The sequence below is a fragment of the Leptonychotes weddellii genome, chromosome 1 (assembly GCF_054177405.1).
Source record: "Leptonychotes weddellii isolate Sample4059 chromosome 1, ASM5417740v2, whole genome shotgun sequence".
NCBI classification, from domain to species: Eukaryota; Metazoa; Chordata; class Mammalia; order Carnivora; family Phocidae; genus Leptonychotes; species Leptonychotes weddellii.
The window spans coordinates 11,228,415-11,291,194 of NC_138369.1; the positions used below are offsets into that span (position 1 = coordinate 11,228,415).

The window sequence follows — 62,780 nt, forward strand, 5'->3', positions numbered from 1 at the left end:
ACAATCCAGCTCTCTTTTTGTTGTTGTTTGCATGGACTATCTCTTTCTATCCCTCTACTTTCAACCTATTTGTGTTTTTGAGTCTAAACTGGGTCTCTTGTAGACAGCATCTAGTTGGATCATTTTATTTTTTAAGATTTTATTTATTTATTTGACAGAGACACAGTGAGAGAGGAAACACAAGCAGGGGAAGTTGGAGAAGGAGGAGCAGGCTTCCCGCAGAGCAGGGAGCCCAATTCAGGGCTCAATCCCAGGACCCTGGGATCATGACCTGAGCCGAAGGCAGACGCTTAACGACTGAGCCACCCAGGTGCCCCAGTTGTATCATTTTTTAAAAAGATTTTATTTGAGAGAGAGAGAGAGAGAGAGCATGAGCAGGGGGAGGGGCAGAGGGAGAGGGAGAGGGAGAAGCAGGGACCCTGAGATCATGACCTGAGCCAAAGGCAGACACTTAAGCAACTGAGCCATCAGGCACCCCTAGTCGGATCATTTTTTTAAATCCATCTGACAATCTCTGCCTTGTAAGTGAAGATTTTAATCCATTTACATTTAAGTAATTACGAATAAGGACTTATTTCTGCCATGTTGCTGTTTGTTTTCTATATGCCTAGGTCTTTTCTCACCACAATTCCATTACCAACTTTTTTGTATTAAATAGATAATGTTTTAGCAAAGCATCCAACATGTCATTTTGCAAACGTGACTGCATGTAGAAAATAAGGAGGAAATCCTTAGAAGTGGAATTGCTAGGTCAAAGGAGGGGAGGAGGAGGTGTTTAAAACTCTGATAGGTGTTACTAGATTGGTTTTAAATGCTTCTATCAATTCAATTGAATATTTTCCAAAGAGCGCTTTGTGTTTTATTGAAACCATCTATTGGTTTGTTGGAATTTCCTCTTAAACTGTGTCTTCCTGGGGACCTAATTATTTAATTTCTATATTCCCACATTTTAATGCATGGTAGGAGGCCAGAAGAAATGTAAAGAAAGAAAAAGGAAACTCTTATCAATGTAGTGACAGGAATATTGGAAAATGAGGAACCATGAAGGATCAGGAACTTTTAGTGTAGCTGTGCAAACCAGGAGCCCCGTGAACTGACTTCAAGTATCTAGAGGGCCCCAGAATACTGTGACAAAAAGGGAAGTGGAGGTGGGGAGGTTCTCTGAGTCGCTATACAAAAAAGGAAGCTGAGGCTTCCTTTGGACAAACTTTTACTGAGCACTTACTGTGTGGGGGCATTATTCTCCCCTTGGGGAAGACTGTGTGATGTGAACAAAGCCAACCTCTGTCCATGTGGAATTTTCCTTTATAAATACTTAAGGGAGTGAATAGTAGTTCATGTATTCTTCATCCCATTTTTAAAATATTTTTTTAAGCAATCTCTACACCCAAGATGGGGCACGAACTCACAACCTGGAGATCCAGGGACAGGCTCCACCCACTGAGCCAGGCAGGTGCCCCTCTTCATCCCATCTTAATGGATAGTATTTCCCTTTCCCAGGGGAGGAAACTCTAGGCCCTGAGAAGTGAAGTCACTTGTACAAAGTCACACAGCTGGCAGGTGTCCAGGTCTGGATTTCACCCCAGAGCAAGTGCTCCCAATCACTTTGCTATATACTGCCTCTGAATAAGATTAAAAATTATTATGTGATTATAATTAATGTAATTAATAATTACAATATATCATGTTATTATGGCTAATATAATAATTACATTAATAATTAACATTATTGTTATGATTATCGTCCGAAGCAGCAGCAATCACCATTGCCCTGTGCCAGCCTCCGTGCTAAGGACTGTCCCCATTCCTTTATTCAACCAATCAATAGTGAGCACCCGTTCTGTGCCAGGCAACCCCATTTTACAGATGGGGAAATTGAGGCCCAGGGAGCTTCTCCCAGAGATGCAGGTACATCGTCCCTGCCAAGCCTCCTCAACTGGTTGTTCCGAGACCACCTTTGTAAAGCAACCAGATAGTGCTCAATTAACCCGAGGCACTCTCGCCACCCCTACCGAAGCAACTATCTCAGTCACGCCGCCGGGCGCCACTGGGCAGTGGTTGGGGCGGGACCACGTCCTCGTGCGGCCGCCGCGACGGCGGTTAGAAGCCCCGCCTCCCGCGCGTGCGCGCTAAGTGTTCCGCTGGCCCGCTCGGCTGCGGGCGTCCGGGCGCGGTTGGAGGGGTCCGCGAGGAGCGCGCGCGCCTGCGCCGGCGTCGGGCTCGCGCACGCGCACCTGCGCCGGCGTCGGGCTCGCGCACGCGCACGGCGGCGGCGGCGGCGGCGGTTCCTGCCGGGGGCTGCGAGCGGCGGGCGGCTCCGAGGGGAGCAGCGGCGCTGAGGGGCTCTGCGGCAGCGGCGGCGGCTCGGCACGCGTGGCTCTTGGTCCGGCTCGCGCCGCGGCGGGCGTTTCAACCCGGTTCAGGAGCGTGGGCGCGGCGGCGGCGGCGGCCCGAGGCCTGCGGCCTAGGCCTCAGCGCGGCGGCGGGCTCGAGTGCGGCGCGGAGCCGGCCTGAGGGCCCTAGTCGGAGGCACCATGAGCGTGGAGGCGTACGGGCCCAGTTCTCAGACGCTCACCTTCCTGGACACCGAGGAAGCCGAGCTGCTCGGCGCCGACACACAGGGCTCGGAGTTCGAGTTCACCGACTTTACCCTCCCCAGCCAGACGCAGACGCCCCCGGGTGGCCCCGGCGGCCCCGGAGGAGGTGGCGCGGGCGGCCCGGTCGGCGCGGGCGCGGGTTCTGCGGCCGGACAGCTGGACGCGCAGGTGAGCGGCACATGGCGGCGCCGGAAGCCGGGGCCGGGCCTCGGCGCCCGGGAACCTGCCCCGGGTCCCGCACCCTGGCCGGGTTCGGAGTAACCTGTCGCTGGTCCTCCACTCAGGCTCGGCCCGGGCTGACCTTCCCCGGGTCCCCCAATTCCGGCCGGGTTCGGAGTAACCTGCCTCGGTTCTCGGTCTCCAGCCGGGCCCGGGGAGACCTGTTTCGAGTCCGGCTCTGGTTGGGTCTGTGTGATTTGCTCAGAATCTGCCTCAGGCTGCGTCTTAGGTCACCTGCCCGAAGTCCCTTCCGGGCGTGTCCGAGGTGACCTGCTCTCGGTCCGTCCCTAGCCAGGTCGGGGGTGACCTGTCTCCGAGTTTCCCTCCTGCTGGGTCCGTGCCCTGCTCAAGCCAGCTCCCGGGGTGGTGATCTACCCCGGTTCCCCCTCTGGCCGATCCGTCCTCCCTGCCCCACCCCCCTACCCCCCAATCATGCCTACTGAGCCGCGGGTTCAAATTTCCCCGGGCCCAGGGACGCTGGAGAGTGGAGGGTCGAAGCTCCCGGAGCAGAAACGGAATTTTTGCCTCCAGTGGAGAATCCCATACTTGCTGGCTATTAAGATTATTCAGGAGTCAGGTTGCGTTTTGTTTTTCCTCCTTACATTGCCTGTTGCTGAAACCGACCTGTTATGTAATTCTACAGCCCTGCCTTGGAAAAGTTAGGTTTGAGTTTGTTCCTCAAGTGGGGCAGTGATAGTGGGTTTTACGTAAGTGGTACTGCCACGTTGGAAAATTTTGTTTTCAATGATGTGAATGTTTAGGGAAAGCTACTTAGGTATTTTAAGTTTGGGTTGTGTTATGGGAAGTATCATGCTCACACTTCTTGGAAGGCAGCTATGCTCACCACTATACCACCAACGCCTGCTCACACTTCTTGAACCTAGGTCCCTGCCCTGGAGTGGCAGAGGGGACTGGCAGGGGTCTTGGGCTGGGATCCTTTGTCACAGGGGTCCCTTGGCGTGAGGACCCACTGTCAGGGCTGGGGGAGCCACCCCATCTCAGCCAGAGTGAGCTCAGACTCTGTCCTTGGGGGAGGAGGGTTTGCATTCTAGTTGATTGAGTCACTCCCGTGGGTAGACCACCCACTTGGATTTTCTTTTAGCCCCTAATAGAAGCAGAAAACATTTGACTCATTCTAACCCCAGATTCCTTAAAAATAGACGCCTGATGGGCGGAGCATCAGGGAGAACAGGTGTGCGAGTATGTATGTGTTTTCAGTTTGGTGTACATATGGTGGAGGAAGGTAGAGACTGGGAGAGTTTGCCTGGAGAAGTGAATGAGCTGTTGGAGGCTCATAATAACACCTGTAGTTTCATACGCTGTAGACTTCTCTGTTCCCACAGCTGTAAAAAGGGGGTGTAAGGAGTTTTATTTTTGTTATTTTTAAACATAGATGAAATCTGGACTTATGTGTAGATGGATCAGATAAGCGCTGTCTATAACTTGTGTCCAGTGTGTCCAGAAGGCTGAGGAGAAAGATTTCTCAGTTGAGCGGTGTGCCATGATTCATGGCAGCTCAGGATTGGGAACGGTAATTGTTTTATTGCAAATTCTTTTTAAACTGTAACTAATATAATACAGCAGCTCTGACTTCTAGTTTTGTTCCTTGCATTCCGTTTGCGATTAATTGCAGGGTGTGTCCTTCTCTTTAAGTTGAAATAATCTATTTTTCTGCGCCTGGACACTGAGCTGTATAAAATAAGAGCCTTAAAACTCTCCACCGAAGGTAGATGTTGCAGTTGAGCTCACTTGAGTTCTGATGACATCGAAAGGGTTTATCCTTCCTTGCCTTTAATTAACTCTAATGAGCCACTCACCTGTAGCCTAACTTTTGTGTTTGGGGATTGGGAGTAATATCCTTTGTATTGCAAGAGAAGGCCCTGAATTTGGGGCAGGAAAGTCTGAGTAGAATTGGGAAGTAGAAAAAAGTTGATTATCTCCTGTGCCAGGTGGTAGCATTGGCTGCCTACAACATTTGGGGTTTTTCTTATTTGTCTTTAGGAGTTGGCTGTGTAGCTAACTGTATGATGGGGCTTTCAGAAAGACTCAAAAAACCCATTCTGAATGCCTTTTGATTTTATCTTATTGGGTGAGTGGCTGTGACTTATCAAATGCTGTGCAGCCACCTCTGTTTCACAGCTTTCTGGAGATAGAATTCAGAGACCATACGGTTTGCCCATTTAGAGTGTACAGTTCAGTACCTTTTAGTATATTCACAGGTGTGCAGCCATCTCCATAATCAATTTTTGGACATTTTCCTCACCTTAAAAAGAAACCCCACACCTCTTAGCCTGTCGGTTCTGCTTTCTCCAACCCCAGGCAGCCACTAATCTTAATGTCTCAGGTTTACCTACTGTGGGACATTTGATATAAATGACCATGTGTGGTCTTCTGTGTCTGGCTTCTTTCACTGAGCATGTTTTCAAGGTTCATCCATGTTGTAACACGTATCTACTCCCATTTCTTTCTGTGACTGAATAATATTTCACAGTACAGACAGACCACAATTTGTTTATCCACTTATCTGTTGGTGGATGTTTGGGTTGGTTCCACTTTTAGCTATTATAAACAGTGCTGCTGTGAACATTCGTGTGCAAGTTTCTGTGTGGCTGTAGGTGAGATTGCTGGGTTGTGTGGTAGCTCTGTGTGTAACCCTTCCAGGAGCTGCCAGACTGTTTCCTGACGTGCAGCCACATTTGATAACAGTTTTGTTGAGTTGGTTTTACCTGAAAGTTTGTTTAGAGGCAGAATGTGTGTACCTGCCAGAGTAGGAGAATGGCAGGCAAGGGTGACTCTTGCTGAGCTCTTGAGTCAGTTCAAGTAACATTTATTTTCTTGTATATGAAATAAAACTGGTATTTCTTAAAGCCCTTGAGATCCTGGGATGAAAAGTGCTGACATAGTCCTGCCAAGTGTCCTTAAGATACAAGGGACCATTTTCTTTTGCTTATCTGAGTCTTTTCTGGGCCATTCCCCCACCCCTCAAAGGGCAAGGAAAGGTAATTTCAGAAGCGCTTTGCATAATAGCTGGTGTTACAAACCTTCTGGCCTGCCTAGTTGAATATTTCCTTTTGATGGTCGCTGTTGTCATGTTTTCTTCAAATATGGGAATTATGGTAAAAATCTAAGTTGGGAACACTACCCAGCTTTAAAAAAAAAAAAAAGGAATGAACTATTGATACACACAATGATGTGGATGCATCTCAGAATAATTACATTGAGTAAAAGAAGCACTCTGACAAAAAAAGAGTATATACTCTGTGATTCTGTTCATATAAAGCTCTAGAAAGTGCTAGCTAACTAATAGTAATAGAAAGCAGATCAGTGGTTGGGGGAGGAAGGAAAAAAAGGAGGAAGGGATGACAAAGGGCATAAGGAGACTTGGTGATGGATGTATTCATTATCTTGATTGTGGGTGTTTACATATATTGATGTATGTCAGTTTGTAAAATTGTACACTTTAAACCTGCACTCTTTATGTCAGTTATACCCCAGTGAAACTTAAAAGAAACACCACACAGAGGTATCACTACCCATTCATAAGAGTGGCTCAAATTTTTTAAAAGGCTGGATGGAAAACCACTTGGAGCTTTCATACCTCGCTGGTGGAATGGTTCACACCCACCTCTGTGGCCCAGCAGAGAAACAAAGGCGGTTGTCCCCACGTGAGGCTGTTCTGAGCGATTATAGCTGCTTCATTCATGAGAGCCCCAGACTGGAAACAACGCCAGGGGCCATCAACAGGTAAACAGATAAACAGAGGCTCCTCATCAATTGTAGTTTTTTTTAAGTAGGCTCCGTGCCCAGCGTGGGGCTTCAACTCATGACCCTGAGATGAAGAGTTGCTGAGCCAGCCTGGTGCCCCCATCAGTTGTAGTCTTGTGTACATACACTTGGGCTTTTTTTTCCTATTTAAGTAGTAAGATACTTGGCTAAAGAGTTGCTACCTAGTCTTCAAAACCATAGTCCTGGCTGCCTTCAGAATTCATCATGGAAGGCTGTCCTTACATATTCATGATCAGCCAGGTAAACAGATCATCTTCTGCTTACTGGCCTGTAGCTTATGAAGAGGAGGAATGAGTTCGATACAGTCCAGGGGTTCCTGAAAGTGGTGAGTTTAAAATTTGAGTGGGACTTTTTCCATCTGGTTTTGTGAACACTCAGTTCAGCTGTGGTATAAGCACACCTTGAGAAAATTGGAGATAAGACGCTGGTAACCTTGCAGGAGCTCTGGCAAGTGTTTGTCCGGCACTTTCCCCTTATTGGATTTCCCGGGTTTGTTTCCAAATGGCTAGGACTCTCTGGGCAATCAGGGGAGAGAAAGGGTTTCTGTGTCAGTCACATAAGTGAAATGACTTCTTACCTTATTTACCCCAATTTCTTAACCCAGATTCAGTATGATTGGGGGCAAAGTTAACACTAGTACAATATCAATATTAACTTAAAAAGTTCTCTTTCCAGCTCTCACAACGAAAGAAAAGGAGGCATTTCTTCTAGTAGCTTTATTGAGGTATGATCACATACTATAGAGTTTCTTGTTTGTATGTGTGCAATTCAGTGTTTCGTAGTAAATTTGGGGAGTTGTTCGATCGTCCCCCAGTTGTTCATTGTCTTTGATTCTCCTTCACTCTTCTTTTTCTTTCCTTCTCCTTCATTTTTGCTCCTGTTAATCTTTGTAGTGTCTCTTCAGCAGCTCTAATGTAGGGAAATGGAGTGACCCCGTGCTCAGCTACTCCCAGTCACATGTTGGGGAGATTCACCACCCTTGTGCTGGGCCCTCCACTTGAGTTCAGAGTCAGGAACTGAGACCTGGCCACACTGCTTTCAGGGTGAGCCTGGGAGCCCTCATATATCTGTTCATGTTTCCTTTTGTCCCCACTGTATAGGCTGTCAGGCCAACCTCTTCGGCCCGGTCCTTGGCTCTTGGCCCTCTCAGCAGTTCCTGCTTCCTTGCCTTGCTGTGCTCTCTGAGCGCTGGGGGTCAAAGTGAATCCTTTGCCATCCGTAACTGTTTTGTTAGAAATGACAGGTGCTGCCCAGACTGCAGTTGACCTTAGGGATCATGAGGGCCCAGAAGAGGGAGTGGTTTGTCCTGCACAGGGAAAGCCTTTGTGAGTAGTGGTCCTCGAGTTGTTCAGGAAGGCATGCCTGCTAGGCAGAGGGGTGGGCACGGGACACTACACTTGGCTTGGGGTAGAGGGAGAGTGGGTGCAGGCACAGGCTGGTATGCCATGCCATGGGGCTTGGGCTGGATCCTGGAGCCTCATGGAGCTGCTGGAGGGCGCCGTGACCTCAGTTGAGAGGAAGGGCCCTTAGATGCAGGTAGACCTGGCAGAGTGTGGACGAGGCCAGAGGGGAGCTCAGGCAGAGTGCATGGTGCTCAGACATGTGCCCCTGCGCACTATGTGTGTGTGTGTACCCGTGAGAGTGTGAGCTGCCACAGTACCAGGCGACCAGAGTGGCCACTCCTCCTGGGATGTGTTCACTGCACTGGATACCCTGTTGGCCCTGAGTCCTCAGAGGAATTATGGCTGGAGCAGACACGAGTTCCTGTCTGTGGTTTTCATCAGGGCCCATGATCCCCCAAGGGTGAGGCAGGGCTCCCCTCTGATGGGAGGTATGGGTGAGGGTGGTGCTGGTTAGCAGAGCCTTTGGAGGCCCTGCCCTGAGAGGAAGGGCAAGAGGCCCCAGCAGAGTAGCATGCATGGAGGCTGGAGGGGGCAGATGCTGGGCAGTGGCTCTCAGCTGAGGGGCAGTTGGGGTTGTCACCCTGGCAGGGTGGCAGGGTGGTCTTTCAGTGATGTGCGGTAGTCCTGACCACAGAGAAGGGTCATGACACCTCGCTCTGCTCAGTGGGACCCAGAACAGAGCGTGGCCTGGAAGGTGCAAAAGGGCAGTGAGTCTGGCTGAGTCTTCGGTGTTTCTTTCCAAGTCTCAGGGTCACGCTCTCAGGGGGGCTTTGAACTCTTCTTGCCAGAGGAGGTTTCCTTGAGAGCAGAACTCTCCTTCCTCTGATAAACACCAGGATCCTGGGTCCTGGGACCCCATGCCTGGGAAAGGGTCATTGTGCCGTTTATATATGTTGGTCTGGTAGCACCTTGTGAGCTGTCCTACCGAGCCAAGCCAGGCTTCTTAGGATCCCTGCAGACTGTTGCCAGGATGGCTTCTAGACACAGGCTGCTTGCTGAACTCTGTGGGCAGCCATTTGTCACAACTGAGGACGGCACCTTCCTGTCTGCTTAGCTCCTTGCAGAACTCAGCTGCCAGGGATGACAGTGAATCTGGGGAGGTGGCTCTCCTTATCCTGGATTGGAAGCCGTTTGGTCAGAGCTGTGCTTGTTTTCCATTACTCTTTTTGAGTGCATGGCTCCACAGAGTTAGCCCAGATCCCAGGAGGCCATCTCGTCCATCTGTATTGTGTAAAAATGTTGGTTATGAATTCTCTGTAAATAAAACAAACCCTGACCATCCATCTCCTCAATTCAGCAGTTGTGAAGATTTTCTTCTCCCCCTTTCTTTTCATTGCCGAAGAGTTCTAAAGCAAATCCAGCTTGTCATTTCACCCTTCCTTCTGAGGTTGAGCCATATGAGGTAGTGATACTCAGTCATTTTGAATTATCATATTTAGTATGCATTTCTAGAAACAAAAGGCATCTTTCTGTCATAGTACTGCTGTTGTCGGATGAACAGCACCAACAGTTTTTTGGGATCGTCTAATACGTGGGGCTTCTCTTTCTCCACAGTCAGATTCTTCACTCGTCAGAAAATGTCTTGGCTTGGTCTGGTCCCCTGTGAGGTCCGCGTTAATGTGATTGTCTTGTCTCCTGGTCCTGCTCTCCAGGGCAGCCCCTCCCTCTTCCTTTCATGCCCCTGAGCTGGGGTTCAGTCTGGGTCATTGTCCTGTGATGTATCCTGGTTTTTGGATTGAGCCCCCCGTCACATTCCAGCCTTTATGTTTTTGGAGAGAAAAGCCGTCACACCCTGGCTTCTCCCTGCAGGTGTGGAGTGGGCTCCTTTGAGAGTGGTGATCCCAGGACTGGGCAGGCAGGGACAGCCCAGGACGAGCTGGGGATGCTTTGGACACGTCTCAGGGATACTTTGAGCATTGAAATGGAACCGTAGGGCTGGACTCTGCATGCTGACCAGAAAAAGGGTCCGCTGTAAAGGGAGAGGCCGGTGAAGATCCTTTTCTTTTCTTTCTTTTCTTTTTTTTTTCCTTGAAGATTTATTTATTTGTCAGACTGAACATAAGCAGGGAGAGGGGCAAAGGGAGAGAGAGAAGCAGGCTCCCAGCTCAGCAGGAAGCCCGATGTGGGGCTCGATCCCAGGACCCTAGGATCATAACCTGAGTCGAAGGCAGATGCTTAACTGACTGAGCCACCCAGGTGTCCCTGAAGATCCTTTTCATCCAGAACCTGGGGACCACTCTCTTTTTTTTTTTTTTAAAGATTTTATTTATTTATTTGAGAGAGAGAGAGAATGAGAGAGAGCACATGAGAGGGGGGAGGGTCAGAGGGAGAAGCAGACTCCCTGCCGAGCAGGGAGCCCGATGCGGGACTCGATCCAGGGACTCCAGGATCATGACCTGAGCCGAAGGCAGTCGCTTAACCAACTGAGCCAGCCAGGCGCCCTGGGGACCACTCTCTTGAGTGGGACCGTGTGACATCATCTTTGTAGGTCAGAAATGGTTGAATCTCAGCCGATATATCTGGTTAAAACTAATGAATTAAAGAAGGCTAAAGAGACATCACAAGTAACGTGTTATATAGGTCTTGAATGTAAAAAACTATAAGACGTTATTAGGATGTTGGGGAATTGTGACTGTGCTTATTAGATAGCAGTATTCTGTCAGTTTCATCAGTATTATTCCTGAGCGGGAGGCTTGTGATTATGTGGAGAAAGTGCTTGTCCTGGGGCCCATGACTCTGAAATGGATCGGGAAAATAAGTGTGTGTGTGTGTGTGTGTGTGCGCGCGCGCACGCGTGCGCGCGCAAAGGGGGAGAACAAGCATGGCAAAATGGGAGTGGCTGGTGGATACAGGTGACAGATGTGTGAGTTGTTCACCCTCTGTAGTTTTGAAACTTTCTCAAAAGCTGGGGGGGATGGGGCGCCTGGGTGGCTCAGTCGGTTAAGCGACTGCCTTCGGCTCAGGTCGTGATCCTGGAGTCCTGGGATCGAGTCCCGCATCGGGCCCCCTGCTCGGCGGGGAGCCTGCTTCTCCCTCTGACCCTCCCCCCTCTCATGTGCTCTCTCTCTCTCATTCTGTCTCAAATAAATAAATAAAATCTTAAAAAAAAAAAAAAAGCTGGGGGGAGGCCAGAACTTCTGTTAGCCTTTTCCTGAGGTGAGGCTCAGAGGCTCTGCCGCTCCCCTCTGCCTCGGGCCACACTGAGGGAAAGGTGATTTCCCACTCTTTTTATTTAAACCTTGGGATAAAAGAATACTTAATGAGTTATTTTACATCCCAGTCTTTAGGTTTTTGGATGTGAAGATATAGCCTACGCTATGAGGACCTCCTGGGGTGTGGGCTCATTTCTAGGTGTTGGGGTGATAGCAGGGACTTCTGCCATGGGGCCCCACAGATGGGGCCAGGGGAGGCCTTCCTGGGAGATGCCCTGTGCACTGAGACCCAAAGGACCAAGAGCCAGCTGTGCAGAAGCCAGGGGACAGTGAGTGGAAAGGCCGTGGGGCACTGGCAGACTCAGGGACTGAGGGACTGTGAAAGGTCCCATTTCTTCCTGAGTGGTACAGTGCTTATGAGGTTTGGAGTAAAAATCTGTGGTCTAAAAGTTCTTACCAGCACATTTAGGAGTAATTTTTGAATTTTCATGCTTTTCCTCTGTGGGTCTGAAATGACCTCTCTTCCTGCTACTCTGATGTGCACAGTCTGAGTTCTGTACTCGGTTGTATGAAACTGTCCCTGGGCAGAGAATGTCAGCAGGCCTTGATCAGCTCAGCAGCTCATAGATGTACTTCAAATAGTACTCAGAGCAGAGGTGTAGAGGGAATCATTTCCCCAGTGATGTGGTGCCTGGGGGTGGGCTCTGTATTCCGGGGGGGGGGGTCCTGCCCCTCAGCCTAGCAGGCGCCAGGGGTCCTGGCTGGAAGTGAGAGGTTGATAACCTCAGAGGACCTCAGTCCTGTACTGGCCAAGGGCAAGGACCCTTCAGTCCTCCTGTCGTGTCACCTGGCACGGGTTGTGGACCTTCTCTGTGCCGGGCACTCTCTAGTGCTTTGTTTTAACTAATTTAATTATAGTTTCTAAGGTCAAATGCATTTTTTTTTTTTAAAGATTTTATTTATTTATTTATTTGAGAGAGAATGAGATAGAGAGAGAGAGCATGAGAGAGGGGGGAGGGTCAGAGGGAGAAGCAGACTCCCTGCCGAGCAGGGAGCCCGATGCGGGACTCGATCCCGGGACTCCAGGATCATGACCTGAGCCGAAGGCAGTCGCTTAACTAACTGAGCCACCCAGGCGCCCCCAAATGCATTTTTGAAGTTAATGTTTATCTTAAAACTTCCCAGAGAGTAGAACCCAGCAATAGAAGTCAGTTTGTGTTGTGGCCAGATCATAGCTGAGCAGGAGTGGGGCTGAGTGGGAGCTGGGAGTGGGGTTGGGGGTGTAGGGGGGGTGCATGTACATGTTTCCCAACCAGGGGGCTAGGGGGCTACTGGGCCTTGGGAAATCTGGACTCTTCTCTCCAGCCTCCCCAGCTTTAGTGGAGGTGCGGAGAGTCTACCTGACCTTGTATCTGTATCATACTGTCTCCCAAGAGTTCTGAGAGCAGACCTAAATTTCCTGCCCCTTATTAACCTGAAGGGGCAAGTGTGGTGCAGGGAGGGTCCCCACATGGCTGGTCAGGATGTGTGCTCTGCTGGTTCAAGCCTCCCCCTGGTGATGGGAGGTGAACTGTGGGATCTGAGGCCCAGATGAGGCAGGAATGGGTTGAAAGAGGGCACCTGGGTGGTGTGTACTTTTCTATATTACTCTATGTACTAATTTTGATATTTCAGGAAAGTAAAGATTCAGGTATCACCAAGGGCATTTATTTATACATAAAAGCTTATGCAACCTGATAAAAAATTTTACGAGTTGTTCTAGGCAGGGAATCTGTAAACATTTTCTTAAAGGACTAAATAGTAAATATTCTAGACTTTGTGGGACAAGAAGCAAAATTGAGGATAATCCAACCATTTAAAAATATAAGTACTGTTCTGAGCTTGGGGGTGGGGGCCCGCGAGCTGATTCCTACTGGACTACCTTCTTAGCCCTCTGGTGATCCTGGGTTTTAAGGTGTTTTTCTGCTTAGATTAGATTGGAAAAGTAGCACATTTCTCTCTGGAAAGATGAAAGCTGATCAAAGTTAAGTCATAAAAGGTATCAATACCCATTTATCTAAGCTCAGAGTACCAGATCTATGGAAAGAATAGTTTCAGATCAAGTAAAAAGAAGTGCGAGTTTCATATTATTCTTAAAAACATTGTTACCTCAAATACTTGAGAAACCAATTTATTGAGTTTAAGGGGTCACATGTCGATTTCTAATTGCTGCCTTCTGTGGTGTGATACGTATACTTCCTTCACTGCCATAAGGTAAAATCCAGGTGCCCTAACTTGGCTACACACTTTCAGGAAGCCAACGTGTGTGTGCCTGGGCACAGTCACACCCGGAGTGGTGTCAGGAGAAGCGTTGGGAAACAGAGGTGACTTTTTAAAGTGATAGCCAACTATCACAATTTCAGAGCACAACTCAAAAAATCTAACAGTCGATTAAAAATGGCAAAGGACTTCAATAGACATTTTTCCGAAGAAGATATACAGGTGGCCAACAAACCCATGAAGAGATGCTTGGTTTCATTAGCTATCAGAGAAATGCAGGTCAGAACCACAATGAGATATCAGGTGGCATTCATTAGAATGGCTATTTAAAAACAAACAAACAAAAATGATAATGAGTATCGATGAGGCTGTGGAGAAGTTGGAATCCTTGTGCACTGTGGGTGGGAATGAAGAATGGTGTAGCCTCTATGGAAAATCCTATGGCAGTTTCTTAAAAAAAGTTAAACAGAGAATTACCATAAGATGTAGCAAGCCCACTTCTGGGCATATCCCCAAAAGAATGGAAAGTGGGGACTTGGTATTTGTATACCATGTTCACAGCAGCCAAAAGGTGGAAGAAACCCAAGTGCCCACTGAAGAATAAATGGATAAACAAAATGTGTATCTATACAGTGAAATGTTATTCAGCCTTAAAAAAGGACTTTTTTTTTTTTTGAGAGAGCGTGTATGTGCGGCGGCGGTGGGGGGGGGGGCAGATGGAAAGGGAGAGAGAGAGAGAATCTCAGGCAGGCTGCACACCCAGCTCAGAGCCCGATGTGGGGCTTGATCTCACAACCCTGAGATCATGACCTGAGCTGAAGTCGAGAGTCAGATGCTTAACTGACAGAGCCACCCAGGTGCCCCCAGCCTTCAAAAAGGAAATTCTGGGGCACCTGGGTGGCTCAGTCGTTAAGCGTCTGCCTTCGGCTTAGGTCATGATCCCGGGGTCCTGGGATCGAGCTCCGCATCGGGCTCCCTGCTCATCAGGAAGCCTGCTTCTCCCTCTCCCCCTCCCCCTGCTTGTGTTCCTGCTCTCGCTCTATCTCTGTCAAATAAATAAATAAAATCTTTAAAAAAAAAAAAGGAAATTCTGACACCCGCTACAGCATGGATGAACCTTGAGGACATTATGCTATGTGAAGTAAGCCAGTCACAAAAAGACAAATACTATGAGACTATTTATATGGTGTCTCTAGGATAGTTAGATTCACAGAGACAGAAAGTAGAATGGTGGGAGACAGGGGCTAGGGGAGGGGAATGAGGAGTTGGTGTTTAATGGGGACAGAGTTTCAGTTTGGGAAGATGAAAAAGTGCTGGAGATGCGTGGTGGTGATGGTTGCAAAATAATATGAATGTGTTTAATGCCACTGAGCTGTACACTTAAAAATAGTTACAATGGTACATTTTTTTTTAAAAAGATTTATTTATTTGACAGAGCGAGAGAGGGAACACGAGCAGGGGGAGTGGGAGAGGGAGAAGCAGGCTTCCCGCTGAGCAGGGAGCCCGATGTGGGGCTCGATCCCAGGACTCTGGGATCATGACCTGAGCCGAAGGCAGATGCTTAACGACTGAGCCACCCAGGCGCCCCACAATGGTACATTTTATATTGTGTGTATTTTACCACAGTTTTAAAAAGAGATCAGGGATTCATAAAGAAGTGCTTGTAATTATGTTATAGCACCATCTTCTTTGCATTAAAATCCAAAAGTTGATTTTGATTTTTCTTTGGGGGGAAAAAAACTTTTTTCCCCCCAAACAAAGCGCAGTTTTCTTGCATTTAAGTTGGTTGTTGCCTACATGAAAAAAGTACGTTAAAGTAGTGGCAGAAGCTGTGAAATGGTGGTCTGGTCTGGGCTGACCCCCTACTTAAAACCCAAATTTACCCCTGCAATTTCCAGAATGCCCCCTAGGGGGCAATGCACCCCCAATTCCTGCCTCCCCCCCTCCTCAAGCGAACTGCTGTCTTTTTTTTTTTTTTAAAGATTTTATTTATTTATTTGAGAGAGAGAATGAGAGAGAGAGCCACATGAGAGGGGGGAGGGTCAGAGGGAGAAGCAGACTCCCTGCTGAGCAGGGAGCCTGATGCGGGACTCGATCCTGGGACTCCAGGATCATGACCTGAGCCAAAGGCAGTCATTTAACCAACCTTGAGCACCCTTTTTTTTTTTTAAGATTTTATTTATTTATTTGACAGAGACACAGCGAGAGAGGGAACACAAGCAGGGGGAGTGGGAGAGGGAGAAGCAGGCTTCCTGCAGAGCAGGGAGCCCAATGCCGGGCTTGATCCCAGGACCCTGGGACCATGACCTGAGCCGAAGGCAGACCCTTAACCATCTGAGCCACCCAGGCGCCCCCCTTTTTTTTTTTTTTAAGATTTTATTTACTTATTTATTAGAGAGAGTGTAGTTCTCGAGCAGGGGAGGGAGAGGAAGAGGGAAAGAATCCCAAGCCGAGTCAGCAGCGGGGGTGGGGGGTGGGGTATAAAGCTCAATCCCACAACCTTGAGATCATGACCTGAGCTGAAACCAAGAATCCGAGGTTCAACCCACTGAGCCACGCAGGAGTCCCTGAACTGCTGTCTTTAGAATCTTCCAGGTGACTTGGCTGGAGCAGTGGAGAGGGAAGGGTCCTGTGGGCACTGCTGGCCTGAGCTGCACTGGCCTGAGCCGGCCCCACATGGCACGGCTCTAGGTGGCAGGGGCTCTTTGAGGGCGGGGGCCAGTGTCTGATCCTCTCTCACATTCAGAAAAACCTAGTGCCTGCCCTGGGGCTCCTGTCATTCCTCCCTGCCCTCATCACCACTCCACGCACTTGCTGCCTGACCGAGCCTCATGTGGGAGATGTGTCATCCCCAAAGGAGGGGGGGGGGGAATGACAAGGACTATTAACTGCCACCCAAGGTTCCTGGGGATGGCTTTAGGAATGCCCCTCTCAGGGCGCCTGGGTGGCTCAGTCGGGTAAGCGACTGCCTTCGGCTCAGGTCATGATCCTGGAGTCCCGGGATCGAGTCCCGCATCGGGCTCCCTGCTCGGCGGGGGGTCTGCTTCTCCCTCTGACCCTCTTCCCTCTCGTGCTCTCTGTCTCTCATTCTCTCTCTCAAATAAATAAATAAAATCTTTAAAAAAAAAAAAAAGAATGCCCCTCTCTGGTGAGCTGAATCCGTGTGCCTCTGAATGGACTTGTGAGCTCAGAAGTGCCTGTGAAATTCATGGGTATTGTTAAAGTTGCCTGTTTGTATGTTTTTGCTGTTGTAACCTATAAAAGGTAATACATGTAGTAAGGTTATAGCCTGAGTTCAGAAGGTTATCCTAAACATTGAACTTCTAATTCATAATGAAGAAGGACTGCCTTCTAGAGAGGGAAACTGGCAGTGAAGGAAGTATGTTGACTAACGAGGGAACTGCTCTCTCACATTTCCAGTGGATACAACCTTTACTTTCGGCTTAGGCTTTGGCAGGAACCTTCACTCTGGTGGGATTCCAGGCCGTCTGGCCTGACATTGTGCAGCTGTCCCCAGAGGGGATTGCAACTGCTTTGTAAAAAGTCATCTTGCTCCTTGTGCCCCCACCCCCCCATCATGGGAACGAAGCGTCTTCTTCAGCATCCTGGTTTGGTCATGGCTCTGTGACCAGGTGGGGTTGGACCTGGATATGCAGGAGGCAGGGTGGATGACCTACGCCACCAGCACCCTGTTTTTGGCCAGGTAGGTTTAAGAGGGAGGTGGAGAGTGTGAAAAGTCCAATCAGAAGAAGCTGAACTCTCGAAGTGGAGAGCAGGCCAGCGCTTCATGGGAAGGTCGCCGTGGCTGCTCGTTTGGGGAGAACCCATGTGCCTCGTCTAAGGCCCGAGAGCTGCAGCCTTGCGTGGTAATGGTGCTATTCTGCTGTAGGTTGGTGGACCAGAGGGCATTCTGCAGAATGGGGCCGTGGATGACAGCGTGGCCAAGACCAGCCAGTTGTTGGCTGAGTTGAACTTTGAAGAAGATGAAGAAGATACTTACTACACGAAGGATCTCCCTGTGCATGCCTGCAGGTAAGTGCCGATGGCGGAGGCGCAGACTTACCTCCCAGAGCTCTTGCATTCTTGAGTGGGTTTGCTGGCTTTAGAAGCCCATCTAAGATGAGGGACTGTGACGTGGTATTACAAAATAAGGTTCTTCAGGCCAATGTATACATAGTCCTTGTTACTGGGCAGGAGGGTGGGATCAGCCCCCTCTGATACCCCTGATTCACCCAGAGGGTAGGGGAGAGGCTCCCCTTCTCTGCCTTCTCTCAGGTCCTGGTGGTTCCCGGTACCTGTCCCACTCACTCATTCAAAACGAACTCACATTTGGTGAGGACTTTGGTTCAGAGGGTAAACAGCAGCTAAGATTTCTTTTACAAAGAGATGAATGTAGGGTACTTTAAAATATCTGCCTCTCTGATGTGTTCAAAATTCCCGAAAAATTGGAATTGAATAGTCAGTGGATAGAACTGCTTTTGGCCAAATTTGGAATTCTCATCTAGAGCAGGACCCATCGCTTGTATTTGGACCCTTAATATTGGACTTCTTACTTTTCTGTTACACGTACACAAGGAAATTGAAACCAAGAGATGAATTGATTTTGTTCAGGACACCTGGCCAGTCAGGGCCAATTTGGGCCTGGGCCATGACACTGTCTTGCTGGCCTCCCAGGCACACTGCCCCTCCGAAGTCTGTGCCCACCACAGAACAGAGTGCTGCTTCTTTCCCTGCTTTGTGGGGAGACCTTTTTTTTTTTTTTGAACTTTATTTTGGCTTTCTGTTTTTAACTTTATTTTGGCTCTTTTCTCACTTGTTTAAAATTTTTTTACATATGTGTTAGTGATGTGTTAGTGTTCTGTTATCTACACATTTGCCGGTGAAGTGGTTCTAGTAAAGCTGCAGGTGCTTAATGTTTGCACACCCCCTCACCCGCCCAGCTGTCCCCATGGTGTGGGGTATTGGGGGAAGGTTCTTGTCTGGAGCACATTCTAGTTTGAGACTGAGGCTTGGCTTCATACACATTCAGAACTCTGTGGTGAGCCGGGTTTTGTTTTTGATGTGTTGATTTTCAGAAGAATGAGGCTGGGGGCTCTCTTGAGATGCTCCTTGCAAGCTTGAGCTCAGTCTGTACCTGCACCCGGAGACCCTCTGCTGCTGGGTCTGAGCTCCCGAGCGTTCCCGGGAGCATGGCGCCCTCTGCCGGAGAGTGGAGCGCCTTGTGAACGCAGTGTGGTCACAGCCTGACTCTTGTGTGCCCAGAGCCAGGGATGCTGATTTCCCTGCTTATAAGTCACGGTTTCTGAAACTTAAGGCCAAAGTGGGGTGGCTAGGGGTTGCTTTGGGGCATCAGACCTCTGTTGTTGGGTTCCCCTGGTACCTTCCACAGCTCTTATCCCCCACCTGGCAGGGGCTTTGCTGTTGCCTAGGGCCTCTCTCGGGAACCCCCACAGCACCCTGTACCCTTTCCTTGCATTTGCAGGGTCAGGAAGCCTCTGCAGTTTAACTGATTGGATTTTGCTAGTGGGATCATTGGGTTTGAGTATGTGTTTAATGAAAAATCTAAAAATGTTGTAAGAGGAAAGAATTTTACATCCTGCCAAATTAAAACCAGAGAGAGACCTTCCAGCTTTAACTGTTGATGTTTTGACTTTTTTAGTTACTGCGGAATACACGATCCTGCTTGCGTGGTTTACTGTAACACCAGCAAGAAGTGGTTCTGTAACGGGCGTGGAAATACTTCTGGCAGGTAGATAATCAGACAGTGCATGTGTCTTTAATCAGTGCTGTGCTCAGATTTGTGTGTAAATTATGGAAATGTTGAAGCAAAAGCACAATATAAAATCACGCTAACAAACCTGGTTTTTTCCCTCCTCTGTGACTGGTTTAACTTGAAACAGATGGTGGTGTGTGAATGCCTTAATGTATTTACCCTTGATTTATTCTCTGTGGTTCTTTTTATTATGCAAGTAGGGTTGGCTTAATTCTCGTTCCCAGTTTTTATTTATATTTTCCTGCAAGATGAGCTCCTGGCAAGGCCGTTCATCTTCATTACTGGGTGCCTGAGGAGGATGTTCCCAAGACAGTAATGGGCATCCATGGGAGCCGCTTCCTGAGAAGGCTCCCTCTGGCCTTAGCTCATCGGAGCAGTCCTGAGGCTAATACGGGCCAGATCCTGAATCATCGGATTAAATTAAGTTCACTTGACCGTCGTCTCTGGGCTTCCCTTCCTGCTGTTGATCAGCAGCAGCTGTGACTGGGTCTCTTGTTTTGTGTTTTGTGTTTGGGGTGAGACCAGTTTTGTGCTGGGGCTTGGATTCCAGGGGAGAATCCAGTGCTGGTGGCTCCTCCAGAGCTGCCGTGGTGTGTGACAGCTCACGACACTGTCATGGAGAAGCAGAGCAGCGTCTTGTGGGATAGGGCTCCAGGCTGCCAGCAAGAAAGCAGCATCTTCCTGGGGCTCGTGTTTTGGAGACATACAGTGACAAAACCCCATAGGCAGGTTTGTTTGTACAGAGCCCCCACCCTTCCTGTGTCTTCCACAGCTGCAGGCCAGGCCTCACCATCTCGTGCTGCCTGAGGAGACAGTGGTCAGATCTCGTGTCATCTTAAAAGTTAGCAGTGCGAACTGTGGGATTCTGGGTGAGGCAAGAAAGTGGGCTGATATTTAATTCTAAAGATTTGAAAGGAAAAGCATCTTCAGGGTAACCAGATTCATGTCCCATTTTCAGAATGTTTTGGGTAATTTCAGCATTACTATGTTTGCATTAGTTCCTCTCCTGCAGGAAAAGCAATTAAATAAAACTTCTTAGCTGGCAACCCCAGCTTCCGGTCAGCAGAGCCAAGATCAGGGAAGTGAGTGAAAGGCCTCTAAGAGAAAACAGACCCCATCAGTCAGCACTGAGTGTTTGTATGAGGCCAGATGGTAAAATGATGGGGCAGCCACTTGCCTTCAGGGAGCTTCCAGTATAAAGGGGTGAGGTGGGTGTAGGAAAGACAAGAGGAAGTCAGCGTCCGGTAAAATGCCCAGTTGTGACAGCTTCAAAAGAGTGGGCGCTTTGTGGGTGTCGAGAGTGGTGACAGCTGGTTAGATGATCTGACTGGCTTCATGGGTTAGAATGGACCAGAGGGGGTTAGAATGTGGCGTCTGAGCTGAAGCTTGCAACAGAAGGGGTTTCCCCGAGGTCGGGGAGGGCGGCGGCCAGGCAGGCTGGATGCCTGGCGGGCTCGGCATCTGACAGAGCCGCAGCAAGGCTGCAGGTAGCTGGGAGAGCCTAAGGCAGAGCCAGGCACCACCCGTGGGCCCCACGCGAGGCTGGCTTGTCTTGGGGCAGCGTTTGCAAGCCCTGGGTGTAAGTGAGCTGTGTCCCGGAAGTGGGAGGGACAGCAGAGTCCTGGCCACGCGGCGGTAAGGAAAGAGCCGAGACAGCGGGGTTTCAGACAGTTCAGAACCGGCCCTCCGTTTCCTGAGAGTAGCCCTGAGCCCCGTTGCTCAGTATTTTTTACTGTCCTCAGGTTTCTAATACGGTTGGTTATCAAGTTTCCTGGCCTGCAGCAAATTAGGAGGGGCTGTTGCTCCTGAAAGCAGGCACAGGGGCCCGGAGAGGCGACTTCGAAAGCGGGGGCAGCAGCCGAGGAGCCTCAGCAAGTGGAGAGGAGCCGTGGAAGCGACAGGCCGCCTGCCTCGCCGTAGGTTCATTCAGGCCCTGTCCGTAGGATTTCAGAAAGCAGGAACTAAAAGAAAGAAGCAAGAACTATGTGAAACGTGTTAGGAGCGTTTTCCTTAAAGGCTGTTCAAGTCGGACTGATTTTTGCGCTCAGTGGGGAGCCAGTTCAGGGGCGGGCTGGTCCCCGGGGACGCCAGATGGATGAGGTGTGACCGCCCCTGCTAATGGACTGTGAACGGTACCGGAACTTTTAACGGGGGGCTCGACAATTGGAAGTGGTGAAAAGCCAGACTTTGGGTGTTAACTATTTATCATTTCCTGGTTTCAGCCACATTGTAAATCACCTCGTGAGGGCAAAATGCAAAGAGGTGACTCTGCACAAGGATGGGCCCCTGGGGGAGACAGTTCTGGAGTGCTACAACTGTGGCTGCCGAAATGTCTTCCTCCTCGGCTTCATCCCTGCCAAGGCCGACTCGGTGGTGGTGCTGCTGTGCAGGTGAGGGCGGGGGCGGGGCACTCAGCCCCAGCGGGCCGGTTCTGCCGGTTAGAGAGGTGTGAGGATATTTGGGGGCTGGGGCTCGTTAGAGAACTGGGAATGCTGAGTAACTCTTTTGGGGTGTGTTCTGGTTAAATCATAAAAAGAATTCTGTAAAAACAGTGTTAGGAGTTTTAAGAGTTCAGAGCTCAAGTGCATGGGGAGAGGCAATGTATTACCAACAATTTAAAGGTAATATGATCACATAGTAAAATGCAGGGAACGTCACTTGGGGATGAAAGGTAAGGCTTGTGGGCGGAGGTCGTCATCCTCACCTGGGCTCTCCCTGCCCTTGGTGTTTTTGTAGGCAGCCCTGCGCCAGTCAGAGCAGCCTCAAGGACATCAACTGGGACAGCTCCCAGTGGCAGCCCCTGATCCAGGACCGTTGCTTCCTCTCTTGGCTGGTCAAGATCCCTTCTGAGCAGGAGCAGCTGCGGGCCCGGCAGATCACCGCCCAGCAGATCAACAAGCTGGAGGAGCTCTGGAAGGTGAGGGCCTGCTGAGAATGCAAATCTGCCTCAGCACGGTTCTTGTCCAGGGAGAGCTGCTGGGAGTGTCTTCAAAACAGGAGATTCTGGAAGGAACTTGAGGGAGAGACTGCAGTCTCTACCTGGAATGGCCCTTTGGTGGAATCCCACAGGCACCTCCTGCCAGGCCTCTAGGAAAGGACAGCTCCAGTTGGAATTTTTCTTTTGTTGCAGAGGGAGAGGGCGAGGGCGAGGGCGGGTGGTGGGAAGGAGGAAGGTCAGAACTGGCCGTAGGTGGCTGAGGGTGCACATGGCAGGAGGAGCCGGGCCTGGGGAGACAGGACTGTGAGGGTGCTGTAAGACCTCGTTGGGCTTGTGACGTGTCTCAGCCAGGGTAACACCAGGCCAGGGGTGAATGTCCAGGGGAAAAGGAGTCCAGGTCACAAAGGTCAGAGAAGCAGGGCCTATAGCAGCTGGATGAGTGAAGGGGAGGGGCTTCCAGGTTGGGTGGTGGGGTGCCTGCCCTGCCTGACAGACCCAGTTCTCCAGGAAGCCCTTCTCTGGTTCTGGCCGTTCAGCTTTTATGATAAAGTTTTAGTAATTGGGCTATAAATTTTAATTAGGTGCCCATATAATCCAGAATCTTAAATGTGAGTTTATTTTCAATTTGAGTGCAAGTCAGAATATTTCTCAAGTATCATCTAGCAAGGTGCCCTTCTGCTTCGATTTTTGGATGGCCAGAACTCTTTGACCTTTCCCGTTTATAGCCACACAGCCCAGATACCGTTCTGTCCCTGCCGCTGGTGGGGGGAAGAAGGGCCTCCCCTTCTATTTACACAAGCAGAGAACTAGTGGTCTTTCTGGCAGCTCGAAAGAGGTATTCTCTCTTTCAGTTCAGGGGCTGGGCGTTGGTTGGGGAATGAAGCCATTTGGTGGTGCAGGCATGTCGGGCTGTGTACCTGATACCTGAGGTGTCCTCCCCAGTATTCACCCTGTCGGTGTGGCCCTGGGCAGGGGAGGGTTAGGGGCAGTGGCTGAAGGGTGAGCAAAGACCCAGGCCAGTGTCCACCTCCCCGTGCCACATACACTTCCCCGTACGAGAGCTGTCCTCATGGGGGGGACACCACCAACCACCGGTGCCCTCTGTATGACGGGCCGACCTCGGCTCGTTCTGAGAGGTGACGGATAGGCCTTGTTCTTCTAGTGACTAGTGATCCCGCGTGTAGTTCCTCTCGTCTGTAGGCGAAAATGGGGAAGAACCGCCCCGGTGCTTGTCTTCTAGGAAAACCCTTCTGCCACCTTGGAGGACCTGGAGAAGCCAGGCGTGGACGAGGAGCCGCAGCACGTCCTCCTGCGGTATGAGGACGCCTACCAGTACCAGAACATATTCGGCCCTCTGGTCAAGCTGGAGGCCGACTACGATAAGAAACTGAAAGAGTCCCAGGTGATGTGGTGTGTGCAGGAGGGTTTCGGTCGTTTTAACACAGCCTCTCTCCTAAGGTCTGGGGAGGGCGGTTTCCTGTGCAAACTAAGGACGCTGCTGCGGGCTGAGGCGCGGTGCCCGGAGAGACGGACGGCGGACTGAGGGCAGGCGAGGGAGTGACCCTTGGGCGCACGCCCGGTCGCTCAGAGCTGAATGCCGGCCTGAGTGTTTTCTGATGTAAAAGCCAACAAAAATCCCTCCCGGTCGCGGTCGCGGCCTTTGCCCACGGCTACGAGCGTCAGAACCGAGGAGCCTGTGGCGCACCGAGGGCACCCCGTGCCGGTCCCGCGAAGATCACCTCGAGGCGGCGGGAGCTCCGACGGCTGGCCGCCAGCTTCCTTCTCCCTCCGCAGTTCACAGAGAAGCCGCCTCCAAGAGCAGACGTCGTGTGGGGGTCTCCTGGTCATCCTGAGCGGGGTCTGGGGGTCCTAATGGCTTTTCTCCCGGACGTGCCCTTGTTGGTGTCGCAGGCTGTTGGGTGCTGCGCACGGCACCCTGACGTCACGGCTCGTAAGGTCGCCGTAGGGCACACACCTGTGGAAACGCAGACACGAGGAGTCCAGGGCCGTGTCTGTGTCTCAGGCTAACAGGGCTCTTATTTTTCATGTGCTCAGACTCAAGATAACATCACGGTCAGGTGGGACCTGGGCCTTAACAAGAAGAGAATCGCCTACTTCACTTTGCCCAAGACTGACTCTGGTAATGAGGATTTAGTCATAATTTGGTTAAGAGGTGATTTTAAGTTTTAAAATATTTGTGACCATAAGTAGCATAAAATTCCTAGTTTCACCCTTGTAAAGTGTCCCTTAATTTGAACTCTTCATGATGGCAGCCGCGGCACGTGTTGAAAGCGCTAACTTTCTTGCTGTCTTTTCTCTGTAAGACATGCGGCTCATGCAGGGGGATGAGATATGCCTGAGGTACAAAGGGGATCTGGCACCCCTGTGGAAAGGGATCGGCCACGTCATCAAGGTCCCTGATAGTATCCTTTGTGTAAAGACGGGTGAGCTCGTCCTGAGCACGGGCGGCCTGTGTGGGGATCGCCGCAGGTGGAGGAGAGGGCATCGTGGGCGGCCACGCTGGGGGGGGTCCCTCCGAATGGTGTTTGCCACTGAGTCCTTTCTTCAGTTGTACTCGGAGGTGCACCATGTGTATCAAACTGATCAAAGAGCTGCCTAGCCTGAAGCCAGGGTGCTCCCAGCTCTGCGCCCCAGGGCTCTGGCGGCTCAGCCCGACCCCCGGCTGGCGTGCTCCATGCTGGCCGCTGCCCAGGCGCTCACAGGGAGGGCGCGGGAGCTGGCAGCAGGGGCCCCGACACCGGGCCGGCGTCTGGCGGTGAGCACAGGCCGGGCGGGCTGAGTCTTCTGTGTTTGGCGCAGAGGAGGGTCTTTTTCCTCAGTCACCAAATGAAGGCTCCTCAGAAAGGTAAACTCAGCTTTTGACAACGATGAAACTTAACTCAGCGGCACAGATTATGGCGATGAGATCGCCATTGAGCTTCGGAGCAGTGTGGGTGCGCCCGTGGAGGTGACTCACAACTTCCAGGTGGATTTCGTGTGGAAGTCAACCTCGTTTGATAGGTACGTCCACCTTGTCCCTGCCCGCGCCACTGCATCTGCTCTGGGGTGCCCCACCGCCTTCGGCATCTGGACGATCTGCTCACCCGCGAGAGCCAGGCCTCACCGCTCCATGGTCGTGTGCATGCTGCTGACCCCGAGCTTGCCTTCCAGGATGCAGAGTGCGCTGAAAACGTTTGCTGTGGATGAGACCTCTGTCTCGGGCTACATCTACCACAAGCTGCTCGGGCACGAGGTGGAGGATGTGATCATCAAGTGCCAGCTGCCGAAGCGCTTCACGGCACAGGGGCTCCCCGACCTCAACCATTCGCAGGTTCTCACCCCTTCTGGGGGATAGGAGGGGCCTGGCCGGCAGAGCCTGCTTGGGTGGGTGGCCGGCCCCCCACTCCCCGGGGGTGGCTGTAGCCTAACGACTGCCTGTTATCCGAAGGTTTATGCTGTCAAGACTGTGCTGCAGAGACCGCTGAGCCTGATCCAGGGACCACCAGGCACGGGGAAGACGGTGACCTCTGCCACCATCGTCTACCACCTTGCTCGGCAGGGCAACGGGTAGGGCTTGGCATGGTCCCGGCACTGTGTATTCTACGTTATTTGTATGTGATCTGGTCTCCGTGGTTGCTACTCACAAGTAAGCCTGCTGCTCTGGTGGAGGCAGCCGTGGGGCGGTGGGTCAGCGCGTCCCGAGTGTCGGGCCTGTGCGCGTCGCAGAGCTTTCAGAGTCTTTACGGTGCAGACCCAGGAGGGTGAGGAGGCAGGATTCACTTAGTAGCGTTGCTGTACATGAGAAGTGTGAAAACCAGCTGGGAACAGGAAGCTCCAGACCAGTTGGATTTTAGCTCCTTCAGCTTTGTTCACTGACTTTAGTCCTAGGTCCCCAGTGGGGAGGTGCTCCACTGCCTAGGATTCAGAACGACAGTCCTGGCAGTGAGCATTTCCTGAACTTCCTCTGGCTGAGCTCTGAGATGTTTGTTCGCCTTGTGTGTTGAAGGCCTGTGCTCGTCTGTGCTCCGAGTAACATAGCTGTGGATCAGCTGACTGAGAAGATCCACCAGACTGGGCTGAAAGTCGTGCGGCTCTGCGCGAAGAGCCGCGAGGCCATTGACTCCCCAGTGTCCTTCCTGGCCCTGCACAACCAGATCAGGAATATGGATAGGTGGGTGTTGGGTAGCCTGCCTCGAGTGCAGCACGTCTCCCGTGCGCGGTCCCTGGCAACGCCTGGCTCCCGTGCCTGCTGACGTGTCGCCATGCTTCCAGCATGCCGGAGCTGCAGAAGCTACAGCAGCTGAAGGACGAGACGGGGGAGCTGTCCTCTGCTGACGAGAAGCGGTACCGGGCCCTGAAGCGCACCGCCGAGAGGGAGCTGCTCATGGTGAGCTCTTAACCTCTGGGCCGTTTGGCCCCGTGTGGCCGTGGGACCTGTTGCGGAATGCGGAGCATGGCGTGGAGCCTTTACATCAGTTTAGTTTGCTTTTGAGAAAGAACTTCAGTACCTCCCGTATTTGCCTTCTCAGTGGTTGTACATCTTGGCCTGGAGGTGGGTCTGGAACACTCCCCTGCTCTTTTATAACAGACAAGCTTTCCCCAGCTCAGCACTGCCTCTCTGAGGCTGTCTTGAGGCACAGAACCACGTCTGTGCTGAGAGGTTTTTGTGACGAAGCATGATCACTTAGGGTCTCAGAAGGTAGTGCCGCTGCAACCTGGACGTAGATGCGTCCCCCAGGTGGGACAGCGGCCTGTGTCCGTAGGTGTCGGGGAGGGTGCCAGTCAGTGTCCTGCTCCGCCTGCCCTTTGGGGCCTGGTAGCATTTACCGTGCAGGTTTCCTGATGCCTTGCCTGCTCTCGTCTCCAGAATGCAGATGTCATCTGCTGCACGTGTGTGGGTGCAGGGGACCCGAGGCTCGCCAAGATGCAGTTCCGTTCCATTTTAATTGATGAGAGCACCCAGGCTACCGAACCAGAGTGCATGGTCCCTGTGGTCCTTGGCGCCAAGCAGGTGGGCCATTCACTGTCGTCCTGTTTGAAAACCAGTGTGTGTTCTCTTGTTCCAGTTCCGTGTCATTCTCAGTGCTGGGGGTTCGTTTCTGATAATGCTCTGTAATGCCGTGTGATGTCCTGGCAGAGCAGAGGGATGCCCAGCGGGCTCATTGAGTGGTTCTTGGAAGGATGGGTGCCACACAGAGCACCTCTTGTGGGTCCTGAGTGCAAGTCTGTGTGTTTCATATATAGGTTTCCCCCACTATCTGAAAGTGAAACACTGCTTTGAAACCTCTTACAAGCAAAAATGGGATAAAGCGAAGAATATCCCTACTTTCTGAAAGTTCCTATTACACCACCTTGCTTTTACAAAAGACCTACGTTAGTACCTGTTTTTGACAACCAAAAGAAATCTGAAGAGGGTTCTTGATTTTACAACAAAAGCCATTACCTCTAACGTAGGTCTTCCGTAAAAGAGCAGTGACATGACACGAACTTATTTAGGAAAGCTGGATGCCTCTATGTGGTGGGCGGTGTCCTGTGCTGGTCGCCTCTTCCTGGTTGAATTCATGTGGCTGGGTGGTTGTATAACACCAGGGCCCCTTGGTGCCCCATGAGTGGACGTCTGTGCGGTTTCACACCTGAGCTCCTCACCTGTGTGGGCCTCTCGCCACAGCTCATCCTCGTGGGTGACCACTGTCAGCTGGGCCCTGTGGTGATGTGCAAGAAGGCAGCCAAGGCCGGACTATCTCAGTCACTCTTCGAGCGCCTGGTGGTGCTGGGCATCCGTCCCATCCGCCTGCAGGTCCAGTATCGGATGCACCCTGCGCTCAGCGCCTTCCCATCCAACATCTTCTACGAGGGCTCTCTCCAGAATGGCGTCACGGCAGGTAGTGCTCAGCCCAGAGTGGGGGGCCTGGAGGGAGTGCAGCCTGGGGAGGTGAAACCTGTTGTCACGGCCTAAGCGGCTTACATGGTGATCACTTACGTGTAGGGGGGACCTCAGAGAGGTACAGTGGTCTGCAGGACGGCATGTCCACTCTGGAGTGTGGGACGTCCTTGGCCCGTGGGCAAGGGGGAGCTTGTCCTTGTAAAATGCAGGGTCACTCCATGAGAATTCACGCTGGGGGCCTGTCACACGGTGGACAGAACAGGAGGTGGCTGAGCTGACCGTGCCTCCACTCCTCACTCCGGTGCTCTCATACCCCGGGCCCTGGGGCTTCACAGGACTGAGGCCAGAACTACTCTCATAGTAACACTGAGGGATCGTGTGCCCTTTTGCCATGCGGACGCTCGTGCTGAGGGTACAGAAACAACCCTGGAGGGCTGGCTGGTGCCTCGACATGAGTGGGGACAGTGCTGCCGGACTGCCATGTGTCGTCACCACCACATGCTTGCAGCAGGCAAGACCCTGAATGCATCAGTGGAGAGTACTCACTTTACTAACCCCTTGGGTGCCCATCCGGATGACCCTGTGTGTGATGAGGTAGGGAGTTCTGAGACACTTGAAGGGTGTGGTAGGTGCTTTTAAAAGGATTCAGGGACACAGTATGGTCGGTCATTCAGACTGGGGTTGAGTTCAGCAGTGCTTTGCCAGAAATGATCAAAGTGAGTCAGCCCATGGCTTCAAGGAAAACAATTGACAGTATTTATCTCCAGTGATAAAACCTGAGGATTCAAAATGAAAATCAGAATTTTGGAAAACTCATGTCCCTAATCTGGGCTGACCAAGTCTTTCCAATGCTGAGTGGCTTTTCTGGTGGGATCTGTTGTGGTGACAAATGTCCGTGAGGCGTGCGAGTCTTTGGGAGCTCTGCCAGACTTGGTGAGCAAGTACTTCCCATTCTGATGGCCAGCAAGGGCATTACAAAGTCAGAGGCCGTCCCAAAGGCAGGGCAGAAGAGAGAAGCCAGCATCACGAACCTGCAGGGTGACCTCCTGTCCAGCTTTGGTCTGGAATCGGTTAAAACCCCACGATTGTGGGGAAAGTTATAAAACACTCTTCCCTTTTCCAACTATGTGCATCTGTGACGCCCGATCGTCCTACTGCAAGGGCTGATGGGAGACTGAGCACAGAAGCAGAGTCAGCCACGTCGCTGAGTTGCAGAAACTCAAGAGATACATATTTTAGTGGGAAATGTTATTTATTTATTTTTTAAAGATTTATTTATTTGAGAGAGCGAGAATGAGAGAGAGATAGTACATGAGAGGGGGGAGGGTCAGAGGGAGAAGCAGACTCCCCGCCGAGCAGGGAGCCCGATGCAGGACTCGATCCAGGGACTCCAGGATCATGACCTGAGCCGAAGGCAGTCGCTTAACCGACTGAGCCACCCAGGCGCCCGGGAAATGTTATTTTTTATAAAATATGTTTTTGGCTGATAATTTTTAAAGGAATTCATAAATATTTTATGTTTCTAGGTTTTAAAATACAGCAAATGTCAGTAGATACAAGCTATGCAAGTGGTAGCTGCTTGGATTCCTCAACTTTTTAGGCTCTATAAGGGGTCCTGAGACTGGCGTTCTTAATGTCCGGTTAATGCCAGCAGCCTGCCATGTCGGCCTTGCCCGGCCCGCCGTCTGGCTGAGACGAAGGCTGAGTGCCCGCCTGGCCCGGCCGTGCAGCCGCGGTGTTGTGTGGCCCTGGGGGTTGACGGCACTGTTATCATCACCATCACTGTGACACTTAGAACGGTGCTGGTCCATTGGGGGGTGGGGCGAGGAAAGGCCAGGCCACAAGGAGCTTGTTTGCCATTTGACACTAGTTGGGAAAGCCACCACTTAGCACCGATTCTGGCCCTTGCCGGCCCTGTTCTGCCTTCCTTGTGGTGGCGGCTCTGGGGGGCAGGGAGCCGTAGTGCTGGTGGTTCCCTGCAGTGTCCTGCGTGCCCGGCACGTGGTCAGCACCCAGTAAGTACGTACGTGTATGTGTATGTATATGTCTGTCTTTTTTTTTTTCCATTCAGAGATTTATTTATTTATTTTAGAGACAGTGAAAGTGAGCACGAGCGGGAGGGGCAGGGAGAGGGAAGAGAGAATCTGAAGCAGATTCCACGCTGAGCACAGAGCCCAACACGGGGCTTGATCTCTTGACCCTGAGATCATGACCTGAGCAGACGCCAGGAGTCGGACACTTAATTGACTGTGCCACCTAGGTGCCCTGAATACATATTTTTTAATTTTTCATTAAAGTGCAAAGAAGTGCCCAAATCCTGTGTTCAGCTTGGTGAGTCTTCTCTAAGTGAACACACCTGTGTAATTAGTATCTGAACCCAGAACACAGCCTGAGCAGCTCCCAGGAGCCCCCTTGAGCCCCGAGGTGGCCCCTGCCCAAGGCGGTGCTGGCACCCACCCAGACTCCCTCTTGGGGTAGCCTGACATTAGCTGGGGCAGGAGCCTTATAGACCAGCCCTGCCCCACCGCCCCCAGTGGGCAAACGTTTGCCGGCAGCCCCTGGGCTAATGCGCCACTGAGTTAGCCAGTTGGCTACTGCCCTTGCGGGAAGGATGGAGGTGGATGTGGCCTCTTTCTCAGCTTGACATAAAGTGGATCACTGATGTTAGGCTGTTTTGAGGCAAAAATGCCATTTTTCTCATGCTGATCTGTTGATTAGATGCAGCTCCAAAATTCCCAAAGGGGTGAGTGGGGCGTGTGAATGGATGAGCTAATTTTTTAAATTATAAGGAAATAAATGCACAGGGCCCAGAATAGCCAAGGTGAACATGAAGAGCCTAGTGGAGGTGGTGGCTTACACTACCACGTGTCCTGAGTTACTGTAGAACTGCAATTGCCAGGGTACTGTGGGCACGGTGCCCCAGGTAGAATCCAGAGGCAGGCCCACCCGTCCGTAGGCTTTGGTCTGTGACAGGATGAGAGTGACTCAACAGTGTCATCCATAAAAGCCAGTTGGAGGGACTTAGGGGTCCTTTAAGGCACCACAGTAAAACTTCTAGAAGAAAACAGAGTATCCTTGTGACCCTGGGGTAGGCAGAGATTTCTTAAACAGGCCATGGAAAGCACCAGCCGGTGAGAGAATGTTCAGTGAGTGAGCCAGCTTTGTGCACCGGGCAGCTGGGTGTTGGTATGTGCAGCTTCCCTTCATCCGAGGCGTTTTGGGGCAGTGGAACCCGCTCCAGCGGCCTCCTCGGGGCCCCATTGACCAGGGTCTCTTGCCCGAAGCCTGCTGTTAACTACTCTACCACAGGCCTCTGCCTCTGATGGCCCGGTCTCTGTGTTGCTCCATCGGCACTCAGTCAAGGTGGGCTGTGGCTTTTTTCTCTAATGGGTAGTGTTGCCTCTTTTCCCCCCTCCTGGTGACAGCGGACCGAGTGAAGAAGGGGTTTGACTTCCAGTGGCCCCAACCTGATAAGCCGATGTTCTTCTACGTGACCCAGGGCCAAGAGGAGATCGCCAGCTCAGGCACCTCCTACCTGAACAGGTAAGCAGAGACTCGCCCTCGGCATCCGCAGGCTTCAGTGGCAGCTTGGCACTCCGTTTTCTACCGCGGTGCTAAAGCTTTTCCTCGCCCTCCTCGTCCCCATTCTGTGTGGACCCCTAAACCAGCAGCGTATTTTCACCTTGCATCTTCAGTGTGGGTTCTTCTATTGAGCAGATACTGCTAAGCCCACGTGTGAGCCTGTCCCGTCCCCTGTGACTCTCTTGGTAAATGATGGGGAGCCTGGCCGTGGGCGCAGCGAAGGCCTTCTCAGGGCTGCCCCAGAGGTGGAGCCGGCCCCGCACCTCCCACAGGCTCCAGCCTTGGTCTCGGGCCCGCGGGGGCAGCCCAGGAGCTGAAAGGTGGGTTTTCTTAGGACGGAAGCTGCCAACGTGGAGAAGATCACCACGAAGTTGTTGAAGGCGGGCGCCAAGCCTGACCAGATCGGCATCATCACCCCGTACGAGGGCCAGCGCTCCTACCTGGTGCAGTACATGCAGTTCAGCGGCTCCCTGCACACCAAGCTCTACCAGGTGCGCGCACCCACTCGGGCCCGCCGGCTCCCCCTGCCTGGCCTGCGGCTGTGAGGGCACCGGCCTGCGAGGGATAGTTTTCAGAGCTAAACTGAAAATAATTCTAAGTCGAACCGTACGGTGTGATTACGAGGCAGCCTTACAGTGCGTGTTCTGTAGTCATGAAAATGCGATTCACCCCTGTGTCCTTGCCTGGATGAAATGTCCAGGATGTGTGTGCTGAAAGGGTGTGGGACAACGTCATTCTTTATCTCTGCGGAAGTGAACCAAAATGCAAAGTAGCAACTGAGTGAGGATGACCGGTGGTCTCTATTTCGTTAACTTGGGTCCAGTCTAAGGTCTTTTATGGCAAGCACGTATGCTTTTATTATTGGGAAACAAATTGCCACAGTTAAAAAGGCAGCTGAAGCACAGGAAGGCCAGGAGAGTGGGGCTGGGGACCGTGAAGGCCCAGTGGGAGCAGGCCCAGCCAGAGGGGCTCCGTCCTTGCTGTCCAGAGGCGCAGCGAGCAGGTGGGTGGCGTGGGGGTGCTCTGCAGGCTTCAGGTCCCAGGCTCCTTGGTGGGATTGGACGGTGCACCTCAACAGCGTTCCCACAGTCTGAGGGTCCTTGAAGGCAGCCAGCTGGCTGACTGTGACCGTGTGTCCCTTGTAGGAGGTGGAGATTGCCAGCGTGGATGCATTCCAGGGGCGAGAGAAGGACTTCATCATCCTTTCCTGTGTGCGAGCCAACGAGCACCAAGGCATCGGATTTTTAAACGACCCCAGGCGACTTAATGTGGCCCTGACCAGAGCGAGGTACAGAGGACTGTGTCCCGCTGGGCCTTGCTGATGGCAGGTGCCTCCCTCCTGCCATGGGAATTCTTCAGAGGGACTTTTCTCTTAGAGTCTGGAGCTGGGAGGGTCCGCCCAAGAGCTGCTCCCTGCCTGGATCGCCTCTTCAGTTCTTCTCCTTGCCCCACACCTGAACCTTGGGCTGCACTTGGGGCGGGACTGGGCTTCGCCAGTGCCAGAGGTCAGAGCTCTCCCAAGCAGCAGTTTAGAGAGAGTGCCTCCCCATGAGATGCCTTTGTTTCATGTCCTAGTGGGTTTGTGTGGCCTCAGTTTTGTGGGAAGGGTCATCTAGGCCCTTGTGACCTAAGAAACCCACTAGTGCAGGTTGTGTCCACGTGGAGACATTTAACCCTAAATCTTATCTTTTGGTCTCGCCTACCTTTTTGGCCCTAGAATGTAATGTTTTTTGAAATAATGATAGCAGAGGGGACCCAGAGAATAAGGTGGCTCTTTGTCACCTTTGAGTAAAACGACTGCAGCTGCCCCCATACCAGCCAGAAGTCAGGCTCACTTCACACATTGGTTCCTTGCCCTGTCAGGACATGTTGCTTGTTATCTGTTACCACCTCCCCCCTTTCTAAGGTGCTGTCTTGTTTGGTGGCCAGCACTGGGGCACGGGGGTCCTGAAACAGCTCGCTGGGGTGAGCGTCCACCAGAGAAGCCAGTCCCCGGCTTGGTCATTGAGGTCTGTGCCCTGGCCTGTCGGGGTTCCCGAGGCCGCGGAGCCTGCTGGGGCTGACCTCCCAGGAGGCCGACCCGTGGCTGCAAACAAGGAGACTCATCTGAGCTCCTCTGCTCATGGAGGGGTTTTGATGTCTGGGCTCCTCAGAAATTGTCTGCAGATACACCCAGTGCACTGTGGGCAGCTTGCGTGGCGGGCTTCAGTGCCGGGTCACCGTGACCAGCGGTATGCCCTTCTGTCCCTGGCACTCAGCGGTGGGCGCTGTCATGGGCAGGCCGGGCGTCGGGGCAGGGAGGCAGACAGGGTGCCGGGAGAACGGCCCGTCACCTTGGATATGGATTTTGAGTTTTTGTTCAGTCTTGCTTCATTGTGTTACGTGGTGTTCCACTCACCAGGCAGAGCCCCAAACGCCTTGTTTTCGTGCCCACACCTTGCAGGTATGGGGTCATTATTGTGGGCAACCCAAAGGCCCTGTCCAAGCAGCCGCTCTGGAACCACCTGCTGAACTACTACAAGGAGCAGAAGGTGCTGGTGGAGGGGCCCCTGAACAACCTGCGGGAGAGCCTCATGCAGTTCAGCAAGCCCAGGAAGCTGGTCAACACCATCAACCCGGTGAGCGGCGGCGGGTGCGGTGGCAGGAACCCAGGGCCGGGCTGCGGTTCGCGGCGTGTGGCAGTGGGTGGCGGCCGGTGCGAGCTGAGTTGTCACAGAGCTCCTCCGCCCCACATCTCCAAGGCTTTTCCACTTGGCCTTTTGGGATGCAAAGTCATGGGTGGCGCCCAGGAGTTGGACACAGGAGTTAGGAAACCCTGTGAACCCAGGGTGCTCTGGGGGACCTAGAAGCTGTGGTGCTGCTCGAGGTGAAGCCCGAAGACAGAGTTCGTGCAGCGCCAAAGGCCAGGTCTGTGGAGGAGGGGCGGGCAAGGCCCAGAGCCCACAGTCAGCAAGTCCGTGGAGGAGGGTCGGCCCAGGCATGGCCCGGCCCGCAGATCTTGAGAGGTTGTTCTTGTGTCGAGGTGGTAAATTCCTCACCTATCTGAACTGTTTGCAGGGAGCCCGCTTCATGACAACAGCCATGTATGATGCTCGGGAGGCCATTATCCCAGGATCCGTCTATGATCGGAGCAGCCAGGGTGAGTCTGCGGGGGACCACGCGGGCCCTGGATGTTGATCATTCCCACGCCTGCAGCTTTTGGCCCTGTCACTCCTGGGGTCACCTCCCAAGCCTCAGTCCACAGAAGCTTGCCTGACAGTTTCTTCTCACCTTCTCTTGTCTGAAATCAAAGAATTGGTCTTTGCCAGTGTCTAAAGACACATTTTTAAAAAATATCACAGGTCTGCTTATGGAGGGTTGCAAGCAAATACTGTAGCTCTGCCTGTTTGCTCCTGGGCCCCAGGCCACGGTGTTCCCCTCCCTCAGCCCCTGCCCTTTGCCCACTCAGTGGGAGGGGCACCGCTGCAGCTCCTCCAGGCTGCCCACAGTCTCGGTTCCAGTTTCGCCGGTCTTCCCGTTTCTGCTTGCTCTCTCAGACCGCTCTCCTGTGTAGGGTCTCTGTCCTGAAGCTGAGCATTACCCCTGCTGTGTGCAACAGCCCCTCTTGCCTGAGCCAGCATCTGGATGGTTCCCATTCATCCCCCAGATCCCTGCCTCCTGGGACCCTTCCCCGCACCAGCCTCTACAGAGGATGACTGGCTCACCCAGGTGCTTGGTGCCACACGCCCGCATTTTACACTGAGCTTCGTCCCCTCGTGAGCTCACTGGCCATCCTGGGGCCGGATGCACCCCAGCAGTTCCTTTCACGTGTGAAGTGAGCCAGCCCCCGCTTTCCTTGCTTGCCCAGTATTCTCCTGGTTGTTGGCTCAAGTGACAAATCTCATTGCCACATCCAGTGAGTTGCCATGTAGGGTGCTCTGGGTCCATCTTTCATCTTTGAGCTCACCGTGGGCCCAGCTAAGGCTCTCGGCCCTTGGGGGCAGACCAGAAGGCTGTGCTGTCATGCCTTGGCTCCCTTTGACTTCGCAGGCCCTGGGACAGCTCTGTGCACATTGGGATATGCCTAGCCTGGGGGGTACCTGGGGGCCTTCATTTTCAGTGGGATCCACTGGTCTGTTCAGTAAGGTGTTTTCTTGCTTTTGGTGGTAATGGTAGAGAGGGGGGTGCGGGTAATACGAGCATAGAATTTTATCCACAAAGAACTTTTTTTTTTTCAGTTGGAAATGCAATGTAGCTTCAATCTTTTGGGTGCTTGTAGGCCAGGGATTCTCCAAATACCCTGGGAGAAAAGGCTTGTTCCCAGGAGCCAGCCCCAGGGAGGCTCTCAAGAGTGGGGGTCGAGTGGTGAAATTCTGTATCACCCAGGTGGCTTTGCTGTCGGGCTGCCCCGAGAAACGCTGTGGCACTCGGAGCAGCAGCAGGATGCGAGTGACATTCCAGCCACTCCAGCTGCCATTGGCGGGGCAGGCAGCAGGCTCGTTGGGATATGGCGGTGACGCCTGCCATCCACCTTGTATCTTGCAGGCCGGCCCTCAAACATGTACTTCCAGACCCACGACCAGATCGGCATGATCAGTGCAGGCCCCAGCCATGTGGCCGCCATGAACATTCCCATCCCCTTCAACCTCGTCATGCCCCCCATGCCCCCACCAGGGTACTTTGGACAAGCGAACGGGCCAGCAGCAGGTGAGCGCCAGGCGGCAGCATGTCGGACAAAGCACGTTGGCGTTGGAGTTTGTTCAAGTCTGGGCTTTGGGCAGCTGGGCTGGTTGGTCGGGTGCAGATCACCTTCAAGGAACCTGGACTGCTGTCTTTCAGGCCGGGGTACCCCAAAAGGCAAGACTGGTCGTGGGGGGCGCCAGAAGAACCGCTTTGGGCTCCCTGGACCCAGCCAGACGAATCTCCCCAACAGCCAGGCCAGCCAGGACGTGGCGTCCCAGCCATTCTCCCAGGGCGCCCTGACCCAGGGCTACATCTCCATGAGCCAGCCCTCCCAGATGAGCCAGCCTGGCCTCTCCCAGCCCGAGCTGTCCCAGGTGAGCCGGCGGCAGGGAGGTCAGGACAGCCGGGACTGACCCCCCCATACTCACCCCTGCAGACCTGAGCACGGCTCCGCCTGGCCTTCTGCATAGGTCCGCTCTCAGCAGGGGGGCTGGGGGGCTTAAAGCATCACCTTCCCGATGCAGTCTTAGGCAGCTGGCCTGGGTGACCTGTGTCCGATGGTGAGGTAACCAGTGTGGGTCTCCTGCCACTTAGGCTTTAGAACCGGGTTTTCCAGATCCTTCTCTGGGGCAGGTACTTGAGGCTGGAAGGACGTGAACACATCCTCCAAGTGGATGCTTATCTCCCCAACTTTGTTTTTCAGGACAGTTACCTTGGCGATGAGTTTAAGTCACAGATCGATGTGGCGCTGTCGCAAGACTCCACGTACCAAGGGGAGCGGGCATACCAGCACGGCGGAGTGACAGGGCTGTCCCAGTACTAGAAGGCAAGCTGACCCCTGCAGGAGGTCTTCATCATCGGGATCTGGACTTGATGGGAAATCAGGGAAATGTGTGGTAGGGGTCTCAAGTCCCCAAGAGGCCAGCTTGTCCTGTGGCCGGCCGTTTTGGCTCCTGTGCATCTGCTCGTGGTGACGGGGATAGGAGCTTCGTGCCCAGCTCCCTGCGTGGTGGTCCTTGCCTGAGAGAGTCCTAGGACTCCGTGAGGAAGGGGTGGGGGTGGGAGTCCTGTCCCAGCTACACGGGGCTCCTCTGCACCAGGGGCTTCGGGGTGCCGCTAAGACTCTGACATAGGGTTCCCCTGAATGTGGCGTGACCAGAGCTGGTGAGCCTGCGCCCGGGTCCCCTCCCTGTGTGTGTGCTGGGTGAGCGGGGTGCTAGTGCCGCTGGCAGAAGGGCCCCTTAACTCTCGGCGTCCTTCTCCGTGGCGTGGGGAGTCACTAGTGCGGGCATTCGCCCAGCCTCCGACGCTCCATTTCACAAGCGCACGGTGGGGCGAGGGGAGGAGCCCTGCACCTTCGGGGCGGGGGGTCCCCGAGCTGCTCTGATGGCCCTCTGCCCTCCTTCCTCCCTGCAGGTGGCAGCGGAAGAGCTAAGCTATGTGGCTTAGTCCATCAGCATCTTATTCTGGGTAATAAAAAATAAAAATAAATGGATACCTGTTTTCCACTGCTAAAACTGAAGCACCACTGTGAGCAACAGGAGAGGGAGAGGAGCACCCGAGGGAGAGAGGAGCCCGAGACCGAGCGAGCGCCCACTGCTGGCCCGCGGCGGCGAGGAGAAGGAGAAGGGAGAGCGGGAGGCGGGCGGCCGCGGAGGACCGTCCGCCAGCGAGCCCTGCCAGGCTGCCCCGCTCGCCAAGGAGGCCCAGCGCTCGCCGCGTGCACACCTGGGTCTGCGACCAGGGCGGAGGGAGGCACACCCTCATCTCAGAGTAGCCCTTTCCTCTGTTCTTTTCTTTCTGTTTCTCTTTTATTGAAAGGGGACTACGTTTTAGCAGGAAAAACTTCGCATTTCTGTGCCGAGCAGGCTCCTTGCCGGGGCAGCCGTGCTGGGAGAGCCCCGCGGAGGTGTGGGTTCTGTCCACGCCAGCTCTGCAACGGCCCTGGTCACGCTGCCTGTGTTCTAAGAGGGTTTCATTTGAAGAAAACACGGTGTTTGGGGTTTTTGTTTGTTTTTTAAAGATTCTTTCAAATGAGTACTGAAAAATATACTTTCCTGAGTTTGTCTCTCAAATCTTAGTGGTGGACCTGGGAGATGTGAGAAGCTTCCAGAAACGAAGTTTAAACAAGCCAACACATCTCAAGATTAGGATCAACACCTGTGACGGGATCGCGAGGAGAAATTTTGTTTTCAGTTTTAGCTTCCAGCGGCTTCTCCCTGCACGTCAGGGCTGTGAGAGAGCACGGTCTCGTCCCGGGCCAGGCAGCCCCACGGTGTCTCCGCTGGACTCTGAGAAGCCAAGTGCTTCCCGCGCGCCGCGGACTCGTGCCCCACCCACCCCGGGACGGGCCTTGGGCAGGACTGGCTGTGTTAGGCCAGAGGGTGGGGAGGTGGCTTCTTCCCCGGGGTCCTTCCTGAGGATTTGGTGGAAGACCGCCGCCAAGAGGACCCATCCCCAGGCAGGCGCCCACAGTGCCCGTGGCTGGTTGGACATGCCGAGCGCCCCACCTGCCTTGTTCTCTACCCCACCCTCCAGGTTGGGAGACCTTCTACCTGTGGGTATGGCTGTGATGGGGTGGGGTGATTTCTGCTTTTTTGGGGTAAGGGAGTTCCAGAAATAAGTTGGTTCTACGCCGAAGGGGCTTGGAGCAGTTTGTCACATCAGCTAGTAGAGGGGGCTTCTGTCTGGTGGGGTCTGGGCCACAACTCCAGAAGTTACTGTAGCTGGGAGAGCCACCCCCAGCTCCTTGCACACCACCGTGGGGGTGGTAGTCTCCCTGACAACCACCTACTTGGGGACCATCCCCTGCCTACCCAGGCCCTGGTGACCCTGACCACACCCCCACCCCGCCCCCCCACCCCCCGGCGTCCCCGTCCCTGTGAGGCTGACACTGGCCCTTATCAAAGCCTCCAGATTCCAGCTTGTACTTGGGAGACGGGGACACACAGGCCACCTTCCTTCTGGCTAGGCCTCTTATTTATTACCATTGCTGTAGGGCTTTCGGTTTCCCCCTTCTTTTGGTAGGCCACATAGAGGCGTAGAGTTTGGATAGGTTTCCGCTCTGACCCCTTGTGCGACACCCCGTGGGCAACCTGTGCCCACCCGCCCGCCCTGTTCTGTTCCTTGGAATGCTTTGCCTCTGCTTTGTGCTGTTTGCTTTGTTCTCCACCTTCATAGCAGCAGTTATTGTTTTCCAAATTGAGGGGCATCTGTACCAAGGCAATGTAACTTTTGATTTCTGGTCGATTTGTTTTAAGCTCTATTGTCACCAATAAAATCTTAATAAACAGCTCTTGTGTTCACACTGGGGCAGATGAACTGCAGGGAGGTGGCAGAGCTCCTGGTCTGGGGGCCTGGCTTTTTGGAAGCCTTGGGGTCGCCTGGACGGCAAAGCTGAAAATGGCTAGATGATCAGCATGGCGGGGACTGGGGGGCGGGGGGGTGGCGGCAGGTAGTGACCAAGGCCCCTGCTATTGGGCAGTGCCTGGGCCTGCTGTGGGCAGCTCCCAGGCTCTTGGGCAGGTTAGCTGTTGGGCTACCTGGAGATTGGGATGTAGGACCCCAGCTGGGAGAGCTGGGCAGGTGGCGTCACTGGGGGTCACTGTCCCACCACCTTGGCTGCTTCCTCTCCCGCCCCCAGGCGACCAGACGGGAGACAGGGGAGCGGACCACGCAGTGTTTATTGTCTGGGCCCCCCATCTGGCCCCGTCAACGGCAGCCACACTCGTCCACCACCATGTCCTCGTAGTGCCGCAGGACCACGTTGTCGCTGTTGTCAAAGAAGAGCACGGAAATGGGCGACAGGCGCGCGGGCACGCAGCAGGGCAGGCCGCCGGCGCCGGGGGCAGCCGCGTGCATGAGCGCGCGCAGCACGGCGTGGTTGAGCGGGGCCGTCCCGCCGGGGCCCGACAGCGCGGCGGGCAGCGCGCACTGGCCCTGGCAGTAGTTGGCCAGGAAGCCGCGCGGCGCGATGACCCAGCGGTGCCAGCCCACCTCGCGGAAGCTCACGTAGAGCCGCCTCGTGCGACACGCGCCCCCGGGGCTGCCGCCCACTGCGGGCTCGGCTTCGCGCCGCGGCCGGGCCAGCGGGTGGCACAGGCGCGGGTCGAGGGTCACCAGCAGCAGCGAGGCCTCGGCCAGGTGCGCGCAGCCCGCGGGGGCCCGGGGGAGCAGCGCCAGCGCCAGGCGGAGGCTGCGCGGCGCGGACGCGTTGCGGGGCCAGGCGGCGCCCAGCAGCTCGGCGCGCACCGGCGTTCGCAGGGTGGGCACCGCCTGACGGAGCAGCACCGGCCCGGCGCCCGCGCCCGCGCCCTCCGCCGCCTGCCTTATGCTCAGCTCCCAGCCGAACGGCGCCTCCGCCGCCGCGAAGCGCAGCTCCAGGCGGGCTCGGCTCGGGCGCTCTGCGGGTTCCACGGCCGCGAGATCGAAGACGACGGTCCACTCAGGGCACTGCCCCGCGGCCCGTGCGGGCTCCGGGGGTCGGGTGGGCGCACCTGGGGAGGCAGGGAGAGGGCTGGGCTCGCGCTGCGCCCCCGCGCCCTGCCTGGCCTGCCCGCGAGGGGGTTTCTGCTGCGGACGGGGGAAAGGTGAGCGCCTGGGGCTGGGGGCGCCAACTGTTGGAAGGCGTCAAATGGTGTTAAGTGGCGCGCGGGGCGGGGGAGGGGGCGGGGAATGAGGGAGTGGGGGCAGGGCATCGCTTGCAAGTAAGAGGAGGCCCGGCCCGGTGCAGGGCGGCCTGCCGGCGGGACCCAGCCAGGGCTAGAGATGAACGGATGCCTGGGGCCGGTGGGGAAGCGATGCTGGAGAGGTGGTATCTGCAGGAAAGGCATCAAATGGTGTGAAACAGCGGGGGGAACGAGCGGAGAGTGGGGGCAGGGCTTCAGCTGCAAGCTAGGGGCCTTGCCCCGTGCAAGGGAGCCTGGCCGTGGGACCACTCCAGCCGGTCCCCGCAGGTGCCCACGGGACAGAGCCCATGGAGTGCGGGGGGCCAGGTTGCTCGTGGGCTGGACGGGACGGGTGGGGACATTCGGAGCCGCTCTGGCTTCCCCCACGCGGCGCTGGAGGCTCGTGGCGGGGCGCACGGCGGGGTCCAGCCTCCCCGACACACGCCCCCAGAGCAGGCCCCACTCACCGCGGTCCGGGATGTGGCGCACGATGTTTCCGGCGACCCCCAGCTCCTCCACGTGGCACGGTCTCAGGGTGGTCCCCTGGGGCGTCCGCCGCGGGCCCACCCTGGCCTCCTGGGGGTCCCGGTGGCGGAAGAGGCGCCACATGACGGGGGGTACGGGCCGGGGCGTGGGGGCGCCCCGGTGCACGTCGGGCAGCCCGAGAGCCTGGAGCAGAGCGGCGGCGGGGCCCGGGGGCGCTGGGGCGCGCGTTGGGGGCGGTGAGGGCAGCAGCAGGGCCAGGAGGAGGAAAAGGACGCGGCGGCCAGGACGGCGGCGCGGCGGTGGCATCTTCCTCGCTGGCGGCGGCCGGACGAGTGCTCAGGAGCCGCCGGGCACCCTCGACTTGCAGGCTGGGGGCGGGGCCGAGGTCCCTGGAGGGGCCTGGACGGAGGTCTGGGGCTGGGCGGGGTCAGGGTCCCGGGGGACGTGGCCGCGGTCCTGAAGCCGGACGGGGGTAGACCCCGGGGGCGGGGCAGGAGTCCAGGGGGAGGTGACCGGGAGTGGCCAGGGCCCAGGTGGGGCGGGGAGGGACGGAACCAGAGTCCCGGAGGAGGGGCGTGGTCGGTCCCTGGGGGGCGTGGTCGGGCGAGGCTGGGTCCTAAGGGGTGGGACGGTGATCAAGGAATTCAGAAGCGCTTGTCTTTCACCAGGCCGTTCCTCAGCGGCTTCCTGGGGGCCAGAACCGGGCCCAGGTTAGCCCCGGGACCCCATGCCCCGCATACCGCCCTGTCTTGCCCGCATCGCCCTCCACATCCCTTTTTCCTGCCAGGCGGCGGCCCACCTGGGTCCTTCCTCCCTGCCCACACGGCCATAAGACCTTGCCTTCCGCCTAGTGGGCATGGCGTCCCTGCTCCTCCCAATTAAACCCTCTTCTCTCCTCTCTCTGGAGCTACCCACTGCCGCTGGAGGGCAAAAGCCCTCCGCCTGATTTAACCCCACCACTTGGGTCTGGATAAACCCTGCACTTTATCCTCCTCCCCTTCCAGAGAGTGGGCAAAACTGGCCAGAGCTCCCTGACACTCGGCCCAGAGTAGGGCTCCTCCCTGGCTCCGGTGGCCCTGGCTGGCTCACAGCCCAACAAGGAAAGTCTTCACAGCCTCTGTGATTCTCCATCCACTGGCCTCTGTCTCCATCTGCCACAGCCCCTACATTCCTTCCACATTCTGAAAACAAGTTATGCAGTGTTTTAAAAACTTGAATCAATATGGTAAGTGTCCAGGTTAAGTCCAGAGAAAGCCCCCTAATTTTTTTTCTTAAAAGATTTTATTTATTTATTTGACACAGAGAGAGAGAGAGGGAACACAAGCAGGGGGGGCGGCCGGCAGAGGGAGAAGCAAGCTCCCCGCTGAGCAGGGAGCCCGATGTGGGGGCTCGATCCCAGGACCCTGGGATCATGACCCGATCTGAAGGCAGACGCTTAACCGACTGAGCCACCCAGGCGCCCCAAGCCCCCTAATTTCTAAATAATGTATGGTTTGCATATTTCAAACTATAAAGATGTCTTCTGGGGGATGCCTGGGTGACCCAGTCAGTTAAGCGTCTGCCTTCAGTGCGGGTCCTGATCTCGGGGGTCCTGGGATAGAGCCCTGCTCAGCAGGGAGTCTGCTTCTCCCTCCCCCTCTCCCTCTGTGCTCTTTCTCCCTCTCCTGCTCTCAAATAAATAAAATCTTAAAAAATTAAAAAAGATGTCTTCTGCACCCCAGTGTTCCCCAAAGTCGACCGAGGTTGCTGCCGTGTGCACCACCGCTCTCCATATATTCTATTTTCCCTGCCGGCGCTGGTGGCAGATCTCGGGTTCCGCCTCGGGGTCTGCCCAGGACCCCACCTGACCAGATTCGACAAGGGTTTCCGCCCCTGCTCCTTGGTGCCTTTGCCAGTGCCTGCTGGCGCTGACCCAGCATCTCACTGCCGCTTACTGGTCATGGCATTGGCTACTCCTGTTCCCACTTAGGGGAGCCCCCTCCTGCCTCTGCGCATCGGTCTATCCGTGTCTTTGCAGAAGTGGGTCCTACGGTGCGGCTTACGTACACCTGTTACCAAGTTTTTTGAGCTGCTACTGTATTCTCACGATCTGGACATCAGAAAGCACAGAGAACTCACAGTTTGCCTGAGCCACTCCTGGAAATCAACCTGGGTTTCTTGCTTCCGTGCAGCATTTCACACACATCTTGCAGGTATCTCACACACATCCTAGCTCACGGCGTGAGCTACCACCCCGGGCATCCCCTCGTCTTGCGGAGCACTCTGGCTCAGAGACCCTTTCATATAGGAACCTACTTCCCTCAAGATGACCGCAGTCACTTTAATTCATTCTTTCCTTGGGCTGGAGCCACTGCATGTCCCTTCCTGGGAGCGCGCGTCCCATCCTCTGCCCACTTTTCCGTGGCTTGCTGCCCTTTCTCTGGCTGCTACCACCGGCAGGAGCCCTTGATCTGTGAGGTTAGGGATAAGCCCCCAGAGATAAGCCCTCAGGTTTGTCCTTTGTCGTCCGTTTTTGCCTGTTGGTTCTCTAGACGGAGCAGAGGTGGGGGCTCCTGGCTTCTAGACTCTTCTCATGGCTCAGGTGCTAGATGCCACAATCTCCCTTTTCGGCTCGGGTTTTATTTCACAGCTTCTGCTTCGGCCTCGCATCTGATCCATCGGAAGTTGGCCTCGGGCTGATTCGAGATACACAAGTTTGCTCTTTTCTCCAGATGGTTACCAAGTATTTCTGACAGCTCTTTGCTCCCAGTGATCTTTAGGACTGCAGTCTATTCCATTTATGGACTCAGCTCTGTTCCGCACTGTTTCAGTTCCTATACTTTTATAGTAGGTTTAATACGTTCGAGGATCGGTACCCCGCCATGCACCTTACCAGAACTTTCCCGATGATGCTGGTTTATTTTTCTGTACAAGCTTCCAAGCACCCCTCCCCACTCAAAACCAGTATTTGGCGGGGTGGGGGGTGGGAGGTGGGCGGTGGGGGTGGCTTCTCTACGATGTCAGATTTGCGCTGTTCAGTGTCATCGCCCCACTATGGGGAAAAGAGAATCAGAACAAGGGTGGAAACTGGAGGGAGAGGAAAGCAGGCAGCATCTTGGGAGGATTCTGGATATTTCCTTGGAGGTAAGGAGGACAGGGAGCGAGGGGACTCCCTAGGGTTTGGCACGGTTTCCACCCTGAGTTTCCCCCCACTGCGATAGGCAAACGTTCCAGAAAGGTACTTTGGGGAGGGAAGCGGGGCTGATTCCCAATAGTTTCACAGAAGCTGGGAACGTCAGGCGGACCCGGAGACAGAGAATGGGCGCGCAGAGGAGCATCGGGAGCTGGGGGAGAAACTTGGAAGTCAGGTGAATTAAATGAAGGGGCCGTGAGAGGGGAGGCCGTGGGGAAGTGGTGGGTGCCGCAGGGCAGGTCAGCAGACCGAGTGGGGTGAGGGCCCTTGGTGGCTGCTGGTCTCAGCAGCCCCTGAGGCGGCAATGGGGGGCTTCAGACCGAGGGGCTGGGTCAGGACTGGGGCACGGGGGCCCCTCCAGAGGGCTGACGGCGGAGGCAGTGCTGGTGGTCCTGGGGCTCTGGGAGGCAGAGGGAGTGAGAAGAGAGAAGCAGCCGGAACGAATGAAGCCGGGCACTACGAGGAAGGGGGTGGGGCTACTTACTGGCCACGTGCTTGGTTTCCCAGCTCCACAGTCGTGGGTCTCAGTCAACATTTCCTCACTGTTCTCAAACCTCCCTGAACTTTCGTCTACGCAGCCTGCAGGATCCTGGTTCTGGGGCCTGGAGATTTCCCCTGTGGCTGGGTTTGGTCAATTCTGAGAAACGTCCTGTGCTTAAAAAGAACATCTGTTCCCACTGCTTCTGAGCTGCTCAATGAGGAGCTCGGACTATCTCCCGTGGTCCCGTCATGCTGAGATTTTAGGGTTGTGACACGTGGAATGTTCCAGATCAAGTATTGCATCTGATTTTCTTGTCTTGTTCTTTTACTTGCAACGTTCACGTATCCTGGACTTGAAGTCCTTTAACCAGCAAAGACGTGGATTAAAAAAAAAAAAAAATCTTGTGGGGCGCCTGGGTGGCGCAGTGGGTTAAGCATCTGACTCCTGGTTTCAGCTCAGGTCATGATCTCAGGGTCGTGGGATCGAGCCCCGTGTCGGGGGTCCACATTCAGCAGGGAGTCTGCATGAGATTCTCTCTCGCTCCCTCTGACCCTCCCTGCTGCACTCTCTCTAAATAAGTTTTTTTAAAAAATAAATTTAAAAAAACCTTGTAACTGTCACGATTATTCCATGTATGCTTATTTGGATGAGTAATATTTGAGAGTCTACCCTCTCTCTGGTTTTTCCTTCCTTATCCTGCTTTTACTAATCTTCCTTTTTTGCATTTTTTTTTTGTTGTCCCTGTCCGGGGTTCCCCTCTACATCCTACCAGCGTTCCCAGAAGTCCTTAATATAGCCTAAAGGTAATCCCCACCCTCTTGCAAAGTGCAAAGGCTCCAATCCCATTTCAGTATTTACTGCTTCAGTTCTCATTTTTTTAAAGCTCAGATCGGGCCTTTACATTTTTTTACCCAGATATGTGTCATTTCACCTGCTGATCTACCTCTTGGGATAGCTTTCCTGTGTTCTAAAATACACCCCTCAAGATCTATGGGTGGTAAACTTTCCTAGTTTTTCTTCTTGTGGGTGTTCTGTCTCTTGAGGAATTGTTTTTATTTTTAAAGATTTTACTTTTTTTTTTTTTAAGATTTTATTTATTTGACAGAGAGCGAGCGAGAGAGGGAACACAAGCAGGGGGAGTGGGAGGGGGAGAAGCAGGCTTCCCGCGGAGCAGGGAGCCCGATGCGGGGCTCGATCCCAGGACCCTGGGACCATGACCTGAGCCGAAGGCAGACGCTGAACGACTGAGCCACCCAGGCGCCCCTAAAGATTTTACTTCTTTAAGTCAACTCTACACCCAACGTGGGGCTCGAACACAGGACACGGAGATCGAGAGTCGCGTGCTCTACCGAAGAAGCCGGTCAGGTTCCCTCAGGCAAATGTTTTCAGAATTGTGTAAGAAATTCCCAGTTGCTGCTTCCTTCTTTTCGGCACTGGACAGGACAGCCCCCTCCACACTCGTCCCGCGTCCCTCGCGGCTGTGTCCTTGTTGCATAGGCCATCTTTCCTGTGGCTGGTTTGCATTTCTCGCTATGACGTGTTTGGGGCCATGGATGTCTTTTTATTCATCCTCTTTCTGATTTACACCGTTACGTCTGGAAAATTCTCAGCATTGTGTCTTCTCATGTTGTGTCCGTCTCCTATCAGAACTCAGCGAGGCCAGGTCATGCTTAGAATTCTAGCTGTCATCGTTTCTAGCTGCGGTTGCTGTAACCTTGGTCACTTCCTCGCAGCTTTTAACTTTTTTTTTTTTTAAAGATTTTATTTATTTATTTGAGAGAGCGAGAATGAGAGAGAAAGAGAGCACACGAGAGGGGGGAGGGTCAGAGGGAGAAGCAGACTCCCCGCCGAGCAGGGAGCCCGATGCGGGACTCGATCCAGGGACTCCAGGATCATGACCTGAGCCGAAGGCAGTCGCTTAACCAACTGAGCCACCCAGGTGCCCAGCTTTTAACTTTCTTTTTTTTAAAGATTTTATTTATTTATTTGAGAGAGAGAGAATGAGAGACAGAGAGCATGAGAGGGAGGAGGGTCAGAGGGAGAAGCAGACTCCCCGCCGAGCAGGGAGCCCGATGCGGGACTCGATCCCAGGACTCCAGGATCATGACCTGAGCCGAAGGCAGTCGCTTAACCAACTGAGCCACCCAGGCGCCCAGCTTTTAACTTTCTGATTCTCTCTCCAGCAGCATCTAATTCTATGGGCCTTAACATCCACAGGGGGCTGATGGGCGGTCCCCACACCCTAATCTCTGGAACCTGGGAATGTGACTTTATTAGGGGAAAAAAGCTCTCTGCAGATGTGATTAGGTGAAGGAATCTGGGCAGAGATCAGACTGGATTTAGGGTGGACCCTCAGTCTGAAGACAAGTGTCCTCATAAGAGAGAAGAGCTGGAGAGCAGAAGGTCATATGAAGACAGAGAATGGGCACTGGAGTGACACGGCCACAAGCTAAGGGACCCGTGGAGTCCCCGGAAGCTGGAAGAGACAAGGAAGGGTCCTCTGCTAGAGACTTCGGAGGGGGCACGCATGGCCCTGCCGACAATGTTAGACTCCTGGTCTTCGGGGCTGTGAGAGACAAATTTCTGTTCTAAGGCCCCCCAAATCACGGTACTTTGTTCCTACAAAACTGGCAACACACTATGACATCCAATGTCATTTTTGACGATCTTTCATGGTTTTTTTTTTTAATAAGATTTTTATTTTAGGGTAATCGTCGGTTTGTGGAGATGCTGCGAAGGCAGGACAGGGAGCTGTTGGGGTACCCCTCGCCCGGCTTCCCTGCATGTTACCATCTCACACCTCCACCGTGTATTTGTCACAACAAGGACACCAAGGCCGGGACAGTGCTACGAACGAAACGCAGACCTTATTTGATTTCCCGAGTTTTTCCGCGAATGTCCTTTTTCTGGCCCACCAGCCCACACTGCGTTCAGGCAACATGCCTTCATTGCCTCTGACCGGAGACAGCGCCTCAGCTGCCTTGTTTTCCACGACCTGAGGGTTTGGAGGCGCCCTGACCACTCTTCGGCAGCATGTTCCACATTCTCCTTGCTTCTTATCCATGTTACATCCGACTGCGCTAACTGTGGCCAGCCTTGGGGAACTGAGCTCTGTGGGTGACACCCGGGGGGTGGATCCTGGCAGTGCGTTCCCTGGTCTGCCCTGTCCTTTCTGTGCGGAGTTCACGCTCTCATCCTACTGGACATGCCGGCCACGTGCCAGCCCCCCGCCCCCCACCCCATGTTCTGGCCGGGTGTTCTCAGGGCAGACAGGCTAGGGAGCCGCACCGAGTGGGGCTAGGTGGTCTGGACATCTCCACCAGGAGCTCCCCAGTCTACAGCAGGAAGATCTTTCCAGTTTTTCGTTTTGGCCAAGCAGGTGCTCCCCTCTCGCACCTGCTGCTTTAGCTGTTGCTTTTTCTGAGGTTTTCTCTGAGGGTTGGTCAGACTCCTTGGTGAGACCTCATTGATGTCTTCGTGGAATTCCTAACTCATGTTCCCTGGACATCGGACGATCAAACAGCCCCCAAACTAGATGCCTGATTCCTGCCCACCCCCCTTGGCCGGTGCACACAGCCCTACCCCAACTCAGCCCCAACTTCCATCTCGGTAAATGGCAGCTCGAGCCGGAAGTCTTGGATTGTCTTTGTTTTTTTTATTTCTGGTTCACCTAAAACAAGTCTGGTAGGTTCTATAGCAGAGCTGGGATCTGACCACACTCGTCCTGGTGATGGCCCCTGTGCCCACCCGTCCCGATGACAGGGACGGCCGCGTGGTGATTAGTCACCCTGGCCGACAGGCCCCCACACCATCCAGCTGCGGAGACCTCACCTGCTGTCCAGTCCTCTCATGTCCGTGATCCCTGCTCGCCTGTCTGGTCCCTCTCTGGCCTGGGCGCTGGCTTTTTGGCCTTAGCACCCCCCCACCAGTAGTGCCACGCTTGGGGGTTGCAAAGTGCTTTTATTTATGTAAACTGGCCAGAGAGCCCTCAGCTCTCCACTCTGGAACCCGCTGGTTCTCTCCTCCCCTTCTTATGTATTCCAAGGAGATTTTTAAAATCTCTGCTTCTCTCATCCTCCTCACAGCCCATTCTGACCCATCTCATCGAGCTCTGAGCACACTGCTTCCCTGAAACCCCCTTTCTCAGGTCGGTCGCTGATGAGCCCCCCAGAAGCCAAATCACAGGGTCCACTGACTTGGTACCTTGCAAGCCAACAGCAGCCCATCTTGGGGTGTTGTACACCCTAGACTCTGTTGATCACCCAAAACTGCCTCCATTCACTCCTGGGGCCCCTCCAGGCTGGGAGCATTGGACATCATCTGGCTTACAACCTGGGGCTGGCGAATCCCAGGGGTCCTACCTCCATGGTGCTTGATGAGGCCCCTTTTCCCCTCCTTCCCTAGGACTCCCGCCTGGGCCAGACTGGGTCTGAGCCCCCAGCCCCCTCTCCTGCTTGACTGCCCTGTGGGCTGCCCTGCTGGGCCTCAAGGCCAGGGAGCGTCAACACGGACCTAGTGTGGGCTCTCTGGGCCATCATGGCTCCCCGTCCTCCCCACCTCCACTGCCACCTGCTTAGAGGCTCCCCTCTGACCTGGATCATGGCTGCTCACCCACTGGGCCAGTGACTCAGCTTGGCCCTCATGCTCCTAGCTCCTACCACCGAGACCCGGATTCTCCACCCTCGCCAACCTGCCCCACCCCCAGGCTGCTCCACCCACTTCCTGTCTGGCCTGACGCATCTAACTCTGTCGCTAAGCTTCCACGGCTTTATTGCACTCCCTGGGACAGAGGCTCTGGGGGCGGGGGCAGTGTCCATGGCAGCCTCATCCGCTGCCTTGTCTCCAGGGCCGGCCCCCAGAGTGTGTGCACCAGACAGATGTGGCTAAAGGAATGAACCGGGGCGGCGGCCCCTCCACACTCACTCAGCTTTGCTGGGCTTGGGGCTCTGGGCCTCTGCCGCGTCGTATTCCCGCACGTCCTTCAGTTCGCGTACCTGGCCTGTCAGCACCTTGGCAGCAAAAGCCACGATGTACTGTGCGGGGAGGGGGGCGCACAAGTGAGAAAAAGCCACTTCCCTGACCCTGCCGCCCTCCCGATGGCTGTGTGCTCCTGCCACCGGACCTTTGCACGTGCTGTTCCCAGGGCCGAATATACCCCTCCCTGGGCGTGCCTGAGAAGGGCCTGTGCCTGGACCACCGCTTGGGGACCAACCACTGGGTGGGCAAGGAGCTGTGGGCTGCTGACTCACCAGGAACCAGTAGAGGTTCATGAGGGTGAGCAACAGAAGGAGAGCGTTGAAGAAGAAGTAGAAGGGGATGTCAGGCACGGAGCGCAGGCTGCTGTGGCACGTGGCGTACAGAACCTTGAGCGGGAACCAGTAGAGGCGGAACCAGAACCTGCAGCGGGGAGGGGGGCTTGGGGAAGCTGTCGGGGAGAGGTGGAGGGTTGCCCCACCTGGGCCCTGTGCTGTCCCACCTGGACTCATCCATCTGTCCCTGCACACCCCCACCCATCCCGGTCCCCCTGCCCCCTCCTTGCCCACCCCTGCCCGTCTGTCTCCATCCCCGCCCAACCCTGCTTCTGCCCCGCCTCCGGCTCGCCCCTGTCCCGCCAGGCCCCGCCCACCTCACCAGGCCCCACCCCTTCTCGCCAGCCCCACCCCCTTCCCTGCCCCCTCACCAGCTGAGGCTGAAGCTGAGGCAGCCCAGGTCGGCCGCCAGAGCGTGGAGCCTGTGATGGGAGCCGCCGCGGGACTTGAAGTAGACATTGAGCTTGGTGAATTCCAGCTGCACGTCGCTAATGTCATGCAGGAAGAGCACGAGGATGCCCACGTTGTGGTACCTGGGGAGGGGAGTGGGATAGGGGAGGAGAGAGGGTGGGTCACACTGGGACCCTTACCCTGCACCAAGGCTGTACCCCAAGCCTCCTGTGGGCCCCTTCAAAGCTGCCCTCCCTGGCCTCCGTGACCTGCCCATTTCCTCAGCGGGCCAGGTCAGGGGCAGCACCCAAGCTGTGCCTGCGCCTTGGTGGCCCCACCCACTCCCTCACCCTCCTTGCCTCACTGTCCCCAGGGGACCCAGGAGCCTCCCTGGAAGTTCCTTGTCTGCCCCTCCTCGTCTCTGTGACCCCTGATCCTCAGTGGCCTGGGCCATTTTGCATCCCCCACAAGTCTGTCCCTCACCTCCAACATCATTGCCACGCTGACCCTCCTAGGTCTGTTCGTTTAACCTGAACATTGCTGCAATCTGCAGACCTGCCTAGGGAAGGCCGAGTCCCCACCAGGCTCTAAAGAAGCCTGAAGGCGTCCGCCTGTCCCTCCCCAGCATTCCACCTGACAGCTGCTTGGGCCACTGGACCTGAATTCAGCCTGAACATGCCTGAGCACCTCTCTCACTCTGCCCTCCTGACAGTTCACGTGCCACAGGCCCTTTGCCTAACACGCACCTCCCCAGTGTTCACGGAGCCTTCCTTCACCTTTCAGACTTTGCTCACGTGTCACCCAATCACCCACACCTCACCACCCCCAAGCCACGGTCCTTATCTTCCCATTTGATTTTTCTCCATAGTTATCACGTTCAAACAAACTATTAGTTCTTTTCTCGTCTGTTTGTTTGTTTGGGTCTTATCATCTAATTCTACTCTAGAACATTGCTACCTGATAGAACTTTCTAGAAAGATAGGAATGTTCTAAACCTGCACTGTCCAGTAGGAGAGGCAGCAGCTACACGTGACCACTAAGCAGCTGACACGTGGCTACTGTGGCTGCAGAAGAGAACATGCAGCTTTATTTCAGTTCAGTTCGAGCTGACACAGGCCCCGGCGGCCGGCAGCTCTAGAGGCGTGGACCAGCCCGTCCAACGGGAAGCAGGTGAACCGTGCGTGTTACTTCAGATTCTCTATCAGCCACATTTAAACAAGAGGTAAAGAAGACGTACACTTAGGGCGCCTGGGTGGCTCAGTTGGTTAAGCGACTGCCTTCGGCTCAGGTCATGATCCTGGAGTCCCGGGATCGAGTCCCGCATCGGGCTCCCTGCTCGGCGAGGAGCCTGCTTCTCCCTCTGACCCTCCCCCCTCTCATGTACTCTCTCTCTCTCATTCTCGCTCTCTCAAATAAATAAATCTTAAAAAAAAAAAAAGAAGACGTACAATTAATTTTAACACTATATTCTAATTGACTCGGTAAGTCCAAAATGTTGTCATCTTCACATGCGACTGATACAACAAAAGGATTGGCAAGAGATACTCACTCTCCACTGTCTTTGACCGTACACGTACGACAGGTTGAGGTGCGGACGGGCTGTGTCTGAGGCCCTCAGGGGCCACGTGTGGTGGCCGCAGTGGGCTCTAGAATGCTAGGGTGGGTTGGTTGTGTTCCTAGCCGCACCCCCTGCAGCAGCCGGGCATGGCCGGTGGCCCAGGAAGCACTTCTAAGTGACCTGGCCAAGGCTGCCACGGGGTCGGAGGGGCCAGAGGGGGACGGATGGGGTATGAGCGGGCTGGGGCTTCTCTGCACCTGATATACCCCATCCCTCTGCAGTCTCTCTCCAGAACCCACCCCCATGGATACCCACCGTGGCCCCCGCCAGCCTACCCTCTGCTCATGCTGTGCCCTCTGCCCTCCAGCCCGCTCCCAGACTCACCGGAAGGCATAGGAGGAGACGATGAGGACCAGGGTGACCACGTGGTGGATGAGCATGACCACCGAGTCCTTGCGCCAGGCGTCCATGTACAGCGTGGCATAGATGGAGTGGCCATAAAAGCTTCCTTGCAGCAGGTAGGCGGCTGCGATGTCCCGGGGCACCACCATGCCCGGCGTCCAGTCTGGGGAGAGCAGGCCCGTGTGGTCAGGGGCCTCCAGGACCCCTCCAGCTGGGGTGCGGCCTCCACAAGCCAAGGCGTGCCACCCCCTTCTGCAGGCGCACTGGTCCCTGGTAGTCTGTTCCCACTCTCTACCCGTTACTTTTTACGAACGGGTGTTCTTTTTTTGGAGTGGTTCTAGATTTATAGAAAAAGATGCTCCCACCCCTGAAATCTGTCCCTTGCAGGATTTCCAACTCTGGTTTGGTTTCCCCTTCCTGTCTTCTCTTACTTATCAGGCTCTCTGGAGGCAGCTTCGATGCCCCTGTCCCAGGTTCTCCCATCCCGGCAAATCCCCCTGCGGGATGGAGGCTGCCACCCGCCTCACCATGCCAGGCAGGACTGCCGAGGCAGGAAGCTGACAGGCCAATCCTGTTGCAGATGGGCTGTCCCACCCAGTGGGGTGTGGCTCCCCTCCACTTGCTCCTGCAGCCACCCCATTCCTGCTGGCACCTGTGCCCACCCACACTCAGGCTTCACCCCCTCCCGGTGACACTGACCCCTGGCTCTCCCCATTTCCTCTCTCAGGACCATCACCAAGAGGGCTCGGCCTGCATCGACCTGGACTTCCCTGGCCACTCCTTCTCTGCTCACACCCCCAAAACGACCACCCTGGGCTCCCCCCGAGGGCTCCTGCCTCCACCCTCAGAGACCTGGAGCCAGACCCTCATGCCGCCTGGAGCCTGGCTGTCCCCTAACCCCCACGCCCAGTGCCTCGCCTCGGCGACCCTTCTTCATCTGCGCCTTGACTCCTTACGCAACAGGGACCCACCCACGTGGACCCCCATCTGGGGTCCCCTCTCTGTCCAGGCCTCTGCTCACTTCCCCTGCCCTCGCCACTCTGACCCTGCTCCGGGCACCACTGTCTCCCGCTCAGCTCGGCCCCAGCTCCTCCTGGCTTTCCAGAGCCTGTCCCCAACGGTCCACCCTCCCTGCGGTGGTTGCAGCAGCTGTGAACACACGAGCCCCATGTGCTCCAGCAAGTCCACTCCTAGTCAGGTGCTCAAGGGAGCTCAGGCCAGGGCTCCTCGCACACGCAAGTGCACAGGAGCGCCGCCGGCCGCCACCAGACGGTGGAAGCAACCCAAGTGCCCACCAACGCGCGAGTGGGTGAGCAAAACGTGCGCCCTGCACACGACGGACTACCACCCAGCCGTACAAAGCGGCGAGGCACCAGCTCTCCCATGGGGTCCATGAACCTCAAAAACACGGCGCTGAGTGAAAGAAGCCAGACACAAAAGGTCAGAGAGAGCATAATCCCTTTCCACGTCCAGGAAAGGTCCAGAACACGCAAATCCGTAGAGACAGAAAGCAGATCCGTGGTTGGGGCGGGGGTTGGGGGGGGGAGTGCCTGCCCGCGGGGACGGGGTCTCCTTTGGGGGGGGCAGGGATGGAGGCACAACACGGTGAATGTGCCACGGAACTGCCCACCTGAACATGGTGAATATTTTAAAACTATGGTAAGACACGTACCACGTGAACGCTGACACCTCAGCCATTTTTCCGTTCTGTGGCCCCACTGTGTTCGCACCGCGGCGTGGCCATCTCCAGAACGTTCCTCGTGGCGCCCACCCGAACCTCTGTGCCCCTTAAGCCCCGGCTCCCCGTGCCCTCCCCGAGTCCTGGCTTCCATCTCCACGCACCTGGCTACTCCAGGGACCTCACGCCAGCGGACAGTACCAGCCACTGGCAAATTATGGTTGACTTTACGTCATGTATATTTTACCTAATTAAAAAAAAAAATGCAAACCCCCCCACAATGGATTAGATCTCCTCCCACCACTTTATCAGGTCCAGGGGCTCCTCAGAGTCTGACAGCAAAATGCACACTTCTGGCAGGAGCCCCCCTCCCCGAGCTCTGTGGGAATGTTGCAGCCAGTGGAGGCCCCCCCAACACCTGCTGGGCGCCTCTGCCCGCCTTGAGAGGGAAGGGATGTAGAGGTGCCTCGGTGCACAGAGCCAGCCCGCTGTGGAAACAGGACACAGAATTTTCCACCAATCGCACTGGCAAGACTTTTACCGTTGGGCGAGCGTCCCCCTCCACCCTCGAGCCCCGGATCTGGGGCGGGGTAGGGAGAGTGCGACACACATGGGATCCCCCATCCAGACTCCGTCTGCACCTCCCCGCACTCGGGGGGCCATGGAGCCCCAGCCTGCTCTCCGCATTCACATCCAACCTGCTGCTCTGGACGCTTCGTGTCACCCCCACCACATCCCCCACCCCGGCCTCTGGGATCAGCGCCGCGGTGTCCTAAACCCAGCTCCTTGCTCTCCCTGAAACCTGCCCCCTACCTCGGATCCCAGCCCCTGGTGTCATCCCCACCCTCCCTGCTCACCCCTCCCTCTGGCCTGGCAGTGGATCCTATCAGTTCTGCCCTCAAAACATTTCTCAAGACGGCCATTTCTCTCCCATTCTGGGCCCCATCCTGGGCAGAGCCCCCTCGTGTCCTGGCTCCTGCCCTTAGCCCCCTTCTCAGTTGGGCCTGTCAGTATCCCCTGCTGCTCACAGCCCTCCGGTAGCTACCCCCTGTCCTGGGGGGGCTGCTCTCTGCCTCTGAGCATCTGCCAGGAGTGTGCCTGTCCCACGGTGGCCCTTGCATTTCCTATCTGCTCCAGGCACCTCCAGGTCCCCATGCAAAGGTCACTTTTGGTGGGGCCATCCCCATCTCTGTAGAACATTCCCCGCCCCCACGCCCTGGAGTTTTCTCATCAGCTGTTAACAGATTTCGTACTTAACTATCACCACAAGACATCAAGGCGGGGGGCTTTCTCTGGAGCACTCACAGCCCTGTCAGCACAGTGCCTGGTACACAGTAGGTGCCCAATAAGTGCACATGCAAAGCAGCAGCTCACCTGCAAGCATGTTATCACAGCATAATTTAAAAGAAAAAGCCAGAGGCAACTCCATGCCTGAAACTGACAGGGATCTATGGTGGTTCAGTCACACAAAGGGAAATTGAATGACAGCTAAAACCTGCCCTCCAGGGGTTTATAACAAGGGCAATGCACGTGGGGAGAGTGGCCATGTGGGCGACGCAGTCCCACCAAGACAGACAGGTGCCCAGCAAACGCGGTGCTCGTCACCGGGAAACTGAAACACAGAAGCTCTGTGCCCAGCCCTTGGATCGGAGCGCGGGGCTTGGTGCCACCAGGAGGCTTCAGAAACTGTTTACGTCCTGTGGCAGGAAACACTTCCATGTGTGTCCCTGGTGCACAGCCTGAGTGGTCAGCACAGGAATAGAGAAATCCCAACACCCTCATCACAGATTGGGTTTTCTAGAACAGCCTGCCTGCAGGCGATAAACGACACTACAGTCACCTTCCTGCCTACCCCACTAAGCTCAGGCCTTGACGACCCCCACATCTAATCCAATCAATAGATGCAGCCGTTTCTCACCATCCTTATCTCTTCGCCAAGCTGGTCCAAGCCACATTAGTCCCTCACCTCCCCACTGGGCCCTTTCTTCCTTATCCGAGACTCTCCTGCCTCCACATGGCAGCCAGAAGAAGCAGCTTTTTATGATCCACAAACCCATCCCATTTAGAATGAAACTCAAACTCCTCCTACCCTCCTCTTGTCCTCACACACCAAGCTCAGGCAGGCCCCAGGGCCTTTGCACATGCTGTTCCAGACACCAGGAATGTCCACCTGGGTCCACACAAGGGGGTCACCTCATTCAGGACACCTCCCTGAGCCCTAATAGCACCAGGTCCTAAACAGGACCCTTTCCTGTCCCCAGAGCCCTTTAGGCACCCTTGTCTTGGGGCTACCTTGGGACGGCCCTATCTTGGAGCTGACATCCAGCATGAGATGTATGATGAGTGTCCAGCTCCCCCATGTCGAGCAAAACCCTCCCCCACCCTGCTCTGTCCAGCAGGGCCCCTACCGTAGAAGACAGAGGGTGGGTCGTGAAAGAAGGGGTAGTCGGTGCCGAAGAGCAGGTAGGCGCTGTAGCTCCAGGCGCCCAGATAGAAGAGAAACTTCCAGGCGCTCTCAGGCATCTTGGCGGCATCTCTAGGCTGGAGGCGACACTGCTTGGCCAGGGGCTATATGGGTGAGAAGGCGGTGGTCATCAGTGCTGGGAGCCAAGGGCCAGGGACCACTTCTCCAGGGTGGGGAAAGCTCTCCAGGCTGGGCAGTGTTGGGGAGGGCCGGGCCCCGGTACCCACTGCCGCCTGGAGTGTAACCAGAGCCCATGTGTGCCAGCCAAGGGCTAAACTTAGTGCCCAGCTGTCCGGCGCAGTGTGGGGAGGGGAGTGGGGGGAGGCCTGAGAGAAACGTAAGGGAAGGCCATGGCGGAGAGGAAGGGGACATGTGAGTACAGTGCAAGGGAGACCAATGGGGCCAGCCCAGGGGAGCTGGGGGACTTGGGGTTCCCAGAGGGAGCTGGGGCTATACCAGGGAGGAGGGGAGATTAAAGATAAGATATGGAGGGGCCTGTAGGGGCAAAGCTGTGAAGAGAGCATGGAGGTGAGTATGGGGGCATCTGGGAGAACATGGTGAGGCTGGAGCCCCAAGTGATCCCCACGGGGGAGAAACCTGAGGGGAAGGTGTACCTCAGAGAATTTGGGGGTAGGCTAGAGAGAAAAAGAGGTTGGGGAAGATGGGGTGGGTACGTGAGGGACAGCATGAGAATGTAGGGGGACAGAGGAGAGAATGGGGCAGAGAAAGAGGGGGCAGGGCAGGGGAAGGATGTACAATGAGATTGGGGACATGAACTGAGCCACCTAAGGACACACCAGGGAGGACTGGAAGAAAGAGAGGTCACATAACCGTGAAGTATGGAGGAATTTGAGGGGTGTAGCTCCCCCGGAGTCCAGGAGCCCCAGCCTCCAGCTCCCTGGGGGCGGGGCTCCAGAGCTGCTGGGTCAAGCCCGCCCCCTTCCCCGCGAGGAGAGGCTTGTGGGGGCCGGAGCACCAGCAGTTGCCATGGAGACAGCCAGAGCCAGTTCCAGTCACCCCTGGCAACCAGGCGGCTGCCAAGAAGATGAGCTTTGGAGGAAACGGCAGCCCCTCCACCCGTTTCTTGGGAAGGGCGAGCCTCGAATTGCTCTTGCCCCACCCGGACGGGCCGCACTGGCCAGAGCTCCCGGGATTCCAAAAGGGAGGGTGCTCATGCTCTTGCTGTCCCCCACCAGGCTCCCTCACTGCCAAGCCTCCTCCTCAGGGAGGGCGCCCGCTCCACTCTGGTTGTCCCAGAGCGACCACATCCCCCTCCTGGGCTCTGACCCTCAACCTCCTGGACCTCCCACTTCCCAGCTGGAAACTGGGAAAGCAGAGGGACCAACAAAGCCAGATGGGGACCAAGGCTGACCCGTGGAGGGGCCCTGATGCCTGCCTCCCCCCTGCCTGGAGAAGGGTGGTGGCGGGGGGGCTCTTCCCCATGTGGGTGATAGGGGATGGTGGTGGGGACAGTAGTCTCCAAACAACACCCTATCCTTGACTTAACAAGGGCCAGCCTCTTCCCAGCCAGCAGAGAAAGGCCCCTTTGTTGGCGCCGGGCTCTCTGTCCCTGCAGCCCCTGCCACCTCCAGCCAGACTGGGGCGGGGTGAACCCAGTCAGTCCATGGGGGAGTCGCAGCCAAGCTAGGGACCCGAATGCCTTCCCACCAGTTCCCATAGCAGCGACCCCTCCCTAAGGATGAGAGGGAGGCCAGGCGCCAATGTCACCCACAGGGTCACTCTCCACCTGGGGCGGTAGCCTCCCCAGACTCGCTAGAAACCGGGTAATTCGGACGCAGCCCCTTGGAGGCAGCCCAGTCCAGCTCTGAAGACCCAGGCCGTGCCACCTCTCAAAACTGCGACCACCGGCGTGGCCGGGGAGTCCAGGCCTTTGCTTCCCCAGGTCGGAGGGTGGCGCTGATTCCAGACATGCGCGAGGTAGAGACCGGGTAGCTCCTGCCTCCTTCCCGAGAGCAGCGGACAAGTCCGCTCCGCCGCCGCGTGGACCTCGGGCCCCGCTCCGGTTCCGGGAGCGCCCCGCACGGCCCCGAGGCTCAAGGCGCAGGCGGCTTCTGTGTCCCGAGCCCACCCCGCCCGCATCCTCCGCTCCTCCGTCCCCGATTCGGCCCTGCCCGAAAGGGCGCGAGGCGGCCCGGGCCCTCCCACCGGCCGGGGCCCCCTCGTCCCGCACCCACCGGCATAAGTCGGCCCCGGTTCCCCCCGCATCTCGAACACCCCGTGTTCGTGTGGGGGTCCCCACATCCCGGGCTTGCTCCGGCTCGGCCACACCCCCGCATCCGCCCCACCCCCACCCCTCTCAGCCCGAAAGGGACGAGCTCCTCCAGCCCGAGGCCCCCCACGTTCCAGTCACCCGGCCCGTAGAGGAAAAAGGGGTACGCGAGGGCCCGGGGTCCCGCGCCCCCCCATAACAGCCCGCCCCCCGCCCCCCCAGCCCGCGGCCCCACGTCCCGGCCCCCGGCGGCACTGACCCGAAAGAGGCGCGCGGTGGCCGCGGAGCGCAGCGCCGTCCAGCCGAGCGCGCCGAGCGCCAGCAGCAGCAGCTCGGGCGGCGCCAGGTGCGCGTGCTCGGCCAGGCCGCGGCGCGCCAGCCCCCAGCCGCAGTCCGCGCAGCCCCGCGCCGCCGCCAGCGCGCTGCCCCAGCTGCGCTGCACCAGCTGCGCGTAGCTCGGCATGGGCTCGGGCCCCGCCGGCCCTGCCGGCCCCGCCGCCGTCCCCGCCGCCGCCATGCCGCCCGCTCGCCGGCCGCCGCCGCCGCTTTGCGCCGGCCCGCGGTAGCCGCCGGAGCCGCGCGCCCCGCGTCACGCGCCGCAGCTGGGCCGGGGGCGCGCCGGCCGGAGCTGTGGACCGGGGGGCGGGGCCGGCGTAAGCTCCGCCCCGGCGGGGGCGCGGGCGGCGGGGACTCGGGGCCTGGTCGCGACGTCCGAGACCCTGAGGGCGCGCGGGTGCTCGGTCTCCCGGAGGCAGCAGCGGCGACCACGGGCAGATAAGACCCGGAGTTGTCGCGACGCGTGCTGGAGCCGGGCCCGCGCTCCAGCTCATTTTCCAGTGGAGGAAACCGAGGCGGGGAGCAACGCGGGGAGGGTGTCTGCCAGGCGCCTGCCCGGCCTGGACCCCGGGTCCGCACCCCCTGCCCCCGCTCCGCAGTGCCCCTGCCCACTCGGCTCCCCCACCCCACCACTCGGTGTCTGCGATGTGGGGCACGGTGAGCACCAACAGGCAGTGCCCTTCAGCGGTAACTCTTTCCCTGCCCTCAGGGCCACCTGCTGCTATCCGTGACCCTGAGGACCTGGCAGGCCTCCCTCCCCCGCAGCAGGTTAACACGGGCCTGCCTGCGGAGAGGCAGAGGGAGTGGACACCCACCTGCTGGGACTCAGAGACTGGATCGAGACCGCTGGCTCCATTGGGACCACCCCTGGTGATACTCTACTATCCAGTGACCAGGCCCTGTGTCTGAAGCCCCCACTGGCCATGACCAAGGACACCAGTCACCTATTGGGAATATCACCTTCCCTGACACTGACAGCCCCCCCAGGACTCCCACATTCCTGTGTTCCTCCTTCCCTCCCACCAAGGACGTCATCCCAAAGCCTTTAAGATGCAGAGTGAAAATCAGTGTGGGCCCCACAGGAGGCCCGACCTGACCCTCAGGTGCATGGGGGAAAACAGGCAGGGGGACTGAGGAGGCAACATCTCTCCTCCTTCCCCTCAACCTTCATCCGGTCCAGCAACACACTCAGTTGGCCCTACCTCTGAATGTTCACGAGTTCAGCCACTTCTCTGCACCTGCACAGCGTCCTGTGGCCCTGGGCCCCCCTAATGCCTCTTGCCTGGTATCCTGGCTTCCTCCTGACCCCGGACAGAGGCCAGAGGGAGTCTGCTTGCTGTTCTCTGTTCACAGCCCCCATGGCTCCCATCATGCAGAGTAAAAGGCCAGCTCCTCACCGTGACTCACATCCTACCGTCATGCTCTCCTCTCCACCTTGCTCCCCATATGCCACACTGGCCACCTCACTGTTCCTCTAGCACCCCTGGCACAGTCCTGCCTCAGGGCCTTGGCACTGGCTGTTCCCTCAGCCTAGAATGCTGTTCCCCCAGGTGCTAGCAGGGACCTTCCCTCACTTCCTTCAGACTTTACCTACAAGTGTCACCTGCTCAGCACACCCCTGACTTTCCCATCAGTCTTCTTGGCAGTTGTCACCATCTGCTCACTGTATCTCCTACTCATTATTCTTGAACATGCACTCTGTGTGGGCCAGGGTCCATCCGGCCCATCAGACCAGGAAGACAGGCCCAGCACGTTGGGGATATGAGGCCTGCCTGGCCTGGTCACGTTATTAAGGCTCAGCCCGAGGCCAGAGAACTGACTAATGCTGCAGCTTGCCTAGCAGGCAGAGGGGCTCGGCGATCCTCAGCTAGCTAGCCGTGCCCCCAGAGGTCTGGCTGGGCCTGCGGTGCAGCCCTGGACCTTCCAACTCCCCCACCTCCGCCCTCCCACCCAGCGCGATCTGTCACTATCTGGTCACCATGGCAGCCATCAGTAATGGGAGAGGCGCCCCCGCCCACCAGCCCAGCCCCAGCTGCCTTGAGTTTCATCTTGGCAGGGCCAGCTGGGAGGCCACCAACGGGTGGATGCAGGGCAGAAAGGGAAGGTGGCTCCTGGTGCTGGCAGCTGGGACCTGACAAGCGGCTGCTAAGGTCCCAAGGCTTGCACCCCTTCCCTGTTCCACCTGACGGCAGGCCTCCTCTCCCCCGGGGAGCTCATCCCCAGGCCCCCCCATCCCCACCCCTGCCGGATGCCTTTGTCACCTCTCCCCTGCTGAGCTCCTCACCAGGCAGGAAGGGGATAGGGCTGGGCCCTGCCCCTGGGATTTCTGAGCTCTACATCCTGTCCTGGCGACCAAGCACCAGGTTTCAGGCAGCCACCTCTGAGGCAGATGAGGCCAGACTCCGGCAACACAGGTCCTCCCTCCTTCCTGGGAGAGGCCCAGACACTGACCTCGGGACAAAGGGCACAAAGCCCTGTCCAGCTCACGGAGCCCAGTGCAGCCGCAGGGGCTTTGCAGGGGCTGTTCATGCTGCCTTGAATGAATGCTGGTCCCCCCAGAACCTGGCCTGGCAGATCCTTCTAATTGTTTGGGTGGTGACCTCATCTGAGAGGCCCAGCCAACAACTCTCCCCTGCTCGCTTACCATCCTCTCTGGACAAGAGGGGCCAGCTGGTGCCCTGGCTTTCTCTTATGGAAGGGTGCTCGCCATGGGTTTCTCCAGGTAGAGAGCTCAGCGCCTCAGCCACTGTGGCCCTCCCGCGCCCACGGCCCCCACAGTAGCAGGTCTCAGTCTTGGCGGAGGACTGCCCACAGGGCAGCAGTGAGGAGCAGGGGACAGGTCGGGCGGGGAGGGGCGGGCGTGCATTTGCTCCTTGCACACACCCTCCCCATATGACTGAACTGAGGCCTGAGTGCTTCCTACCTCCCTTGCCACCTACAGACCACCCTGGGATACTGGCTCGGGGTCCTGATGCCCCGGGTGATGGCGATCCCCACTCTGTACCTCAGTCTCCCTGGATGCCAAGGGAGCTTGGGAGACACGGCTGTGCCACCCGGAGCTCAGCATCATGGAGTGGCTGTCTGAGGGGTGGGCAGTCGGTGCAGCTGCTGCTTACAGGCCCTGGTCTCCAGGACTCCCCTCCCAGCAAAGGCCCTGGGGGACGGTGCCCAGGACCCTCCCTTCTGAGCCTTGGTTCCCACATGTCCCTCCGCAAGTGGCCAGAGCAGACATGGATCAGGTGGGGCTTCCCATGGTGGACACATTTATTGACAAGAGCGGGGCTGGGCTGGGCTTCCAGCCTCCGCCTCTGGCCAGAACAAGGGAGAGCGCGCACGACGAGGGGCGCCCTGA

General features: G+C 55.7%; 4 protein-coding genes across 5 annotated transcripts in view; 1 reads left to right on the forward strand and 3 right to left on the reverse strand.

Annotated features, from left to right (window-relative positions):
- Nucleotides 1-2,285: 2,285 nt before the first annotated feature.
- Nucleotides 2,286-39,547, forward strand: UPF1 (UPF1 RNA helicase and ATPase). Of its 2 annotated transcripts, none has more exons than XM_081815829.1 (24): nucleotides 2,286-2,765; nucleotides 17,306-17,448; nucleotides 19,076-19,165; nucleotides 21,412-21,579; nucleotides 21,926-22,106; nucleotides 23,368-23,529; nucleotides 24,183-24,300; nucleotides 24,452-24,550; nucleotides 25,040-25,148; nucleotides 25,299-25,458; nucleotides 25,576-25,694; nucleotides 26,134-26,298; nucleotides 26,400-26,514; nucleotides 26,995-27,138; nucleotides 27,796-28,009; nucleotides 31,437-31,554; nucleotides 31,928-32,084; nucleotides 32,739-32,881; nucleotides 34,037-34,211; nucleotides 34,651-34,732; nucleotides 36,118-36,279; nucleotides 36,412-36,629; nucleotides 36,959-37,081; nucleotides 37,672-39,547. In XM_081815829.1, exons 1-23 carry the CDS (start codon nucleotides 2,535-2,537, stop codon nucleotides 37,076-37,078), a joined length of 3,393 nt encoding a protein of 1,130 aa, XP_081671955.1. In that variant the 5' UTR covers nucleotides 2,286-2,534; the 3' UTR covers nucleotides 37,079-37,081; nucleotides 37,672-39,547. The 2 variants fall into 2 exon arrangements, with proteins under 2 accessions (XP_081671955.1, XP_081671962.1); XM_081815836.1 differs by having other exon boundaries at nucleotides 24,183-24,267.
- Nucleotides 39,548-39,921: 374 nt separating this feature from the next.
- GDF1 (growth differentiation factor 1) lies at nucleotides 39,922-41,714 on the reverse strand. Its single transcript, XM_081815842.1, has 2 exons — nucleotides 41,390-41,714; nucleotides 39,922-40,751 (listed from the first exon to the last, which is right to left on the reverse strand). The coding sequence occupies exons 1-2, from the start codon at nucleotides 41,712-41,714 to the stop codon at nucleotides 39,967-39,969; spliced, it is 1,110 nt and encodes a 369-aa protein (XP_081671968.1). The 3' UTR covers nucleotides 39,922-39,966.
- Nucleotides 41,715-41,770: 56 nt separating this feature from the next.
- On the reverse strand, nucleotides 41,771-59,609 carry CERS1 (ceramide synthase 1). Its single transcript, XM_081815847.1, has 7 exons — nucleotides 59,352-59,609; nucleotides 56,807-56,966; nucleotides 52,703-52,883; nucleotides 50,742-50,903; nucleotides 50,311-50,458; nucleotides 49,985-50,094; nucleotides 41,771-42,095 (listed from the first exon to the last, which is right to left on the reverse strand). Exons 1-7 carry the CDS (start codon nucleotides 59,607-59,609, stop codon nucleotides 42,053-42,055), a joined length of 1,062 nt encoding a protein of 353 aa, XP_081671973.1. The 3' UTR covers nucleotides 41,771-42,052.
- Nucleotides 59,610-61,794: 2,185 nt separating this feature from the next.
- COPE (coat protein complex I subunit epsilon) overlaps nucleotides 61,795-62,780 on the reverse strand; it is a 15,915-nt gene continuing 14,929 nt past the window's right edge. The window contains exon 9 of the mRNA XM_081805543.1: nucleotides 61,795-61,856. Within this exon, the coding sequence (XP_081661669.1) occupies nucleotides 61,795-61,856 (62 nt within the window). The remainder of the gene's footprint in view (nucleotides 61,857-62,780) is intronic.

Bases quoted from the DNA above. Each gene is read 5' to 3' on its own strand.
- UPF1 (XM_081815829.1), top strand. From the start codon at position 2,535: ATGAGCGTGGAGGCGTACGGGCCCAGTTCTCAGACGCTCACCTTCCTG. The intron at 23,530-24,182 runs GTGATGTGGTGT...TCATGTGCTCAG, and splicing joins AGAAACTGAAAGAGTCCCAG to ACTCAAGATAACATCACGGT. The intron at 32,085-32,738 runs GTGCGCGCACCC...TGTCCCTTGTAG, and splicing joins TGCACACCAAGCTCTACCAG to GAGGTGGAGATTGCCAGCGT.
- GDF1 (XM_081815842.1), bottom strand. From the start codon at position 41,714: ATGCCACCGCCGCGCCGCCGTCCTGGCCGCCGCGTCCTTTTCCTCCTC. The intron at 40,752-41,389 runs GTGAGTGGGGCC...CTGCCTCCCCAG, and splicing joins GCGCCACATCCCGGACCGCG to GTGCGCCCACCCGACCCCCG.
- CERS1 (XM_081815847.1), bottom strand. From the start codon at position 59,609: ATGGCGGCGGCGGGGACGGCGGCGGGGCCGGCAGGGCCGGCGGGGCCC. The intron at 52,884-56,806 runs GTAGGGGCCCTG...TGCTCTCCCCAG, and splicing joins CCCACCCTCTGTCTTCTACG to ACTGGACGCCGGGCATGGTG. The intron at 42,096-49,984 runs GTGAGTGTGGAG...TCTGGCCCCCAG, and splicing joins CCCAAGCCCAGCAAAGCTGA to GAAGCCGCTGAGGAACGGCC.